Here is a 60,948-nt window from a genome sequence, read left to right on the forward strand (position 1 = left end):
CGCAAGTTCCCCTGCCTCCGAGGACGACGTCGCAGGTTCCCCTGCCTCCGAGGAAGACGTCGCAGGTTCCCCTGCCTCCGAGGACGACGTCGCAGGTTCCCCTGCCTCCGAGGACGACGTCGCAGGTTCCCCTGCCTCCGAGGAAGACGTCGCAGGTTCCCCTGCCTCCGAGGAAGACGTCGCAGATTCTCCTGCCTCCGAGGACGACGTCGCAGGTTCTCCTGTCTCGGTGATGGCGGCACCCGCCGCTCCTGTCCCCGTGATGGCGGAACCCGCCGCTCCAGTGTCGGTGATGGCGGCACCCGCCGCTCCAGTGTCGGTGATGGCGCCACCCGCCGCTCCTGTCCCCGTGACTATGGCGCCACCCGCCGCTCCTGTCCCCGTGACTATGGCGGCACCCGCCGCTCCTGTCCCCGTGACTATGGCGGCACCCGCCGCTCCTGTCCCCGTGACTATGGCGGCACCCGCCGCTCCTGTCCCCGTGACTATGGCGGCACCCGCTGCTCCTGTCCCCGTGACTATGGCGGCACCCGCCGCTCCTGTCCCCGTGACTATGACGGCACCCGCCGCTCCTGTCCCCGTGACTATGGCGGCACCGGCCTCTCCTGTCCCCGTGACTGTGGCTACGGCCTCTCCTGTCCCCGTGTCTGTGGCTACGGCCTCTCCTGTCCCCGTGTCTGTGGCTACGGCCGCTCCTGTCCATGTCCGTAGGTCGGCTCGAAGGACTTCAGGGCCGATCCCCAGAACTGTGCCCAGGCTGGTTCCTCAGACTGCCCCTCAGACATTAGCCAGTCCTGGGCACCCCCCTGTTGTATTGGTTCCCCTGTCTGTCCCTGTCTTGGTTCCGGTCTCTGTCCTTGTCCCAGTACCCGTGTCTGCCTTTGTGTCTGTCCCGGTCCCTGTTACTGTATTCATGTCTGTCCCCGTAAACGTCTTGGTCCCTGTTCCCCTACCAAGTCCAGTCCAGTCTCCTGTCAGCCCTGTCCAGTCTCTGTTTCAGACCCCTGTCCAGTCTCATGTCCAGTCCCCTGTTAGTCCTGTCCAGTCTCTGTTTCAGACCCCTGTCCAGTCTCAAGTCCCGTCTCCTGTCCAGTCCCCGTTCCAACCCTCTGTCCGGTCTTATGTTCAGTCCCCTGTTAGTCATGTCCAGTCTCCGTATCCGTCTAGTGTCATGTCACCTGCCCTGTCTTCTGTCCAGTCTAATGTTCCTATCCTGTCCAGTGTCTTGTCACCAGTCTCTGCTCCCGTTCAGTCTCAGCACTCAGTCCTGTCATCAGTCCCGTCTCCATTCCAGTCCCCTGTCCTGTCACCTGTCCATGTCCAGTCTTCTGTCCCCAAACGTGTCCAGTCTCCGTATCCGTCCCACGTTCAGTCCCCTGTCTTGTCTCCAGTCCAGTCTCCCGTCAATTCCCATGTGTCCACTCCTGTCCTGTCCAGTCCGTTCTCGTCTCTTGTGGCTCCCCTTTGTCAGTCTCCTGTCATGTCCCATGTCCCGTCTCGTATATTCGGTCCTGTCGTGTCCCCAGCTCCTGTGTCTGTTCCCGTCCTGTCCTGAGTCCTGTCTCACTTGGTTCCTTGTCTTGTCTTAGTCTGTCTTGTTTTCCGTGCCCTCTCCTGTGCCAGCTCCTGGGGGGTTTAGGAGTACGCGCCCGGGAGTTGCGCGTTCTTGGGGGGGGCATCTGTCACGCCTTCGTCCTGTCAGTCTGTTGTCCCCGCCATGTGCTTTATTTGCACATGGCTCTGTTTTGTTTATGTTCTAGTCTCCGCCTTTGTCCCGCCTCCTCGTCTGTCATCTGTTAACCCGTCCTTCTCGTTATCTGTCTCAGGTGCGTCTCGTCAGTGTCTTGTATTTAAGTCCCCTTCCTACACTTCCTGTTTGTTGGTCATTGTTCTATGGTTCCGTGTATCCAGTCAAGTCTGTTGTGTTCGATAGTTTTCACGTTGTCGCTGTATTTCCTTTGTCGTTTCGTTCTTTCGTCTGTCTGTCCCGTTAATCCTGTTTAACTCCCCGTGTCCCGTTTATCCTGCCTGGATTCCCCGTTTCTTGTCTTTTGTTAAGTCTCTTTGTTTTGTTATTATTTGTTATTAAAGGTTATCTGTGTTTTAGCGAATGCGTCCGCCCTCAGTCAGTCCGCTCCGTGATTCCTGACATAAGACATAGAAATATTTCAGAGAAATTAATTTATGAACATTTCCAGGAAAAACAGACAGACAGATTGTGCACCACTCAGTGTTACAATCCTTCAGAGAACAGCAGCTGGAGTAAAGAAGTCACTTCAGACTCAAAAGCTAGAAAAAAAATCTTTATTTTAAGTCAAACCTATTAACAGAATGTCTGCTCTCTCTCTCTCTCTCTCTCTCTCTGTCTCTCTCTCTCATATCGAGGTGGTGTGTTCCGTCTCTCGCTCACAGCCTGCCTATATTAAGACTAAGAATGGAACTGAATAATTGAGGTGAATGATTTCATTAAAATAAATATTTGTAAAAAAATCTTTGATTTATTATTGTCTTTTTCTTACTGTCATTGAATCTCTACGTTTTTCTCGCCGCTGAGAGACCAGCGTTTTCTGAAGAAATGTCCTGTAAAAACATGCATTAATGATCATCATATTATTGTACAGTGATGAACACAGCAGTATGCAGTAATGAATAAACAGTAGAAAGAGAGGGAGTGTGTGATCATGGAATCTTGGCTGTAATGTTGAAATAAAAACTAATTCCTGAAATTCCAGTGTAAACACATGTTTATTATTATTATTATTTCAATATGGTTCCTGCAGAAATACATTACATTTGCAGTATTTTGTGCAGAAGGTGGAGGGAGGAAAGAGTTAATAGATTTCAGAAAATGTGTTTATTAAATGCATTTTTGACAACAATGAAAAATGATATAGAGTTTGATTCACACAGAGCTCTGTTTCACTGACTGTAAAGAGTTTGGTGACACTTTACAACACTTGGTTTGGTAGTTAATAGGTAACTGCAGGAAATAAGCAGGAACTGATGATAATGATAATAATAATACCTTTTATTTATAAAGAGCTTTTTAAGAACCCAAAACGCTGACAATATTAGAACACAGAACAAATAACATCAAAAGATAAGCAAATACAGAGTAATACAAAAGGTTACAAAATAGATCACTGACACAAATACGAATAAATTTAATAAAAGTACAGAGAGGCCAGGGAGCAGTACAGAGGTACAGTTTAATCAATGTTTACTTTGTGTTTATTTAATAAATTGATGTTTTCATTGGAAATCCTAGTCTTTTTGGTACCAACGAACCTGTGTGTGTTAATTATTAAAATTCTCTGGGTGCAGTTCCCAGGGTGGCATAGACTACAATGCTTGATGTTGCACGTCATCAAAAATTAAATTTATTATTAAGTGTAAAGTTTAAACCACTTCTCTAATGGTCACACTATTCATTCATGCATCAAAATCATTCATTCATTGTCTGTAAGCCCTTATCCAGTTCTGAGTTACAGTGGGTCCATCACAGGGTACTCACACTCACAGTATCCAATCCAATTAACAATGTGTGTTTGGACCGTGGGAGGAGAGTGGTGCAGAGGAATCCCATACAGACACAGAAATAGATAACACACCACACCCCTCACAGACTCTGACTCAGAGTGGGGCTTGTACTGTGAGAGAGAACCCACACAGACACAGAGAGAACACACCACACTGGCAATTACTGCAGAGAAAAATGCATTTCATTTATTCTTTTAAAGCCCAAGAAACTGAGGAATGTAGAAAATGACTTGTCATTATTATTTGCTAAATCTTTTTTTCTTTACTTTTTTCCTTGTTCAATAATTGCTGCTTTGTAGCGAACTAATGCTTTACCAAAGCTTTAAGTTCAGCTCATTTCCAAAAAGAGAAACTCCCATTGTGCTGCCAACTTTAAACCCACAACCCAGAAACTTTACTTCTGCATGACTGGGGCCAACACTAACACCAGTGTCAACTGCCAGTCCAACGGTCACTCCAACTGGGCCGGCAGAGGCTGACGCACTTCCAACTTCAGCACGAGCCATGGCACTAGCCTCCAGAGGATTAGCCTTAGCCCCTGCTGTAGCATTCGGCCCCTTGGCTTCAGCCTGAAAGATGCTCCACTGGGCCCCAGCTCGTCCTACTCCAGCCTCCGCATTGGCTCCAGCCTCTGGGAATTGTTTTTTGGTGTATGAGTCTGCATTGGCATATAGTCCTTCAGCACTGGCTCTTCCTGGCCTGTCAATGTTCTTTATTGTTTCAAAGATGGACTGACCTGCAAGGAAAACCACAACAGATCCAGTTACTTCAAGGCACTGGGTGCAGCTTAGCGTTTCAGCTCCTAAACTGACACAGATCTACACTCAGGTCAGTCCAAGCATCTTAAGCAAATATGTAAACAAACAACATCAAGTTCCTAACCTGTTAAAGCCTGGCTGAAATATGGAAAATAACTCTGAACATCAACATTAAATTCTATCACTGCTGTGCCTTCTGTGTTTCTCTGCTGTGGTCTTACCTTTGCTCATCTTCGACCCAGGGCAGGATTAATGAGTACAACTGGAGAGAAAAGGGGTGTACGAGCCTGAAGAAAAGAAAAATGCAGCATTGTTCTCTAATTCTACTGTCCTTCATCAGGAATCATTTTTACACTTTGATGAATATGGTACACAACAGAATGCAATACGACAAGCATTGTGTTTTATGTTTTACAAAATTGTATAACACATAAACATTATTATTATTACTATTATTCTGTAATATTTACAAAACAAATGTTACAAAGACAAACATACTCTTTCAGTTCTATATTTGGAAAAACTGGTCTGAGCAAAAGTTTTATATTTTAGTTTTAATGTGTCCCAATTTACGAAATAAGAATTGTGCACTAATGGTACTTTCGTTGTAGCTTTCCCACTAAGAAGATAAATAAATAATTTGCCCAGATGTGTTTAAGTATTTTGTAAATATATCTTTTTGAGATTATGTACAGCACGGTGCAGACGTCTTAGGCCCCTAAGATAATGATCTATATTTAAAACTAATGCCTTCTCAGTGAGTGTGGGGCTGGTATAAAGTTATATATAATCACAGTAAATACAAACAAATAATAATATAAAACATATAAGAAACAAAAGATCATTTTTTTCTATAAAGTAGTAGGTGAGAGTGAGTTTGAAGAACAATGTTTTTTTTCAGATTCTCCTTGATTTGCATGAATTTGTTAAATCAACAGCACACATTATTTAAAATCATTATTTATTCACCACTACAACTAGGTACTGGATGATCACCTCAAATAATACGGACTCCACGAGGAGAGACTTGGACAAAGTTAAACACATTCACACACAGAGGATCACACTGGAATAATGCTATTGGGTTTATTCTAATGTTGGGTGTTATTTGTTTTGTTTTTTTTTTGATAGTTTTTTAAAAGATAAACATTTACTGTTCTGATAAATAGCTTTTTAAATCTCAGAATCTCTGGTGCCTATTATATATGGTATATATAGATTTACAACCCTGAAATTGATTAAGCGGAAAAGATGATGATGATGAGAAATCTTACCTCTTTTTCCTGTGTCAGTTCTGATGGACTGAGAGAAAAGTGCTCGGCATTTATAGAGGCACACATGTTTACTTTCACTTTTCTTTTCCGTGCCTTGGGGTGCTTTTGTGTAAAGCTACGCCCAGAATACTGGGATGCAGTATGCCATTAGTGTTGGTTCATTTGGCTTGATCACATGAGCTACCTCAATAACATGGTGTCCTGAAGAGACTTCCTTCATTTATTGTCTGTAACCCTTATCCAATTCCTGAAGAGACTTGTCGATTCTAAGGAAAAGTCTTCAGCCTCTTAGGGGTGTCATAATTCAGAGGCCTAAAATTGCTAAACACACACAGAGAAATCCAAATCCTATTAAAAATAATTGGGACAGAGGACTGTTCACCATTTTGTAGCATCACTATGTTGGATTAATTCATTACTGTTTAAAAATTAGCATCCATTGCTCCCAAATTATTAAACTCTCACCAGTCTCCAAAGAAAAACATGTATCTCCAAAATAGTAACTGTACATACCTTCTTTCAAAGGAAGAACTGGCGCCCCCTCCAGGGTGTGTTCCTGCCTTGTGCCCAATGATTCCAGGTAGGCTCCGGACCCACTGCGACCCTGAACTGTATAAGGGTTACAAACAATAAATGAATTAATGAATAAATTAATTAATATATACATTATATGTTCCATTGAGAGTCTATTAGGTGTGACAGGGATGTCACTGACACAAGTCGGTCAGTGAAAATATTGGAAAAAGGTGCTTTAGTCGGTTAAATAAAGGCTCAAATAAAAAAAACACAGATCCTTGTCTTTAGTGTGTATGTGTGAACATATCCTGAGAGAAACTGTATGTCTTTCCTCCATTTGTTTCCGACCTCATCAGAGACACAAGTCAACCACCACTTCTTTTCACACTGTTACTGATGCTTCTTCACCCGACTAAACAGTGCCGTTCGAGGAGAACGACTCCCCAACTGCCCAGGTTTGTGACATCAGCTGGCATCACTGCTGTGTGATGAGGGAAGGGAGGGGGACATCCCTCCCACCCAAAGAGAGCGAGGCCAGTTTTGCTTTGTAAGACTCCTGGACTTGGATGTATTAAGCATCAATGGGGAACAGACCAGGGGCACACACACAGTTTAGAGAGACACAGTTGTTGCCCTCCTCTGGCCGAGCAGTTGTAGGGGCACAAATATGCATCTAGTAAAAAGCCGGTTTAACACTAAAAAATGTAAGTGATTTTACACTAAAGTGGACAATACTCTAAAGTAGATGAGGAAAGAATAACCAGTTAACACTGAAGAGATTTATATTAACTGCATTGATTGTATTTATTTGAATGTCCTTGAACTGAACAAATAAAAACAGAAAGAACAGATCTCCTCAGTTTTGCACCCTTTACCAAAACTGCATTCACATTCCTCAAACAGACGAGGCACACTGAAAATGTTAGAGATTTATTTATTTCGTCACCTCCTAGAATAATATGACAAAACACTACAGAAACAAATATGCTCATGTTTCTGTACACTCACAGTCTTTGGGGAGTCTGTACAGTCTTTGGGGAGGAGCTCAGGGCGCCTTATGAATGCGTATGAAGCCGGACCCCCAATCATTTACAGGAATGCTGGTCGTTAAGTACTACAGAATGGACAGGTTCAGGTACTCTGGTCGAGGGTTTGATTGGTGTCCTGGATCATGTGGAGGTGAATGAAAGGGGTTAGTGAGTTTATGAATTAATTACCTGGTAATAAACTGGTGCAAGACTGAGCATCATGTGAGACGGTAGAGGAATATTATTAGGTTGAGTAAGTTGAATGTCCTTTATTGATGATGACAGAAAATCTAGTGTGATTGGTAATTTGAGCATTCAAATGCCGCAGGGGTAAAGGGGTAATGATTGTGTAGTGTGATAGAGTCAGAGTTGGACTTAAGATGGCCAGGCTCATCATGTCAGCAGAAATCAAATTGATCAACTGCTAATAGAATTTTAAAGTATCACCAGCTAAATGTCATGAAGCTACAGTGCAACAATAATAGTGACATTAATCTGGGGCCACCGTGATCAGTGCATCAGACTGGATGCATTGGAGTGTTGCTAAGTCCAGTTTCTACTTCAGTGTGATTGATGGTGGTTGGGTAAATGTGAGGGGTCTGAGGCTGGCAACAATAGGTGGAAAGTGGATTAGTAGCAGCCTTGAAGTCAAGTACTACAGAGGGGCAGCATTAATAAAGCGAGATGTCCTTCATTGGCAGGTGTGCCTTGGTGGTGCCTTTCTAATGGCATAGAGGGAACTGAGAATGAAAAGGTGATCTAGAGGGATGACAGATGACAGCCAATTAAGAAGCCCAAAAAGAGAGGAGGCTGAGAGGAGGAGTTCGGGCGTGGTCCTACTCCCAAAATTATGTTATTATCTAACTTCAATTATTTAGTGCATTATTCTGTGCAGGAAATTGGAGTAAACTGCCTCTGGTTGAAAGCATTAGCTGCTGAAGCTTTTGGAAAGACCCTGGGGCATTATGGGAAATACAGTGACCCCAACTGGAAAAGCCCCCACACAGTTTTACATTCAGTTTGAGTTTCTAAGAAAGTGGAGTGTTTATCGCTAACACACAGTAGTTTCATTTTCAGTTTTTCTTCTTTACATTTCTCCCAAACGTAATTTAGAGCTTAGATATCAGAGGTGTCCAAACAATAAAACACCTTTGCAGAGTGTTGTGTTCACTGTGCTGAGCCCAGTCTGAGATGATCAGGGAAGCCAGGCTGATGGGATTTAATTCTGGAGAGGTGTTGTATTTATCCTTTGGCCACCTGTGTAAGATACATTTACGTCTATTTTCATTGTTCCCAAAGTAGCTTTGATCAAAACAAAGACTGAGTGGATCTAGTCACGGCTTATTGCCACACCTTGTACAGCACTGTGTTCAGTTCAGACCAGGGTAAGTCCCCAGTGAAGCAAAGCTCAGAGAGAAGAACCCCACAAGGATCAACATAATAACAGATTTAAGATGAGAACAATGTCCTATGGGTTGGTTTGTTGTGAAATGATCCACTGTAGAGAAAAAATGCCTGAGACAGACAAAGAGAAAGAGGGAGAGAGACAGAGAGAGAGAGGGAAAGTGAAAGAGAAAAAGAAAATAAATGTTGATGTTTGTGCAGAGAAGTTTATATTATCATTGTCTTAATATAATAATTAATAATAAATATAAAATAAAAATAAATCAAATGTCACTAATAAACCAAAGTTGAGGGCTGAAGGTTGTTGCCTTGTGTCTGAGACAGACCCAGGGCTAATATCTCACCGTGAAGCAGACCCTCGAGTGCAGGGATAGAAATCTCCCTAAAAGTCCAACACCAGCAGCAGATCTCACCAATGTGTTTGTGGCTGAATGCCATCACATCCTCACAGCAATGTTACATTTTATAATGTTAAGCATCCCCTTCATTTCAGGAGAGATGTTGGTTGAGCAAGTGTCCACAAACATCTGGCCACAGAGAGGATGACTGAATGGTCAGTGATGGTTAAAGTGTGAGAAGCTCTGACCACTTTAGACACAAATAACTGAGTACACTTTATTTACTCCAACAAATAAACCCTGCTGCAGAGTACACACATGCACACACACACACCTCCAGATGGATTAGCCAAACAAGTCCTCTCATTAAATTCATTCTCTCTCTTGCTGCTTCTCGTTTGTGTATGTGTGTTTGTGTGTGTGTCAGGAACATATCACACTGTGGAGACCAAACCCTGTCTACTCTGTCACATCACTTCCAGCTGATGTCCAAATTACAGTAAGGTTCAGGGTAAAGGTTAATCTAAGGGTTAATGTTAAGAAAGTATTACTTGTGGAAATGCTAAGGGTAAGTCTCCACAAAACGAAGGGATGTATTGGTAACGTCCCCACAATTCACAAAAACAAATGTGTTTCCCGTTTCAACCAGAAGAGGGAGCTACTTCCATTTGACCTCACGCTGTGTGTAACTGTGAGTCTGAACTATGAACAAAACTGTTATTTAATATGACATTTATTATAAACACAACAAGAAAAAAAAAACATTTTATCTCATCTGATTGGCTCTACATGTCCGAAGGAGTGAGTGTCAAAATAATTATTTACAGAAATATATTTCACTATTCACAAATAAATATATCCCAGTCTGTGTCTCACGGCCAGTTAAATACAGTTAAATTATTAATACGGCAATTTGCTCTTTTTTGAGTTGGACTGCACCCTTGTGGTCAGTGCTGGCACAGCATGCTAATTCTTAGCACCTATCTCCTCTAAAATAAATTTTCCCCATGCTCTGATGACGCATGAGGGGAGAAAAATTCTACCTTCACCTGCTGGTCTAAACTGCTATAACACGCTAAACACTAAACGTTTAGCTAAACAAATATACATACATGTATATTCACAGGTAAAAGACCCACTTTTGTTGCCTTTGAAAAAGAAATGGAACATTAAATTAAATTGATACAGACCTCTTTGAAACATTCATTCATTCATTCATTCATTATCTGTAAGCGCGTATCCAGTTCAGGGTCGCGGTGGGTCCAGAGCCTACCTGGAATCATTGGGCGCAAGGCGGGAATACACCCTGGAGGGGGCGCCAGTCCTTCACAGGGCAACACACACACACACACATTCACTCACACGTACGGAAACTTTGGAGTCACCAATCCACCTACCAACGTGTGTTTTTGGACCGTGGGAGGAAACCGGAGCACCTGGAGGAAACCCACTCGGACACAGGGAGAACACACCAACTCCTCATAGACAGTCACCTGGAACGGGAATCGAACCCAGAACCTCAGCGACAAGCGGTGTTAGTGAAGAGTTACTGTGTTTCAGTTTGTTGTTCCTGATCACCATTAACTCCAATAAAGAACACAGTAACACCTTCTTCCTTATTATTAAGTTACAGTGTGTATTTCACTGAACACAACAGAATATTTTTCTGTTCATATATTGCGTTCAAATGTTTTTAATATGTAAGAAAATATTAGGTTAGTATTCCAGAATACTGAATTTGTTACTCATATTGAGTACTATAACAGAATATGTTGCAAAATACATTTCAGGAGATGTATTCTGTAATGGAATATATTTCAAGTGTAACCTTCCCAACATTGATCACAGGGTTCCACACACTGTTTTACTCTGACTCACACCTGTGGACAATGTCACACAGCCACTCCATCCATCGATAAGGCTGTTTGAACTTTGGGAGGAAACTCACACAGAAGAATACACCACACTTTGACTTTAACTGCTGATGAAAATACGTTTATTTCAACCAAGAAGTTACAAGGAAAGCAAAAAAAAGATTCATGTTTCTGTTAGAATAATTTGCAAATGCATAATAATTGTTTTACCAAATCGAAAAGCCCAACTTGTTTCCAAAGACAGAAATTTCTAGTTTTCTGCCAATTGTAAACCCAGTACCCAGAAACTTTACTTCTGCATGAGTGGGGCCAACATTAACACCAGTGTCGACTCCCAGTCCAATGGTCACTCCAACTGGGCCAACAGAGGCTGACGCACTTCCAACTTCAGCACGAGCCATGGCACTCGCCTCCAGAGGGTCAGCCTTAGCCTCTGCTTTAACATTCGGCCCCTTGGCTTCAGCTTCAAAGACACTCCACTCAACTCCAGCTCGTCCTACTCCAGCCTCGGCTACGGCTCCAGCTTTGGGGATGCACGGTTGGCCCTCATCAGTGAAGCCATGGGCATACGTTTTGGCTTCAGTGTATGTTACATCTGTGTATGTTCTCCCTGCCCGGTCATAATTATCAGTGATATCCTTGAGAGGACAAGCTGCAATGGATTCAAAAGGAGATCCTCAGGCATTCAGGGAACAGCTTAAAACAATGTTCTCAAAGATGTGCTCCTCAACATCTACTCAACATCTGTTTCTGCATTGGAATAAGTTATTTGTTTGTAATGTTGTTTATAACGTTAATGAAAACTTGGCTGCTATTAAATAATTAAAACCAACCCGAGCAAATATATGTAATTAGTCAACATGCCATTTCAACAGGTTAAAGCCTGGATTCTGACCTCTGTAGTTGAATAAGAACAAAATATGCCAAGTGCCTTCATTATTAGGAATTATTCAATTCATATAAATAAAGAGAATTTCTGGACCTGGTCCATAAATATTCTCCTCAACCTTGTGGTCAACCACTCCAGAATTCCCTAAACATTAACTCTTAAAATATGGCCCCATGATAACCCCAGGATGCTATCACCATGAGATGGCCATCACCCTATAGGTTAGGCCCAATCAGTAAACGATCAAAAGATGGCCCTTCTTGTCAAGACATTTTTCAGAATGTTTTTTTTATTTATTTGAACCTAAAGAGGTCTTACAGACTTTCAAAATTACAAAAGTGCTCTTAAGTTTACCTCAGACAAAGAACTCTTTACTTTTCTCTTATTTCTGTTTATATCCAAAAATATTTACCATCCTTCTATTGTTCTCATGTATGCATTGATTCTATCATGTAATCCAATCTAGACTTGCAATAATATCTGGTTTGTGTGCTATATGTATACTCATAATAATGACATAATAACAAACTATGTATCAGAACCACTGGAAATTTGTTGAATTCATAACCATTACGACAAGAGAATGGATAAATTACTCAGTCATATGGTTACATCCTCTAAATACTGAAGAGCATGAGGCGTTCACATGTTCATCTCAGCTTTTTCATCTTCAGCTTTTTTGTCTCTGTTAATGAAAGCATTTATTCCAAATGAGAAGGACGAGTTCTAACAACTAACCGCTGTCTAAGAACCAATCCAGTCCAATCACTAGAAACCTAATACTATTCCAAATCCCCAGAATCCTATCAGAACACCAGTTCCCTCCCAAGGGGGATGGAGTAAAAAGCTGCTTATAAAGAGAGTGGTGTCCAGGGGCCTGTGAAGCTGCTGCAGCACCCCGTCTCCTATCAACAGGTCTTGCACCAGCCCTCTCATCTCCTGTGGGCCGTCCTCCTCCAAACCAAGCTAAACCCAGGGCATTACAGTCCCGGTCCTGGTCTCTATTGTCCCTAAATTCCCAATGCCCCTAATACAGGGACCTGGATAAGATAACACACACCATAACACATTCTGATCCTAACTACAACTGTTTCCAGGAGCTACATAGATGATAAACTCTACGTAAATAAACTGACCTCCTGTAGAGACATCAGCAATTTAATTGAATGCCAGCCAGATTATGTGAACATGTGATATGGAGGGCTTTGCCGAACATTGGAGGAAGAGTTCTCCAACTACCTGTCACAGACAGGACTGAATGCTATAACAGACTCAGGCAATCATATTTTTTTACCACAAAATTAGTTAAAATTTTTAGATCATAGATTCAAAACCTCCATCCCAACACTAGCCACCACTTTTTCTGCTTTGGCATGTTTCCTGTCTAGCAGGCAGTTACATAACCTAGCTCATAAAGGTTTCCTAAAGTCTCAGCAAAACACACATTAACAATCTGAAACTTTCCAGGTTATAAATGTTAATGTGAAGTCTTTACTCAATTGGAGGGAACCACCCACACAGATCCACCAAAGTCCATCCGTGATCACTCACACCTGACCAGTATGACAATGAAATTGAAGTTTCAGATTTCTTCTCTAAACACACTAACAAGCTAATCCCTAAAACACTAACTCGCATAAAGTATGAGGGAACTCAGATTATAGACCTACCCCTTGTCAACAACACTCTTAAGGAGACTACATTTCAACCACTCTGGTCAGTTCAGGTCATCCACTATGCAGGGTCTACTCCTGACATCCTATTAGTTACCTGGGTAAGCTTAGGGTATCTTCTGACCTTTTGCATAACCTGGTTTTATATAAATGGACATAAGCCCTACAGAACAGGCTAGGTCTGAGGAAAATTGTAGATTTGTTAGGCATAGGACAGGCCAGCAAGGTAGGTCCTCAGCTTTTATATATGAATCTGAGGGTGAAGACAAAGAACCAAAGCTCAAGGTAGTATATGAATAAAACATCCTTTTAAGCAATTAGAATTCCCTTACTCATCGACCAAAGCAATAATTAATACACAAACCCATACACACACACATAAAGGCATGAACTTCGAAAGTATGTTTGAATGTGTCCGCTGATTTACCTTTCAACCCCACCTCCATCGACAATGGGATTCAAGGTTTTCCTGCAGAAAAACAGACCCAAAAAGGGGGGCATGTAGTTGAGTAAGGACAAAATATACCAACTACCATCATTATTAGGAATTATTCTATTCAGTTGACCAAAGAGAGTTTCTGGAGTTCTCCTGTTTCAACATGATGACAACGCCCTCAAGTGGACACTGTGAAGGACACTGCCACAATACCTCAGACAAAGAAGTCTATTTTTCTCTTCTTTGTGCTTTTATACACACATGTATACTCATCAAATGTATATTACCCAGTTTTCATTGTGAAAAAAATTTCATCATATTATACACACACATATATATATATATATATATATATATATATATATATATATATATATATATATATATATAATTTTTTTTAGGTCATAATATTATGACCTATTAAGGTCCAGTAAGAGAAAATGTTCCCAAGCCAAGGTCTGGAACATAATGTATAACCTGCATATGATCAGTGACACATCTTGAATGTTGAAGTAGTCTTATAGTTATAGCAAAATTTGGTGTTGTTAACAACTGAATGTTAAATCAAATTGCACTTTCAATTACATTTCTATATATTTCCAAAAGATTTATAAACAATTATAAACAACACACATTTCAAGTAAAATTTGCAAATAAAAAAATGATTTAAAAAAATGCATATTTTGACTAAACTCGCTAATTACTTTCCTTCTTTTCCCTAACCAGAAATCTAATTGTTTTTTATTGCTGGGGGGCGGGACTTCATCCATTAACAACAATCTGATTAGCTCTTGTATTGTTTATCAGTAAACAGAATCCATGTTCGGCGTCATGAGAATATTACAACATATGTTCAAACATAAACAGCACTTTATCAGTTACTGCTCTAGGCCCACTCGAGACCTATTCGAGACCCCTAATTTAGGTGTTGCTTGCATCAAATTTTGAACAAGGATTCATAGAGTTGACTCAGTCTCAGTTTGTGCAGGGATTTTAAACTTGTTATTGTAAAAAAATGCAGAATGCCTTTGAAAATAAAATGGCCATATTCCTTTCAGAATTGTGGATGTTAACGTGTATTTAAATGTAACAGCATTTTTAAGCAATTTTTTATTAACATTTGTAATAAATAATATATCTTATAAAGACTAAAATTAAATAAATATTAACACTTCTCTACACACAGCCCAGTACATCAACAACACACAACCCCACCAGTCAGGAAAGCCCCACCCACTCTGCATCCAGAGATAGTGTGTAGTGCAGTGTGTGTTTCATGTTTGTGGATTTACCTATGCTCAGCTTGGACACAGGACAAAATCAGTGACTGCAAAAAAGAGAGAGAGTGGGAGAGTGAGATTGGGGACGTGCGAGCCTGGAGAAAAGAAGAATACAGCTTTGCTCTCTCAATCACTATTCATTTCATAGTCAGACATAATTTTGAAAATTTCTTTTTCTGTATCCTGTTCACAAAACACATTGCAATATTGCAAACAAAACATATTCAACACTGAAAAAAATTATCTTCATTAATTTTGCTACTGTAATTATGCTTAATTATAACAATAATAATAATAATAATAATACATTATACTATGAAGAAACAAGATAATGTCAATATTTTATACACACACACACAGTATAGATGTCCTACCTCTCTTCAGCCTGTTTCTGGTCTGAACGACTGAAGAGGAAATGTCAGTATTTATGCAGCTCACATTGCTGTTGCGCCTTTTGCCAGCCTTTGGGGTGGTTCTTTTTTTCCCTTGTGTTAGACACTCATGGCAAAATCTCTGCTTATCAGCAAAAATATATCTGTTTGACCACAAGCTGCTTGAGGTCAGCTGCTCCCTCTTCTTTCACACTCCTCCATTTCTCTCTCTCTCTCTCTCTCTGCACATGGGAGCAGCTCATGGCTCAATCAAACGAGAGCATCCTGATCTTTACTAACCTTGCTTCACTTTTCTTTCAGACTCTTAAACTAAACACTAGAATATCCCTCATTATCAATCCATGCCTTCAGCCCATTCCCTGTCATCCTGTAGAGTTAGATAGCAGATGTAGGACATATATACTTTGAGCTTTCTTCAATAAAGTGGACCTCTCTTGATTCCCTTCCCTGGTGTCAGTGTCTCTTGACATCCCCTGACTGGTCCGGATACAGAGGACGGAGGCTGAGGGTAACGTAGAGGAGATCGAACCTGAGGGTCTTGGTCAATTTGGACCAATTTCTAACGTTGTTTAAAATGTTATATTTTGGCCACTGTGGGTTGTCATGCCTTCTATGATTTACTCTTATTACACACCTGACACTGTGGATTGAGGAATGTTACGTTTTTTTTTTAAGACTGCTAACAAGTTTTTCAAAACTAACACATCTGTCACCAAATAGTTAATTTCTGCTCAAAACCACCACATTAATGAAACACCAAGTCTACGTTTAAATATTCAAACAAAACTTTCTTTACATGATCTAACCCTATCACAACACGGCAAACCTGCCTCAGTATTGAGTCATTCTTTCAGACCACTGGCACATGTTTTCTATCCAAGAGGAACATATAGTCAGTCAGGTGTATTTGCTTTAACAGTCCACAAGCAGGTACTGTGAGGTGTTTCTTGGGATTTGGAAAATGGAGAGGTATTCTGTATTGAGGATGTGCACAGCTTCAGATAGTTTAATAATAATAACAATAATAATCAACACATTAACACAAATGTATCATTGTTTAACATGGATTTTCTGAGATCATCTGATGTACCACCTCAGGATGCTTCACACACCACCAGTGGTAGATGCACCACAGTTTGAGAACCACTGCTCTAATCTGTTTAATCTGCACTGAATAATAATTGTTACTTCTTCAGAATAATCTTTGACCCAAACAATTTTAATAAATTCCTGGAATAAAAATGAAGAAACAAAAAGAAGGAACAAACACCCCAAGATACAACCTCCCCAGTACACTCTGTTTTTCAGGCGTTTGTTTACATCAACAACACATTACTCCCACACACACACAAGTGCACTAGGGGCTGTGAACACACACCCAGAGAGGGGAGCGACCATCCCTGTCACCTAGGGAACATTTGCTCAAGGGCACTTCATCTGTGGATGTTCCCGCTGGTCCCGGGGATCGAACCGGCAACCCTCTGGTACCAAGCCCAGTCTCTAACCATTAGGCCAAGGCTGCCCTGGTGATGATGGTCCTGAATATCTGGGGCTCTCCAGAGAAATTAACTCATTAACTCATAGTCTTAGATATGTTTTATATTATATTCTACAACTCTAATACGTATAGTTTCACTGTAACTACAGCAGTAATAACTGTACATCACACTGTGGCAGAGTGTTTAAAAACATAAAAGCTGAGGAGAGGGGAGAATTGAGAGAATGATTATTTTACAGCAATAAGACCTTGGAATATCAGCATAACTAACTCATTCTTTTTGGGATCAATCAACTAATCAATCAAACTTTATTTCAACTCAGAGCACATTGTGGTGATCCTCATTTAAAATATGCTGAGTCGATACATGAGTCAGGGATTGAGAAAATAAAAAAGTAAATAAAATAAAAAGAAAAACTAAAATGAATAAATGTGTGAAATATAAAACGATTTAAATATATCAACACCATATTAAACAATCAACTGGAGACAAATGTGTAAATAATAACATGAATAAGTATCTATAAAGTATCTAAAACAATCACAAATAATCATATTAAATGTGAACTAAAATCATCTAAAACAACTGCAGGTTGCAAAGTGGTTTTAAAGGTTGGTGTGACACTATTGAGCAGAGCTTTATAATTTTCACTGATACACTGCAGCTAAAAACAGACGATCCCAGTTCACTAGAAGCTCTTGGTGCATAAAGAGTGATCCAGTCACTGGAAGAAGTCCAGTAACTTGATTTATTTACAGTGAGCATGTTGTTGTGTAAAATGGCACAGGGCCAGGGTCAGTATGTGCTTCATAGTTGATCTTTCAGAGTATCTCTCGATGCACACTCAGAGATGATCACCCAATGTTTTCATACCGTGAAGGGTGAGTGCTGTAGGGAAAATTCCCATTGTGCTGCTTAAAGGAACTCCACAGCCCAGCAGCTTCGCTTCTCTGTGAGTGCGGCTGAATGTTAAACCCGAGTCGACTGTCAGTTGACTGCTCTGACAGAGGCAGATAACCTTCTAAGCCCAGCTTCAGAGAAATCTCCTGACCGTCAAAGGGTGCATACGCAGTAGAATGTAGCCCCTTGGCTCCAATTCTGGAATAGCCTCCTGTTACTGTTCGGGGCTCAGACACACTCTCAATCTTTAAATCTAGATTAAAACCTACCATTTTACACAAGTTGTTGGTTAGTCACTCACTTTCAGATTACTCCTCTACTGATGTTAGAGCTGGTTTTCATATTATCACCACTCTGTATTAACCCGGTCATATTACCATAGCTACAGCTCTTTTAGTTAGCTTTCTGGTCTGGTAACCGCCAACCACACTCTCTCTCTGTTGCTGGGTTCTCTTGTCTGGCCCGTGGAAGTTTTCTTGCAGGACAACTTTGCGCCTGCTTTACTGCTTAATAACCCCTTTATTTTTATTTTCCCTTTTTGTCTGGTTTTCTTTCTCCTGTCTCTCTCATGCTTTAAGATGTCCTGCTGGTGTTGCCCTGATCCAGCCCCCGACCCTGTGTGTCCTATACAAGATCCTGGCCTTGTCTCACCTACAGTATCACGCTTGACCGTGAATGGATGCTGATTTATCTCAAATTAACTCTGCACTTTCTTTTACCCTCCCACAGAATCACTGCCCACCTCCTCCTTCCTCAGACTCATACATCACTAATATTCTACATTCACATTACTATAACCCCTTCATCTGTTATCAGGTCACTTTTACTTCTGTTCTGTTCGCTGTTGTGTCTCCGGTGTCGGCCTGTGGAGGATGGGTTCCTCGTATGAGTCTTGGTCCCTCCCAAGGTTTTTTCCTCGTGCGCTGAGGGAGTTTTTCTCTGCCACTGTTGCCCCTGGCTCGCTCACAAGAGGTTTACACTCTGATCTCTGTAAAGCTGCTATGTTAAGACTTTCTGATGTGAAAAACACTATTTAAATAATATTTGATTGATTGATTGAACTTAAAGTTAATTCTAATGTCTTAATTTAATGCTCAACAGTGTTTTTAAGAGACAGCTTAAATTCAGCTGTTTTAAAGCTCATGGTTTGTGTTGTTTCTGCTGAAATGCTCCATTTACTGGCTCCATGAAGCATGCAGTGTTTAAATCAACAGTAACTCCCATCAGTATTGGTTACTCTTGTAGAAATAAGAGCAGAACAAGCTGTAAATAACATCCTTATCTCTAATCCTTTAGTCTGTTCTTCAGAATATTAACAGAAACCTGGCCTTAATTTGAAGTACAATGGTAGAAATTCTCATCAGTGAAATCTGTCTGAATTACTTTCCCTTTCACAGTTCACTTGAGTGACTAGGAACACTTTGATGGTGTCAGCGATGTCTTCCTCTTTCAATCTTTCATTGGGGTAGAAACATGAGTCGCACACAAAATCCCTTAATCATCATCACAGTGAGACTAGTAGATACAGCAGTGATGTGTCACAACAAGGTGTTGAGCCACTAGAATACAGTAAATAGCTACAAGAATATATAATTTCTACTCTGTGAGTAAGAATTAAGATGTTTACAGGAACAGAGGATGATAAGAATGCATCAGGAAGAGGATGATATCCAGACTGACCCCACACCGAGTCAGAAGGATGGTTTGAGTGGACAAAAGGACCACAGCAAAGAATGTTTTCACTGTCAATGACCAGCAAATTAGTTTTTTATTCCAGCAACTGCATTTTTATTACAATAATTTAATAAATACAACTTTCATACAACACTTTTTTCTCTGACGGGGGCCTCCCAAATATAAGCTTTTAACAGAATGTTATATTTGGCACATAGATCTGAGGAGAATCACTGAATCATTGTACTTCAATCATAATACTGTGTGTGTGTGTGCGTGTGTGTGTGTGAGAGAGAGAGAGAGAGAGAGAGACACATGCATATAGACTATAGAGTTAATTATAAAATCATATTATATAAACATTAACACAAATGTATCATTGTTAAACAGGGATTTTACAGGGATTTTATCCACCTCAGGATGCTTCACACACCACCAATGGTAGACGCACCACTGTTTGAGAACCACTGCTCTAATCTGTTTAATCTGCACTGAATAATAATTGTTACTTCTTCAGAATAATCTTTGACCCAAACAATTTTAATAAATTCCTGGAATAAAAATGAAGAAACAAAAAGAAGGAACAAACACCCCAAGATACAACCCCCCCAGTACACTCGCGTTTGTTTACATCAACAACACATTATTCCCCTATTTCAGCTGATGGTGGTTTCTGAGGTGATGATGGTCCTGAACATCTGGGGCTCTACTGAGAATAAAAAGCAGTTTCTCTGCCTCATCTTAATAAAGTCTTAGAATTAATACAACAATATGAATATGAAAAAATCTATATCAACAATAAACTCAAGTCTTAATTATCAAGTCTTAGATCTGTTCATTTTTAATTGTGTTACAGTAATTTACAAATAAAACCATATATGTTATATTCATTCATTCATTATCTGTAACCCTTATCTAGTTCAGGGTCGTGGTGGGTCCAGAGCCTACCTGGAATCATTGGGCGCAAGGCGGGAATACACCCTGGAGGGGGCGCCAGTCCTTCACAGGGCAACACAGACACACACACACACACAGACACTTTTGAGTCGCCAATCCACCTACCAACGTGTGTTTTTGGACTGTGGGAGGAAACCGGAGGAAACCCAGGAGTATGTTATATTATATTTTACAACTCTAATAAGTGTATTTCTTCACTGTAACTACAGCAGTAATAACTGTGTACATCACACTTTGGCAGACTGTTTAACAACATAAAAGCTGAGGAGACAGGAGAAATGAGAGAATTATTATTTTACAGCAATAAGACTATGGAATATCAGCATAAATACCTCATTCTTTTAGGTATCAATCAACTAATCAATCAAACTTTAGAGTACATTGTGGATGACTCTCAGACAAAATAAAAATCAAGGATTCATTCATTCATTCATTATCTGTAACCCTTATCCAGTTCAGGGTCGCGGTGGGTCCAGAGCCTACCTGGAATCATTGGGCGCAAGGTGGGAATACACCCTGGAGGGGGCGCCAGTCCTTCACAGGGCAAAAATCAAGGATTGAAAAGAAAATAAAAAAGACAAAATAAAATTTGGTAAAATTATTAAAAGTATGATCAATTAAAAATAAATAAAATATACAAAAAAATTATATTAAAAGTCAACTAAACACAACATGAGAAAAAAAAAGGTAAAAAATCATATCATAATCATTAAAATGGAACTAAAATCTGCTAAAACCATTGCAGGCTGCAAGGAGGTTTTAAAGGATGATGTGACACTATTGTGCAGATCTTTAATGTTTTTACTGAAATGATCAACAGTCTTTTGAGAGATCAGTGTAATGACCACACAGTGTTTCTTTCTATCGATGACAGTGAAATTGTTATCATTATAAAGGACCATTGAAAGATGTGTAGCAGTGGAGATTATGATACACTTTTCTCTAAAACAGGTCAGACAGGACACTCTGGGTAATAACAGGTCTGATAACACTTTAGGAGCATTTAAAGAATCAGGGAGATTTGTAAATTCAGAATTATTCCCTATAAATATGAATTAGTTATTTCCTATGAATGTTAAAAAGAACAACTTTTGTTTAGAATTTCAACACTTTCACTTTGACTTTATGTTTATTACAGTAATGCTCCGTATGAACAGACCATAAAGTTGAAGTGCTGAACTTGCATTGATTCCTCCAACCTCATACTTGGATATTACCAACCATTCTGTGTAGGGTATAAGTGAGTTTATCTGTAAAAAGTTCCCTAACTATACACCCCCTGAATTCCACGGCTGGGTGCAGGATTAGTTTATATTTCACCCAAAGGAGTGGGACAGAAAGTAAGCTGGCTGTAATCGAGAGTCATCTTCTCGTTAAAGTGTCCAAACTTATCCACAAAGAGCCGGAGTGGCTGCAGGTTTTTGTTGCAGTGGTCAGTTTTTAAAGATGGAGAATGACTGATTAAACATGTGGAATCAGGTGTGGTCTCTTGTTTGTGTGAAAACCTGCACTCACCCCTAAATCCCTGTGTAGCATATTGTATTGTTTAAAATGCCTGCTTTAAAAATACCAAGCTGAACTTAGCTTCTTATGGTGTAACTGCTGTAGCATTTAAGGTGGAGCAGTAAAATTCAAGCAAGAAGTTGGCGAGTACAAAAACAAATTCAGCTTCCATTTTATTAAAATTGAAGACATAATAGTTTGATGGTCTATATGTCCTTATCAAAAAATGTTATTGAGAATAACTAAGATATTTTGTTAACTTTAATCAAGACGTGGTAGCATTGTACTGAGTGTTGTGTTGCCATGGTTGTGCGTTGGTGTGAGGAAATTCATGTGTCTGAGGGTTTTCCTGTGCTTCGGTTGTAAATCTGTTTGATTTCTTAAAGTATTTGTTTGGTTGTCCCAAGTATTAATGTATATGAGAATAAACAGCAGGGTGTAATTGCTGCATTCACACGGATTTAAAATGTAAGAAAATATTAGGTTAGTATTCCAAAGTATTCTGAATTTGTTACTCATATTGAGTACTATAACAGAATATGTTGCAAAATACATTTCAGGAGATGTATTTTGTATTCTGTAATGGAATACATTTTAAAAGTAACCTTCCCAACACTGGGTCACAGGGTTCCACTCACTCTTTTACTCTGACTTACACCTGTGGACAATGTCACACAGCCACTCCATCCATTGATACGGCTGTTTGAACTTTGGGAGGAAACTCACACAGAAGAATACACCACACTTTGACTTCAACTGCTGATGAAAATGTGTTTATTTTAACCAAAAAAGTACAAGGAAGGCAGAAAAGTTTTAAGTTTCTGTTAGAATCATTTGCAGATGCTTAATAAATGCTTTACTAAAGTGTAAAGCTCAACTCATTTCCAAAGAGAGAAATTCCTATTTTGCTGCCAGCTTTAAACCCAGAACCCAGAAACTTTACTTCTGCATAAGTGGGGCCAGCACTAACACCAGTGTCAACTCCAAATCCAACAGTCAATTCAACTGGGCGAGCAGAGGCTGACGCGCTTTCACCTTCAGCACCAATCATGGCACTCGCCTCCAGAGGATCAGCCTTAGCCTCTGCTTCAACATTCGGCCCCTTGACTTCAGCTTCAGAGACACTCAACTCAGCTCCAGCTCGTCCTACTCCAGCTTCTGCTATGGCTCCAGCTTCGGGGATGTGCTGTCCCGGCTTGTCGGTGGAGCCAGCCTCGCTGTATATTCCATCAGTGTCTGTTCTCTCTGGCTGGTCATGATTATCAGTGATATCCCGGATGGACTCAGCTGCAATGGAATCAAATGGAGAAATAAGAGCTTTTTAAAAAGCTGTTAAAGTAAGCATTTGTTCCAAATGAGAAGGATGAGTCCTAACGACTAACCACTGCCTAAGAACCAACCAAGTCCAATCACTAGAAAACTAACACACTTCCAAATCCCCAGGATCCTATCAGAACACCAGTTCCCTCCCAAGGGGGGTGAAGTAAAGAGCTGCTAATAAAGAGAGAGGTGTGTGAGTTCAGAGGGCAGAGTTCAGTGGGTGTAGAGTCAGGGTGTTCAGACAAGAAGTCAACTCAGAGTTTCAAGTTCCAGAGAGTTCGGGAAAAGGGTCCTACAGCATTTCAAAAGAAAACGGACTCGAAACATGTAGCCAAGAGAAGTAGAGTCGACTTACTAAGCTCAACAGAGGCACCCGAACCTAAGCAATGTATTGTATACAACCTCTTATGAGCTAATTCTACACAGCCACACAATAAAATAAAATAAAATCTCAACTTGGTTGTACTGAATACCCTATACCCCTTGTGTCTCTAAATCTTCACTGCTGATACAATTCTGATTCAAAATGAAAAAGCTAAAGGCAATTGTGTTCTCTGTTATATTAATGTGTAAGTCGTATGCTATTGTCGGAAAAACACATTTTGAACTGCACGGCCCCACAACATTGTTGCATGCAAAGTGTACGTTCATTGGAGGATGCTGTGTGCATGGTGCAGTTCTCAGTTCAGTTTCTGGAGGCAACTGGCCTCTTTCAGGCGGTGAAGCTAAAAGGGCGGAACCGTTCCCCTGGCTCCCCCTTGTATTTGGAAGTTGCTTTTACAAGTTTGTTTATGGTAGAAGAATAGTGGTTGAAGCGTGATATCAGAAGAATTTTTTTTTTTACTTCTACTTCACTCAACCACTACTGCTGATCTTCCAGCTTGGGTCCCCAAGTGGATTAAACCCACACAGCATTAACCGCTAGAGCATACCGGTTGGGATTCACCTGTGTCCACTGCAACAGTTAACCTGCTTCCTTGTGCCTAATACCAGCTATTACTTCTCTCTGCTCTGCTACTATAGGTGTCCCTATTGGAAAAAGGGACCTGTATCTGAAACGTTTACTGTATCTGGCTCTGGTCCATATGGAGATTGTCACAATAGTATTCCCTGTATCAAGGTAGATTCCAAAAAGGGTAACAGTTGAATGTTGAACTAACACACAGTTAGACCACCGCTAAACATGGCAGAGGAGATTCAGTCAGTGGGTTGCCATGAAGATTATATGTCAGAGGAGGCATTCTCTGGACTGGTGATGTAATGCCAGGATTTACAGCTGCTCTGTGTAATGGAACACAAATCTTTAGTTGAAGCACAGGGCCAAATGGCCACCTTAGCTGTACTGCAGCTCAGTGCCAGCAAACAGGAGCTCGAAGTGTCACTGCAACACCAAGTCAAAGTTGAGGAGGAATTAAACCAAATTAAACATGAAATTGATTAAACATTTCCTGGTGTACCCCTGATTGCCTTGAGTGCAAGACAGGACCAGCAGGAAGACAAAGATCCTGCCAAAGACCAGGGACCTGTGAAGCTGCTGCAGCACCCCCTCTGGTATCAACAGGTCTTGCACCTGCCCCATCATCCTCCAAACCAAGCTAAACCCAGGGCATTACAGCCCCAGTCCTGCACAGCAAATTCTCCAGTGTTAAATCAACAATATTAGTGTTAACTTAACACTGAGAGTGTTAAATTATTACACTAACAGTGTTAATTTAACACTGCTGAATTTGCTGTGTGGTCTCTACTGTCCCTAAATTCCCATTTCTCCCTTATACAGGGACCTGGATAAGATCGCACACAACATAACATGTTCTGATCCTAACTACAACTGTTTTCAGGAGCTACATAGATGATAAACTCTACGTAATTAAACTGACCTCCTGTAGAGACATCAGCAATTTTGTTGATTATGTAAAAGTGTGATATGGAGGGCTTTGCCAAGCATTGGAAGAAGAGTTCTCCTACTACCTGTCTCAGACAGAACTGATTGGTGCCCTGTGGGTAAAACAACAATGTCAGGAATCACCCAATACTATACCAGACTCCGGCAAGCATATTTTGGACAATGAAATTTTTAAATGTTAATTTGAAATCTTTACTCTTACAATTGGAGGGAGCCACCCACTCAGTCCGTCTGTGATCACTCACAGGCTCAGAGGCCAGGTGATAGCTCTAAACCTCCTTGTTCCCCACATCGTCACTGTCGCTACAACCCACAAATTTCCGACAGAAATCGAGGCAAATTTCTGGGACTACCCGCAAACTCTGGCTATGGACCGGACTATTTCCCGTCTGAGAACTGGGGCAAAGGCCATAGAAAAGGCCCATATTCCCATAAAGAATATGAACGGTCTGCTCAAAACCAGCCTTCTGATTTGACTAGCAAGAAGAAGCAGAAATACTGATTCCAGGATAGGAAATCTAATGGCAAATCCAAGGACACTAAGATTAACTTAGAAGATTTGGAGGATATTTGATGAATGCTGGCAAACATCTGAAAAGAGAAATAAAAAAAAACCCTGATGTTCCTTCTATCGTATCAGTTCAACCTGAAACAGAGGTGTTCCCTGATACATCTGAAACTGAAGAGAACTGCTTAGAAGTTCCACCTACATTAGTAGTGATTTACTGGTGCGATTAGGGGTCCACATGGACACCCTCAACAGTGTACTGTGGCCCTTGACTGAAACCTCCATAGACACTTTGTCCCCAGCAACCTAGAGTCAGGACAGACAATCCCGGAAGTGTGCCAAATGGCCAACCGAGGCCCCATAGTGGTGCCAGCAAAAACAGCAAATGCACCCATCCTCTTGGTCATGTGTCCTGGCCAACACTTAAGTCATGCTCATGCCCTTTTTCCAAACTTCACCTCATTTATTTGAAGTAGGGCTCTCCCTAGGGGACTGTTAATTTCTACCAACACCTTGGGGTCTCTCGAGTCTTGGAATGTCTTCCTTGGAATGTCTGCCGGCAGGAGACAGTTAGGGAAATTGCAGGCTGAAATTCATAGTATACAAAATCAACTAAATGCACAGCAACATTTGGAAACGATTGGGTAAACACACTATCAAGCTAATCCCTAAAACACTAACTCGCATAAAGTATGAGCAAACTCAGATTATAGACCTACCCCTTGTCAACTACACTCTTAAGGAGACTGCATTTCAACCACTCTGGTCAGTTCAGGTCATCTACTATGCATGGTCTAGTCCTGACATCCTATTAGTTACCTGGGTATGTTTAAGGTACCTTCTGACCTTTTGCATAACCTGGTTCTATTTCAAGTGCTCATGAGCCCTACAGAACAGGCTAGAGACTTGGTCTGAGAAGATGGTTAGATTTCTTAGGCTTTTAGGTATGAAGCTGAGAGTGAAGGTGAAAAACCAACCATTGAGGTAGAGCATGGATAAAATATCCCTGTAATCAATTAGAATTCCCTTACTCATCGACCAAAGCAATAATTAATACACAAACATCCATACATGAAGGTATGAACTCTGAAGGTGTGTTTGAAAATGTCTGTTGATTCACCTTCCACCACAGCGTCTGTCTTCAGGTCTTCAGGTTTTCCTGCAGAAAAACAGACCCGTGGGTGGGGCATGTAGTTGAGTAAGGACAAAATATACCAACTACCTTCATTATTAGGAAGTATTCAATTCAAATGACCAAAGAGAGTTTCTGGATTTCTCCTGTAGCCTACTTCAACATGACAACGCCCTCAAGTGGACACTCTGAAGAACACTGCCACACTACTTTCTACTTTTATACACACATATATACTCATCAAATGTATATTTTAATTCAGTTCTTACCCAGTTTTCATTGTGGAAAAATAGGTCATCATGTTATATAATATTTTTTACAATGAAAACTGGGAACTGTTTAAAAATATGAATTTGAGGACAAGAATTATACAGAATGTTTTGCACATTTTGTCAATGAATAAAAAAATAAACAATAATGTAAAAGACCAGGTCAGATTTGAATACTGAAAATTGCAAATCAATAGGAACAAGGTTCACATGGTGTTTTCTCGCAGCTCGCTCTGTTCAGATCTGCTCACTACTGTGAACTACACTGAATCCATTTTACACAAGGCATAGAGAACACACCATAGTATCTACCACTGAGTCTCAGGATTCTGGGGAAGAAAGAGGGTTTTACTCTTGGGGGGTGAGGAAACTTTTGTTTAAAATGCAATGAGTCAACTCTATTTCTCTTTAAAAAAACTCTTTGAAAATAAAATTTCAAAATAAAACGGCCAAATTCCTTTCACATTTTTGAATGTTAATGTGTTTTTAAATGTAACAGCAATTTTCAGCAATTGTTTTTTTTTATTTTGTAATAAGTATTATATCTAAAAAAAAATGTAAAATACATGACTAAACTTAGGTTAATGGACTAAAATTAGATTTAAATATTTTAGGGATTTTCAAGTAAAACTAGATTAAAATAACAATAATAAATTGACTAAAATAAGACTGAAACTAATACACATTTCAGTCAAAATACAAAGAGTAAAGTTAAATTTAAAAACGAACCCTTCTCTAGACACCGCACAACAACAACACACAACCTCACCATTCAGTAAAGCCCCACCCACTCTGCATCCAGAGTGTAGTGCAGTGTGTGTTTTTTATGGATTTACCGTTGCTCATCTTGGACACAGGACAAAGTCAGTGACTGCAAAAAGAGAGAGAGTGGGGGGGTGCAAGCCTGGAGAAAAAAAAGAATACAGCTTTGCTCTCTCCATCACTATTCATTTCATCATCAGAAATCATTTTGAAATTCTCTCTATAATTTTTCTCTATGCTGCAATATGGTAAGAAAAATATTTTATATTTAACACTGGAAATATTGTCATCATTAGTATTGCGGTTATAATGATACTTAAGCAAAAATACACCAGAGAGAGTGCTATAGCATGAAATATTGGCACTGGTGTAATGATGTAACGCAGCACACCAATGATAATTTCACATAGCACGAACCTCAAGTGTAGGATTGCGATTGTACCACAGTAATAAAACAATAATAATAATAATAATAAACTACTGTGAAGAAATATATATATATATATACACACACACAGAGTACTGTGCAAAAGGCACGTACAGAAAACGTTGGAAAGTAAAATTGACTCCAAAAATAATGGAATTAATTATTTATTACTTGAAAGAAAAGACAACAATGTGCAGTAAACAGTAATAAACTAAAGAAAGTCAGTGTTACATGTGACCACCATTTTCTTCCTTTTTTACTCCTAAATATTAGTCCTAGGTTCAGTTTCTACAGTTTTATAAAGAAATGAGGTGGTTAGTTGTACTGAGCGTCTTGGAGAATCTGCCACAGTTCTTTTAAGTTTGATTGTCACACTTCTCTTTTCAGGGAAACACTCAGAAGCCTTTATTATGTTTTTTTTTCTATTATTGAATGTAACCTCTTGTTTAATAAGTTGCTTTCTTTACAGACACACAATTTTTATTTTTTTTGTAACATGATTATTATTATTATTATTACTGTTAAAATAAATCTAAAATATTTTTGTATTGACTCAATAATGCAGAAATTATAAAATAATCTATAACACAATTATTAGCACTCAGGGTGCCTTGCACTGTATATATATATTAGTCCAGATAAATATTGAACAGATGTCTTACCTCTCCTCAGCCTGTTTCTGGTCTGAAGGACTGAAGAGGAAATGTCAGTATTTAAGCAGCACACATTGCTGTTACGCCTTTTGCCATCCTTTGGGGTGGTTCTTTTTTTCCCTCGTGTTAGACACTCATGGCAAAATCTCTGCTTATCAGCAAAAATGTATCTGTTTGACCACAAATTGCTTGAGGTCAGCTGCTCCTTCTTTCACACTTTACTCCTCCATTTCTCTCTCTCTATTTCTCTCTCTGCACATGGGAGCAGCTTATGGATCAATCAAATGAGAGCATCCTAATCTTTACTAACCTTGCTTCACTTTTCTTTCAGACTTTTAAACTAAACACAAGAATATCCCTCATTATTAATCCATGCCCTCAGCCCTTTCCCTGTCATTCTGTAGAGTTAGATAGCAGGTGTAGGACATATATACTTTGTGCTTTCTTCAATAAAGTGGACCTCTCTTGATTCACAACCCTGGTGTCATTGTCTCTTGACTTCCCTGGACTGGTCCGGATATAGAGGACGGAGGCTGAGGGTAACGTAGAGGAGATCGAACCTGAGGGTCTTGGTCTATTAGGACCAATTTTTAACGTTGTTTAAAATGTTATATTTTGGCCACTGTGGGTGGTCTTGCCTTCTTTGACATATTCTTATTACACACCTGACACTGTGGATTGAGGAATGTTAAATGGCCACAAAACGTGGAACATCCCATCAATCTGGCACCCACTTTTCAAAATGTGATCTCATGAATTCATGTCGCCTTGCCATGAGCACACTGGCCAGGACTCTGCCTCTAACTGTTGGATTATCAAAATAAGATTTTGGAGTCCAATCTTGAAACCTAATGAGAAGCTGTAGCAGTTTGTGCTCAAAGATCTCCAGTTTGTCTGAGTTAATACATTCTGTAAAGAGGAGAGAAATGCGAGACTGATTCCCACTGACTGGAAGGGTGTGGTTGCAGTTGTTAAAAAATAAATACCAGGCAAAGTTAACAGCAATCGCAAGAGTTTTCGGCCCTTGGCTTCAACCTCAAAAAAACCTAGACCCGCAGTCAAAATTGTGATAGGAACCAGACGTCTGAAGAACTGAATGCCTTTAGAATTATAATTCTAATCATACAAAGGATAAGATGTAAAACATCCTATGCCAAACCATTAGAGCTTCAAATAGGGCCCACCCAACTCTCTTCCTACCAGCAGCCACCAATATTTCTGTTGTTTGAAACCTACCTCAACATTACCCAATCAGCAACCAGCTATCCTTAACAACTACGGTTACTCATTGAGCCCAGTATCTGACTATCTACATCACCCATTGCATCACTAGCGCTTCACAGGGGTCATCAGGTTGGTACCTCCCCCCCCCCGTCAGTGTTTCATTGAATTAAGCCCACAACACAGCCAGAAGGCTGAACAGTGAAGTCTGGGGTCCCAGACCCACCCTACTCCAAGCCAGCTTTACAGTCCTTCCTTACCCTTAACCATCAACAAATGTAAATCCACACTGGCCTCCCTGGTGACTAAGGCTGTACCTTGCACCACTAGCACCATTAAAGTATGCTCAGTGGCACCAGTTCCATGTGAACTTTACGTGCTATATCACCAACCACCACAATAGCATTTCTACAGTGCATTTCCCGAAATAATCTGTGCTCTCCTTATCCACAGCCACTGACTAGACATTTCAGCTGTTTCTGATAACTCCTTCACAGCTGCCCTTAGATTCCGGCCCCTGATGCCAAACTGCACAAGCAGGGATGTGGCAGACTTGGCTACAAATCCCCTCCACTGGTCTTACAAGTGCCTGCCACCCGCGTTCCCTCACCTCAGCCACTAAGTCTGCGCCCTTCAGCTTCTTCCTTTTGAATGCTTCATCTACTGCATCCTCAAATGGAATGCTAATAGCTCTATGAAATAAACTCTGTTTACTTTCAGAGTAGAGCACCACATCTGGCTTCAGTGTAGTTAACACAATGCACTCTGGGACCTGCAGCTTTTTTCTTAAGTCCACCAGCAATTTCCAATCTCATGCTTCACCCCGAACACCACTATTTATAGTTTTTGCACACTCTTGAAAACGTTCCCTCTCATACATAAACAATTATTTAATTACTACAGCAACTCATCAATGCATTAACCTCTAAGCATTTGCAACATGTCCAACAAACATGCTAAATCCCTTAGCACCTGATTATGTCTCCATGTATACCTCCCCTGTGACAAAATAATCTTACAAGTTGCCAACCCCTGTACATAAGCCACAACTAGGTTCTTCACCTACCCACTGTCCAAGGTTTTGCAGCAAAATCTTAATATGTGTTGCCTCCATCTCCCACAACTCTTGCCAGGAAATCTTCAGAGAAGCCACTGGCCTTGTTTTGCCTGTGACGCTGCTGTTGCACATTGTGCCTCTTTTTAAATTGCTTTTACAGTCTGCAAGCAAGTATTGTAAGGTGTTTTGTGGGATTTGGAAACTGGAGAGCTATGCTGTATTGTGGATGTGCACAGCTTCAGATAGTTTAATTATAATAATAATAATAATAAATCAAACATTAACACAAATGTATTATTTTCAAACAAGGATTTTCTGAGGTCACCTGACATACCACTTCAGGATGTTTCACACACACACACCAGTGTACCACAGTCCAACGTTTGAGAACCACTGCTCTAATCTGTACTGAAAGAGAACTGTCACTTCTTCATCTTAATGTTTGACGCAAACAATTTTAATACATTCCTGGAATAAAAATGAAGAAACTAAAAGAAGGAAATACAATCCGCTCCCTCACTCCCCCAGTACATTGTTTTTCAGGCATTTGTTTACATCAATGAAGACATTATTACTCCATTTCAGCTGATGGTCATTTCTGAGGTGATGAAGGTCCTGAATATCTGTAAGTAAAAGAAAGTAAAAAGAAAATGTAAAGTGAAAAAAATTGTGATAAATATAAAGTTATAATTAAAATATACCAAAATCATATAAAACAAACTTAAATCAACTGGAGATGTATATTGTTACAAATAATAACATTAATAAGTATCTATAAAGTATCTAAAACAATCACAAATAATCATATTAAATATGAACTAAAATCATCTAAAACCACTGCAGGTTGCAAAGTGGTTTTAAAGGTTGATGTGACACTATTGAGCAGAGCTTTATAGTTTTCACTGATACACTGCAGCTAAAAACAGACGATCCCAGTTCACTAGAAGCTCTTAGTGCATAAAGAGTGATCCAGTCATTGGAAGAAGTCTGGTAACTTGATTTATTTACAGTGAGCGTGTTGTTGTGTAAAATGGCACAATGCCAGGGTCAGTATGTGCTTCATAGTTGATCTGTCAGAGTATCTCTCGATGCACACTCAGATGACCACCCAACGTTTTCATACAGTGAAAGGTGAGTGATTTAGGGGAAATTCCCATTGTGCTGCTTAAAGGAACTCCACAGCCAAGCAGCTTTGCTTCGCCGTGAGAGTGGCTGAATGTTAAATCCAAGTCGACTTTCAGTCCAACAGTCACCCGACTGGTCCGACAGAGGCCGCTACACATTCAAGCCCAGCTTCAGCCATGAGAGAAATCTCCTGACCGTCAAAGGGTGCATATGCAGTAGAATGCAGCCCCCTGGCTCCAACTTTAAAGAATTAAAATAAAGTTAAGTCTAACTTAACTCAGATTTAAAAATTTAGCCCATGGTTTGTGTTCTTTCTGCTGAAATGTTCCATTTACTGGCTCCATGAAGCATAAATAAACAGTAACTCCCATCATAATTGGTTACTCTTGTAGAAATAAGAGCAGAACAATCTGTAAATAACAATAATTTGGTCTGTTCTTCAGAATATTAACAGAAACCTGGCCTTAATTTGAAGAACAATGGTAGAAATTCTCCTCAGTTAAATCTGTCTGAATTACTTTCCCTTTCACAGTTCACTTGAGTGACTAGGAACACTTTGATGGTGTCAGCGATGTCTTCCTCTTTCACTGGGGTAGAAACATGAGTCACACACAAAATCCCTTAATCATCATCATAGTAAGGCCAGAAGATACTGCAGTGATGTGCCACAACAAGTGGTTGAGCCAGGGGGTGTCCAATTAACCATAAAATTAAGAGCAGACAGACAGGAGGAAATCATAGAGGAGCCCTTATGTAGACAGAGAGATTGTGGGACTGTAAGATTGTATTGTGGATGTGCCCAGCTTCATATATTTTAATAATAATAATATTCACAAACATTAACACAAATGTATTATAAACAGGGATTTTCTGAGGTCACTTGACGTACCACTTCAGGATGCTTCACACACACACACACAATACCACATTCCACAGTTTGAGAACCATTGCTCTAATTTGTTTAATCTGCACTAAATAATAATTGTTACTTCTTCATATTAATCTTTTACCCAAACAATTTTAATAAATTCCTGGAACAAAAATGAAGAAACCAAAAGAAGGAACAAGCACCCCAAGAAACAACACCCCCCCCCCCCCAGTACACACTGTTTTTCAGGCGTTTGTTTACATCAACGAAGACTTTATTCCACCATTTCAGCTGATGGTAGTCCTATCCTAACGATGGAATATCTGGGGCTCTACAGAGAATAAAAAGCAGTTTATCTGCCTCATCTTAATAAAGTCTTAAATTAAAAAAAGATAAAGACAGAAAACCTTTAACAGCAACACAACATTTGATGGGGCACTTCATGGACAGAGATGAGGGTGTTTCACATCACACTGTTAGACAGAAAAGTAAATTTTAGCAAAATAATAAAAAAGGAAAACAGTGTTTGTTGTAGCTGATCTGAAATCAGGCCTGGAGCAATTCTGAGTCTTCCCATGTGACAAACTTACAATTTTGAGTATTGTGTAAAAAACTGTATATGAAAGTTAAAGAAAAACACAAAACAATGATTAGCAAATAAATTATCGGTCTATGAGATTTGAAAATCATTGCATTCTGTTATTTACATTTCTTTACATTTTACACAGTGCCCCAAATCTGTGTTTTATATTTCATGTAATTCTAGAGTCCTGTCAAACAAAAAATATCAACAGAAAATTTACACCTAAATCTAGAGTATTTTTCACATATTAGCCCAGGTCTATCATCACTTCATTGGCTGCCTGTTGCATTCTGTATCGATTACAAAATCATGTTATTAACATATAAAGCTCTACATTGGGCTCGCTCCTGAATACCTTCAAGATACTACTTCCTATTATGAGCCTCCACGATTACTCAGATCCCAGAGTACTGAACTTTTAATAGTTCCCAGAATTTAAATGGCCTCAGCTGGGGGAAGAGCTATTTCTTATAAAGAAAATTCTCTGTAGTTTCAGGTGCTGCACAACTTGATGGTATGGTGTGGTATATGGGGTACAAAGATAGTGGAGCCATTCTTCATCAATGGAAACCTTAAGGCCCCTTGATATGCGAAATTGCTACATGATGATATGTTTTCCTCTTTATGCACTGAAGCTGGCACGTTCTGAGTTTTTCCAGCAAGATGGTGCACCACCACATTATGGGTGTCAGGTCCGAGCATTCCTAGATGAACAGTTTCCTGGAAAGTGGATTGGTCATTGTGGGCCAGTTGAATGACCCCCAAGGTCTCCCGATCTGACCCCCTTAGACTTTTATTTTTGGGGTCATCTGAAGGCAATTGCCTATGCTCTGAAGATACGAGATGTGCAGCACCTGAACCTACGGATACTGGAAGCCTGTGCTAGCATTTCTCCTGCAGTGCTGCTATCAGTGTGTGAAGAGTGGGAGAAGAGGGTTGTATTGACAATCCAAAACAGTGGGCAGCACTTTGAACACATTTTATAAGTTGTCAGAAACTTGTAAATAACTCATGAAATAATAAAGTTACGTTCAAACCAACACCATTGTTTTTCTTGTGAAATTCTCAATAAGTTTGATGTGTCACATGACCCTCTTCCCACTGACAAAACAAAAAGTTGGACCCAAAATGGCCATCATGGTCACCAACCATCTTGAAAAGTTTCCCCCCTCCCATATACTAATGTGCCACAAACAGGAAGTTAATATCACCAACCATTTCCATTTTATTAAGGTGTATCCATATAAATGGCCCACCCTGTATTATAACCAGTAGATTGACCCGTAATGTGGCAGCTCACCCAGGGGTGTATTGGAACAGGGCAAGCCACCAACAGAGCACTAGAGAAATAGGCCTCAAGTGCAGAGACACACAAACAACCCCTCTGGATGTTGAGTGTCAGGGAAAAAATTAAACACAAGAGAGGAAAGAGGGGAAAACTGATCAGCTCAAAATTGAGCAAAAGAAAACAAAGGCAAGAGAGTTTCCCAAAACAAAAGGCTGGGACAAAACAAAAGAAATTAAAGATAGAACACAACTTATCTTATTACTAAATATTTATTTATACCACAAATGGTAAAGAATAGAAAATATTGAATCCCAAGAGAAACCAGAGGGAATGCTCTGGTGGAAAAACAGAAGACCCAGGGGGAGGAAAAAAAAAAAAAACTCAAGAGCCTTTACCAAATTACCAGCCAGGCCTGCATAGCACCCAAGACCGAGCACTGAGGTGTGTGTTGGATTCACTTAAATAGGAGTAGCCCAAGTGGAACTAATTGCCTCAAATTAAGTGTCTCTGTCTCCCTCTAGTGACTGGGGGTGGCTTAGCAGGCAGCCTCGCCTGGAGCCTTTACTGGAATTCTGTGAATGCTGTGTGACATCAGTTGTAAAAAGTGCTATACAATTCAATTTGATATGATTTGATTTGAACAGAACCACTAAATCCTACCCACTTAGATTTTATACAAATTTGCATAATGTGTGCAAAATCTACACTAATATTTTATTTAGTTCCTGGATTTTCATCCAGTTTTCTTGAGCTTGTTGCCAGAGCATTTGCAGAAGTCTGAAGGTAAATAATTAAAATTCTGTAACTCCTGCATATATTTCTCAGATTTTCTAAAACTTGATATTGTACTTATGGATATGAAATTTTGAAAGAGCATGTCGATTTTGGCAGAAGTGTTCCTATAGAGGGTAGTATAACAGCTAGAAATGTATCAACATCCACAGGGTGAATAGAGTTGACCTTTGTATGCTGCTTCTGTGGACAAGTCTATAAGTGGGAAATTAAGGGCAATGTGATACAGTCAAAACTGTGTCTGTAATCAACAAATCAGATTTTAGCAGGTGTTTGACAGGCAGAGCCTGTAGGTAAATAATTATTTCAAAAATATGCATGATTTTTGACACACTTTCTGCATCATGTCAATAAATCCACATCATCAGAGCTCTATTCAATTTTTGATCAAACAAATTAAGCGCTATTGAGACATAACTTGGCATGTATATGTACTGAATGTCCTTACTCTGAAGAAAACATGCCCAATATAATGCCAAAAAGCCCCAACAGGGAGTGTGATAATTGGACAATAAAATGTTGTATGATTTTAATGAGTTTGGAATGGTAGCTACAACTCTGATATTGGCCATAGCCTGGAATCCATACAGTGATAAAAGTGTAACTTTTTTTTAATAATTAAGTTCAGGTTCTGCTGATGCAACATATTCCCATACTGGGGGAAAATCCAGGGACAGGTTTGCATTTTTAATCTAAATGGCTTAAATTGCTTTAATATCTGTATTTGGGCGGATCATCTTACAATTTTAAACAGTTCTGTACAATAACACTATGATAAAGTGTGCAAATGTTGGTCTTGGTTGACCTTAAGAGGGTGCTACAGCACAAGATATCTTCTCAGTTATGTCCTTTATGTCATTAAGACTCATATTTATTCAATGGGGGTCAGTGTGGCAAGCGTCTCAAAGGGTTCAATTTTGAGAACCAGAAATTTTGCCATTATTAACAGCTTATTAGCGTCTATGTTGAGAAGTTAATGACCATAAATATCATAATTAAGATGAGACCTCATCAGTTATAGTAAATAAAGGCCTATTGATAAACATTGGTTTCCTTTCACTTTTCATACTCCAGTTGGATATTAGATACAAAAACAACTAATGCCACAAGTATAACCCTTTCTCTTTGGGTTCTTTCAGTATTTGGCATGTATTTTCTATCCACATGAAGGCTTACGCTTTAGGCCTCGTACTGTCAAACATAGCCTCACTGATGCCTTGTTTGGCCTAACTGGCCCAAGCTGCCCAAGGCCTCATCGTAGTGATTTTGCTTCAATGTACACCTCATTAACTTCACATCTCTTCAGCATCACACAATCTTGCTCCCACCTCCACCCCTCTGTCGTATTCATTTATCCGGGGGGTGGGGGGGGTGTCCTGCTTCATACACATTCATAAGCCGCCCTAAACTCCTCCCCAAAGATTTCTGAGTTCACCTCCCCGTTTCAGCCTCTACGGGCATGGTCTGTATTAGAAAATTTGGGATGTATTTTCTATCATATGAAGGCTTGCACATTAGTCCCTGTTCTTACAAACTGAGATGGCCCGGGTCCTCCCTCATTGTGTTTTACTTAGATTAGACAAAACTGACTCCTCCCAGTACAACCTAACCCTAACCCTAACCTCCCATGAAGGAGGAGTTGGATGTGGGCAGAGCTGGATGTGATCCGACTCCACCCAGTGGATTTCTGGATAAGGATTGAGTCTAGTAAAGGAGAATATAGCCCAGGATTAAGCCTAATCTCTGTCTGGGAAACCATCCCTAAATGCTCTCAAGGTTCTGATTTTGTATTTGTTGATGATTTGACAACACTGTGAGTAAATATGGTCCTAAAGATCACATTTACGGTGCCATGAAAAAACATTTAGCTTAAAATGTTTCAAATTCCACATTTGGAGGGTCATCTCACAATTTGAAACAGTTCTATAAAATACCTCTCACAGACACAAAAAAATGAAGACTTTAAAGTATAAAGATTATGCCACTCACCGCATGTTAAAACGTTACTCAGTCTCTAAAGGAGGAACATTTTCATTACAATGTCGTTTGCCTAAACACAACCTCAACTGGAAAATCCCCCAAAATTTACTTTCACTTTGATCTTTTTCCCAGAAATTGGACTGCATACTGTTAACAACACATTTGTTTCATTTTCAGTTTTACTTTTTTTTTTGAGACTCCACTCAACTGTAATTTAAGACAATAGAGGTGCCAGGTTAAGGTCCAAAAGCTGTTTCATCTGTTCTGACCTCATCTGAGGTGATCAGGGAAGCCAGGCAGCTGGAAAGTAATTCTGGAGAGGATTTTTATTTTTACTTTGTCTCTTGTGTAAGATAAGGTTTATTTTTATTGATCACAAAAAAGCTTTGATCAAAGCCAAGTGTGAGCTGATCTAGTCATTACAATATACAATATAACCTCTGGAATCATTTTTGGTTTATAGCCACATCAAGTACAGCACTGTTACTGTGGGAAGGACCATTAAAAGGTGCTTAGGAGGACTGGCACTCACTGTGGGGGGTAGGGGTTGGGGGGTTGGAGGGGTCAGTCAGAACACAAGAGGCATGGTATAGAGTTAACAACAGACTTTACAAAGTTATCTTCACTACAGCATAGCCATACAACAGACCTCAAGGACTTCACTGCACTACTGTTCCACAACAACTAAGGTGTGTCAGAGCTTGAGAACTGAGATAATGAGTTGAGGGGATGGTAAATACATTTATATGAGTGTGTGGTTGAAGAAACTCAAAGGAAAATACAGAATATGCATGAGTAAGTATATTAGCAGAAATAAACATGTTACATTTAAACACTGCAGAAAACAGTTCACAATCTAATAACAACTGGAGATCTAGGGAATTAGCAACATAGGCAAACAACTAAGAAAACAGCTGTACTGAAATAACATTCTCCAACATCAGTGAAGTCAGCATTAGCAGGAGATAACATTGCTAAGAACTATCAACTCACTTTACTCTTGTGGATGCACACAGCTAGGAAAAGGGAAAGCAGAAAAGGTTTGTCCATTTGTTTTCTGTGCTGTCACATTGACCACTGTAGGAAAAATGGGACGTCTCTCAAAAATTGATGAAAAAATGGAAAATATTTATTACAGCAAGCAGTAGCAAGATCTAATGGTGTATCATGGATTCAGTGGAGCTGGACTGAACATTGAGTAGTAGAAAAACACAGCATATATAGAGGGTGGGCCATTTATATGGATACACCTAATAATAAATAATTATTAACACAATGGGCAGCACTTTGAACACATTTTATAAGTGGTCAGAAACTTGTAAATAACTCATGAAAGAATAAAGTTCAGTTAAAACCAAGCACACTACTGTTTTTCTTGTGAAATTAAACCATTCCCATTTTATTAAGGTGTATCCATATAAATGGCCCACCCTGTAGTTTGACAATACCGCCTTCCGCTAAACTCCTCCTGAAGGATGTGATGTCAGATGTGTCTGAATACAGTCTATGTGTCAATACCACTCAAGTTCTAACTCAGTGGAAATCGAGTTCTGTCACCTTCATGTTTAGACTAGTTCCCTCTGTCTGTGGTGGTTGTTGATTACTCAGTAATAAACTTCCTTTAATATCGATTAGGTCTTCTGGTCCCACAGTGAGAGCTGTTGTGGCTCTTCTTGCTTTGCCTGTTCATATGCTAAATATGTCAAAATGGTCTCCCTATCTCTAGGTTTGGAACATTTATTATGATATTAATATTGTTGAGGGGTGGCACGGTGTCGCAGCAGGTAGTGTCGCAATCACACAGCTCCAGGGGCCTGGAGGTTGTTGGTTCGTTTCCCGCTCCGGGTGACTGTCTGTGAGGAGTGTGGTGTGTTCTCTCTGTGTCTGCGTGGGTTTCCTCCGGGTGACTGTCTGTGAGGAGTGTGGTGTGTTCTCTCTGTGTCTGTGTGGGTTTCCTCCGGGTGACTGTCTGTGAGGAGTGTGGTGTGTTCTCCCTGTGTCTGCGTGGGTTTCCTCCGGGTGACTGTCTGTGAGGAGTGTGGTGTGTTCTCTCTGTGTCTGCATGGGTTTCCTCCGGGTGACTGTCTGTGAGGAGTGTGGTGTGTTCTCCCTGTGTCTGCGTGGGTTTCCTCCGGGTGACTGTCTGTGAGGAGTGTGGTGTGTTCTCTCTGTGTCTGCATGGGTTTCCTCCGGGTGACTGTCTGTGAGGAGTGTGGTGTGTTCTCCCTGTGTCTGCGTGTGTTTCCTCTCACGCTCTAGAGACTCAAAAGAGTCCGCAGGTGTGATTGTGTGAGTGAATGTGTTTCACACTATGAAGGACCAGCACCCCCTCTGGGGTGTGTTTTGGCCTTGTGATTCCAAGTAGGCTCCAGACCCACCATGACCCTGAACAGGATAAGAGTTTACAGATAATGAATGAATGTATTAATAATGAAAAGTATTTGTATTATTTAATAAAATAGTTATAACTGTTTGCTAAGTGCAATTTACTAACTCTGTTTTCCAGTTTATTTCATTACTCCTACAATTATTGCTTTGTAAAATATAGGAAATTAGGATTCTATTTCTTGCTATAAATTATAGATTTGTTTCTATGGTACCACCATTTCTTCGCCCATATCTGATGTGTACAAAAAATCCTTGGGCTCTCAAAGCTTCAGAAATGTCCCAGGCATCATCAGATCAGAGGCCCAGGCAACAGTTAAGGAAACATTGAAGATTATGCCTCAGTCAGGACATGAAAAATCACAAACAAAAACCACAGTAAACACATTTATTTTTCCAAAGTGTTTATTCAGAAACGTAATTACAATAAAATAATGATTCAGCATAAGTTCTCAGATTGCACAACAGGAGTAAAATAATGCTGATGATGGGTGGGTATTTGTTTTGTCAACAATGCTTTAAAATATACTTCTACTTTCAAAAGATCTTCAAAAATAGAACATCAGCTCAAATCCAACGAGAGAATATCCAATCTTCCTGCCTATAGAAATTCCACAGCCCAGCAGCTTTGCTTCTATGTGAGTGTCGCTTAGCGTTAACCCCGTGTCGAATGACAATCCAACCTTGGCCGCAATCGGTCCGACAGAGACTGATATACTTCCAAGCCCAGCTTCAACCATGAGAGTAACCTCCCCTCTGTCGAAGGTTGCATATGCAGTAGAATGCGGCCCCCTGGCTCCAACTTTAAAGAATTAAAATAAAGTTAAGTCTAACTTCTTAACTCAATGCTCAACAGTGTTTTTAAAAGATGACAATTACAAATTCAGCCCATGGTTTTTGTTGTTTCTGCTGAAATGCTCCGTTTACTGGCTCCATGAATCATGCAGTGTTTAAATAAATAGTAAAACCCATCAATATTGAATACTCTTGTAGAAATAAGAGCAGAACATGCTGTAAATAACGTCCTTATCTCTTATCCTTTGGTCTGTTCTTCAAAATATTTATTTGAAGTAAAATTGCAGACTAATAAAAATGTCATATGGTTTATGTGGCAAATGTTTGGCTAATGGTCACAAGCTACTGTTTCTCCTATGGTGCACGACAATCATCTTCAATCCTTCTGCTTGCCCTAGCACATTCACATTAGTCTCTGTGACTAACAACCAATAAGAAGCTGCCACATGTATTCATACTTAGAAACAACCAATCAAAAGCTGGAATATAGATATATGTGCATAAATACCTGAAACTTGTAAGAAAAGAAAACAACCTTTATGAATCATTAAATAAAATATGTATTTGGCTCTTCCAACAATGGCTGAGTGAGACTTGAGTAACTAGGAAGTGTGTGTGTGTGTGTGTGAGAGAGAGAGAGAGAGACGCACCTGAAAAAAAGTTGCCCATCTTGGAGAATAGATGAACTCAGGGCCTGAAGAAAGAAAAAACATTGAAGTGTTTAATAGCATATTAAAACATTAAAACTAATAGGAATGAGAGAAAAAATCAAGTGCAGTCTTTTATCTGCCAACAAAAACAAACAGGGAACTACTTTAATATTTCTCTTATAGCAACAATATTTGAACCAACATTACAGAGTTATACACAACAAATTATCCAGTGTTAAATCAACACTATTAGTGTTAATGTAACACTGGGAGTGTTACATTATTACACAAACAGTGTTAATTTAACACTAACAGTGGTGATTTAACACTGGTGAATTTGCTGTGTAGCAGTGGCTTTTTGCAAAAGAAGCCTGGTGCTCCAATTTTAAACAAGCAGATAGAGAGATTGTACTATTCAGCAGTCAGATTTTTCCTACACTGCCCCAGCCCTTACGTGGACACAGATGAGACCAAGATTGTACAAACTAGACCATTAAATAATCCAGAGAACAACAAAAACCAAAGCCAAGCAAACAATAAAAAGACTAAGAAAACATGAGATTTACTGTTCATTGGAAATCGAAGCAGCTTGAACCATAAATTAGAGATTGCTGCATTGGTTCTTACCTGTGTCCTGAGCTCCTGTCTGTACTGTGTCACTCTCCACAAAGTGATCTCCGTTGATAGACACTCACTGTTTCAGTTTCCTCTGCTTTGGGATTCATTTAAAAATAAAAAATAAAAACTCCAAGAGAATGAATTAGAAACTGAAATCACCATGGTGTACTTCCCCTTACACACTCCTGGGAGTCACGGGAGCACTCTGTGTAGCTCAAGGGGAAGACACTCATTCCTTTCCACTCCATTTTAGAGTTGCTGTGAAAGTCCACCATTGATTCTCTGTAACTGCTCGTCCAGTTCATCAGCTTTACAGCATTTGTGGAAATATGAAACAGAATCAGAATCAGTTTAATCACCAAGTTAGTTAAAAAAAAGGCGTGTGTGGTGTATGTAACATAATAATAGAGCAGACAAGCACACAAACTATTAATAAGTAATGAACTAAGGCAAGAAAGTACAATAAATAAAGAAAGAATAATAATAAAGAGCCGTGGGGAGCGACTAAGGAGAAGTGTGTGTATGAATCAGTAAGAATATGGAACTATACTGTATACAGAATATTTCAGAATGATATTAATACAGCAGAATTTAAACCTCTGTATCGTGCAACTAGCATTACATTACAGAAGAGTAAACTAACACAGTAGTGGTGTTTTAGTTTAAAGTGTGAAGTGTCCACTGTGGTTGATGAGTGCTACAGCTCTGGGGTAAAAGCTGTTAGCGTGTCCGGTCGGAATGGTCTTTGATGGCCCTGAATCTTCTGCCAGAGGGAAGTGTTTCAAAGAGGATGAGAGAGGTCAGCTGTAATTTTGCCGCCACGCATCATCACCCTCCTGTTGTATTTGTCCTGATGCGTTGGCAGACCACATCCAATGATCCTCTCCGCCGTTCTGATTATGCGCTGGAGTTTGGCCTGTTCTTGTGAGGTGGAGGAACCAAACCAGATGGTCATGGACTCGACAACCGCTGTGTAGAACTTGATATCAGCATTTTTATTTAGTAATTTAGTAATTGTAGATGCAACTAACTATTGGCAGAAGGTATGTAATAAATGAATATATACTTTTTATAATTTTGCTACTAAAGTGTTACTACTTTATTGATTAATATAACTAGAAAATTAGTAATTATTAGCCAAGTGCTTTACCTGTATATTACCTTATACTCACAGTTATTGTTTAGTTATAAACAGAACATTTAAATATACAATTTGCCATGAAATTGAATCCTAGACATCAAAGAAGAACTTTAATACAGAAGGAAATTACAGATTTTTACTTTGACTTATAAACCACAATCCGCAGATCAGAAGGTGCTTTCATGGTTTCATTATTATCCTGAAGTGTTTAAATAGAAGTAGAGTCTGGTGATAAAATGTAAAGTCCTGATTCTATTAGCCCTTGTCATTTTCCCAAAGAATGTTCAGATGTAGAAGAGGCATCAAATGTGCTTTAACCACCACACTGTGACTGCTCTGAGCTAATTCAGCCCTCAGTCCTTTGTGCATGGACTAATTTCAGGTGAAACACAGGGCTGTGACAGAGGCATGGCTTATGTGACGTCTGCATGATCATCAGAAACATATAAAACTTTTCTCCCACCTTAGAAAACAGAAGCATAGAAAGCAGGAGAGGTGCACCATTTCACTTCAAATGTCTCAGAACAGATCAACTCCCACAGAGCTCTAAGAGAACAGCACAGGTAAGAGTCTCTTCATTTCACAATTTTATTCAAATTAATTAGAAAAAATAACCTCTTGGGGAAAGCAGACTCTTTGTTGAACTCTCCTGTGGCTCTGCATCCTGCCACAGAGCCATGGGAAACAGCAGAGGGTGAGCCGTGTTGCCCAAAGCTATTTTTAAAGCTGCGGGAACAGAAATCACTGCTGTTTCTACCTATGACTAATTTTTTCAATGTACATTAAATCTATACTATAATTTAAATCTATAACCTGCACTTCAAACATGACAAAGTGAAAGAGTATTTGGATTGAAAAATAAATAAATTAAGGTCATTATTTGGCTTTGACCCTGTGTTTAATTCACTTTTTTAATCATCTCAAGTTCTAAATAATCTTTGCTGTATTCTGTAGACCTTCTGTCTCTAGAGCTTTGAGCTCATTCTCACTCTTTTCAGAAATGCAAAGCAGAGGTGGGTTTTGGAATGCATCCCCTGTGCTGTTTGAATAGTAATAAATGATAACAACAGCTCAGAAGATAATGGTCTTAAACACACAATTCATGTTTAAAAACAATATTTACCCTGAAGGAATGTCACAGTCAATAAACAGCAGAACTGGTTCTTTAATTATTGACAAGATCAGACAAGATGTTGTTTATCCAGTCCTGTGATATCTCTAACAAATGTGCTGCACTAATATTCCATCCTTCATTCATTGTGTCACACACACACACACACACACACACTCACACAATCAACAGATTGGAGCATAGAAAATGGACAGTGAACCAACACTGTAATTACACAACCATAAACTAGTCCATCTGTTGCTCTGCATACTCTGTTAGCCCCATTTTCACCCTGTTCTTCAATGGTGCGGACCAAAGACCACCACAGAGAAAGTATGATTTAAATCATAGATTAATAATATCTTCCACCTTCCTCTTATCTAATGTGGAGAACAGGAGGAAGGCACAGACCTGAATAAATCTCTCGCTCCAGCTCCAACGCCCCTTAAGTTCCAGTAGAGGGCATGAGTCTAAACCCTGGGGTCCAGTGGGGGGGGGGCTGTAACACCATGGTTTCTTTGTAAAAATTTTCCTCCTTCGGCCACACCTTCAGCACCAACCCCTCCCCTCTCCATCTGCTTTATGATAGGAAGAAAGCAGCTGTGTGTCGGAGTGTGCAGGAGAATCTGAAAAAATACACACAACACAGACATTAAAGTAAAATTCCTGCTGTCACTCTGCATTCACCCTGCTCTTTAAATGGTCAGGACCCACACAGAGCAGGTGTGATGTGGTGGTGGATCATTCTCAGCGCTGCAGTGACGTGACACTGACGTGGTGGTGGTGTGTTAGTGTGTGTTGTGCTGGTGTGAGTGGATCAGACACAGCAGGGTTACTCCAGGGTAGTTAAGAAGTGAACTGTTGAGGGAAGATAAAGTCCTGTTCTTTTCCTCGCCCTGCCTTTTTACAGCTTTTCCAGATGATTGAACCAGCCACACATTTCTACTGGGGGGGGGGGGGGTCTTACCAGCCCTTCAAAGGAACACTATATAGTATTTCTTTTTTAAAATTACAGCTTCTAAATGATTGTGATGTTCCACTGAGCTGTAACTGGGAGAATAGAGCCTCTGTGGCGGCTACGCCAGGTCCTCGGCTGGTTACTGCACTAAGCAACTTCTGAAAACGCTTTAAGGCACAAATCTCACGATGGAGAGAGAGAGAGAGAGAGGCTATACAAGAGTTAATAATGGACTGAATTTACACAGTAGAGTGAGCTGAAGTAGACCTGAGGACACAAGTTGGAGCAGTAGGTGTTTGTTGCCCTGTTTTCATGTGTTGTGGAGCTAGTTATTGATAGTTTTGTTGATGAACGTGTTATAATCAGTTTGTGAGAGTCACTGAGCAGTGAGCCAGGGTTTGCAGCTGCTAACCTTAACCAGATTAGCTCAGTTTTTAGCATTGGGCATAGATTCTGGTAATAAACGTTTTACTGTGGGTTGCTGTGGTTATAACGGCTAGTGTTCCACCAAAGTTACACTTTATGGTTGTAATAACAGGGTCCAGTGTGTATCGTGAGTGTCATACATGGGTTTTATCATGGAGAGAGAGAGAGAGTGATGGGTGTATGAGGAGAGTACTGTAAATAGGAATTACACTCATCAGCAGGTAGGGGGTGCTGAGGAGACAAAAAAGCCAATTCTTACACTGTATTTATTTAAAGCAGAACATACATTTTTAATTCTTGTTTCAGGGTAAAAATTATGTGAGAAAAAAAGAAGAATTTTTCAGAAAGTGTATTTAAAACATCTGTCTGTGTGTGTTTCAGAATTGTGTGTGTGTGTGTGTTTGTGTGTGTAAGAGAGAGCTGAGGGAGACTGGAGGCTGTATAGAAGTACAGCTCGTTTTCAAGCTGGAGACATAGTAGTGAAGAATGAGGACTAAGATCATCATCTGCTTTGTGGTCCTCGTGTCTGTGTTCATCATTGAGAGGGAGAACAAATTCATCTCCAAGTAAGTCCTATCCATTTAAGTATTTATGTTCATGCTGTCTACCAATGAACATGTGAAGCCAATAAAAAGGTTGTAAAATGTAGTGGATAACAGCATCAAATGCATTTAAAGAAATATTATGCTGTAGCAATAAGAATCCTTGGACAAGACTCCCAATGCTGCATTAGACCTGACCACTCAGGCAACAGCTTAATGTCTGTTAATGAGGACAGACCTATGTTTCATAGCTCCTCAGGTTCTCACAGGCTTTTTCTAAGTGTTTAAATGGAGCAAGAATTAATTAGCCCCTCTCCAGTGAGGGCTTTAGAAACTCTAGCAGCAATGCTGTGTCTGATCCACTCACACTCACAGCACTGAGAATGATGCACCACGCAAATCTTACCTGCTCTGTAGGGGTCCTGACCATTGAAAAATAGGGTGAAAGGGGATAAGGTAGGCAGAGGATGGACTACTGTATGTAATAGAACTACAATTGGTCAGTGGAGCTGAGAGAATGGACAATGAGTGAAGATACAAGTAAGGTGTTCCTAACGGTCATCCCACTGACACTGACCTAGTTCTTATGAGTTTCTCTAGATGTTCAATGATTAATTAAAGTTCATCTGACCTCCTAAGGCTTATGGACTTCCTTGTTCTTCGTTCATTGAGCAACTTAGAATTGTTCATTCGAGAAATTATATGGTTTCTTTAAAGGAAATCCACATCATCATCATCAATATCATGCTCTTAGGTCCAAGATACTCTGATTTATTTTCTCTTTGAGGTCTCCTGTTTGTGGAGATGTGAGGCTGTATAATATCCATTATCTGTGTCAGATGAATTGTCTGTTCACTGGTTAATATTAGAGCTGGATGATACAGCCAAAATTGATATTGCAATATATTTCTTAATTTCAGTCGATTATTCCTATACTGTATATTGATATGAACAATAAAAAAGCCACGGAAAAACTGCCAAGAACTGAAAGCAGCACAACATCAAACAACTACCTCTTGGCATATATATATATATATAATTATTGTCCAGCCTTAGATTATATAAGAATATAGAATAGAATATAGAATAGCATAGAATATGCTGGGATTTAAGAAATTTTATAATATAAATGAAGAATTCAGAGTATACTTTGCTGTAGTTTGACAATTCTCTGTCTTTTTAAGGGTCTCTGATAAGCTATTAATGAAGCCTCGGACCCCCCCTGAGGCAGGTGGACACTGGATGAACGTCAGACAGAATGGCTCCATCATGACAGTCTCATACCCTTCTGAACCTCTACGTCGATACTTCACTTGGAAATCGAAAACAATGCACAAACCTGGCAAAGGTGAACTGCCTGCTTCTAGATCCAATGGGAGAAAACACATCCTTCTCTTGGCCGCCACTCGCACAGGCTCATCTTTTGTGGGAGAGCTGTTTAACCAGCAGGGGGCGAACGTGTTCTACCTGTTCGAGCCCCTGTGGCACGTCGAACAAGCACTAAACCTGGCAGGTGTCAGTACAAATTATACAGTTTTATCTACAGCCTATCGGGAAGTCCTCCAGCAACTTCTTCTGTGTGATTTTTCACTCTTAGAAAGCTTCATGAAGCCCAAGTCACAAGACCATGTTGCAGCTTTCCTTTACTGTCGGGAATTCAGTCGATCTCTTTGTGAAAATCCCGTCTGCACACCGTATGTCAAGAAAGTTGTAGAGCACTTCCACTGTCGAAACCGCCGCTGTGCTCCACTAAACCTTACTCTGACCTCACAGTACTGCCTTCAGACGCAGTACACGGCCATCAAGTCTGTCCGTGTTCAGAAATTAGAGACACTGCGCCCCCTAGTGGAAGATCCTCGCCTGGACATGAGGTTCATCCAGCTAGTCCAGCTAGCGAATACAAGAACTGGAGAATATGGGCAAAGACCAGCACAATTCCTGATGATGACAACAACTATGAAATTAGGAAGCTCAAAGAACACTGTGACAACATCCGCATGTCTGCAGAAACAGGCCTTGAATGCCCCGCCTGGCTTTACGGACGCTACATGCTAGTGCGCTATGAGGACGTTGCTCGGTTTCCCATGCGGAAAGCTGCCGAGATTTATCAGTTCACTGGGATCCCCTTCCATTCTCGGGTAAAGGACTGGATCCTAAACAACACTCATTCATCCAGTAAATTTAACAGAATCTACTCCACCAAGAAGAACTCCTCCCAACAAATGGATAAATGGAGGGTTACTATGTCCTTTAAATTAGCCCAGGTGGTGCAGAAGGTGTGCAGTCCTGCCATGACTCTGTTTGGCTACAAGTTTGTAGAAAACGAAGCAACGCTGAGGAACCTGTCCGTCAGTTTGACTGAAGAAAGGACTTTTCTATAATCAGATTAGGTTTCATATTTTTTATTCCAAAATTTAAAAAAAATAGGCTGGCCTTTACTTATGCTTTAATTGGGCTGCAGAGTGGTTTGGTGGTGAGCATGTTCACCTCTCAGCACTGGGATCTTGGGTTCAAGTCCCATCTAGGTGGAGTTTCCACGCTCTCACCATGTCTGTGTGGATTTCTTCTGGGGTCTCCATGTTTTTTGGACCATGGGACAATGGGTTAGGTGAATTGGCTTCTTCATTAACTGTGCTGGTGTTTGGCTGCATTTCTCACCAGCGTGTGTGTGGATTGAATGGTGTTGATTGTAAAGCATCCTTGGGTTTCTAGAAAGGCGCTATATAAATAAGTATAGCGTAATAATTCACTGGATCAGGGACTTTCCTAATCAACTGCCCAAAGAGGACATAAACATTTCTCAGGTTATTTTAAAAATACAGGTGACCCATTCAAGCGAAATGAAATGTATGAATATGAAAACTGTGCATAAGGAACAAAGAACTGCCTCCTACGACATTTGGACAAAATCGATAAGTAACACCAGCCTTGTCTAGTCAAAGTATTTAATGTGGATTTGGACAATAAAGTCTTGTAAATACAGGGAAAATGACAGCCGCTTGTTCACTTTTTTACATGATGAGCACTTTTCTGTGTAAATATGTTGACATGGCACATTCTTTTCGGCTATTGCAGTCCAAAGTTTTTAAACTAATCTCTTGCTTGTTAGCAGCCTCTGAGAAGGAGGCAGATAGTGTTACTATAGTGTATTATAGTTCCCATTTCAAATGCTTGGTGTCAGTATTACAGATGTACTTTTCATTTTTAAAAGAAACAAAATGTAAGCCAACCCCTGGATCAATGCAGACACGCCTCGTGTCCTACGTCAAGCATCAGATCAACACAGACAGTTCTCAAGATGAATCCTATGGTGATGCAAGCGAGTCTCAAGCTGAGTCCTGAGTCAATACAGGAAGATTGAAATCAACTCAGGTCTAGCCTTGAGATAAACTGTTGCTGTTAGAGAGATAAGGCAGAGATCTAAAAAAAAGGGGCTGGGGCTGGATTGGCTCGTGTGCAAAATCACTACTCAAAATGGTTAGCTCACATTGGGGGGAGATTTCACTCATATACCATGCCATGAACAGGTAATGCTCTTCCTAGTGAAATCCTGTTTCCTCAGACATACCACTACACCTTTAAAAGATGCATAGCTTCTGAATGTAAACAAAATGTAATGTGTATATATATATATATATATGTGTGTGTGTGTGTGTGTGCGTGTGTGTGTGTGCATGCGCACGCACAATTATATTGGATACATCTGACAATTATATAATTAGAAACAATTGTATCCAAAACTGAGTTTTCATTCATTCATGTATTATCTGTAACCCTTATCCAGTTCAGGGTCACGGTGGGTCCAGAGCCTACCTGGAATCATTGGGCGCAAGGCAGGAATACACCCTGGAGGGGGCGCCAGTCCTTCAAGGGCAACACACACACACACACCTACGGACACTTCTTGAGTTGCCAATCCACCTACCAACATGTGTTTTTGGACTGTGGGAGGAAACTGGAGCACCCAGAGGAAACCTATGCGGACACAGGGAGAACACACCACACTCACCCGGAGCGAGAATCGAACCCACAACCTCCAGGCCCCTGGAGCGGTGTGACTGCGACACTACCTGCTGCGCCACCATGCCGCACAAATTAATTATTGTTAAACAATTACAGTTATATCAAATGTTCAATAATTCAGCAAATCTTTTTTACAGCAAATTTTTTGAGGTCATCTGACAAACCAACTTCAGGAAGTTTCACACACCACCAGTGGTAGACGTACCACAGTCCACAATTTGAGAACCACTGCTCTACTCTATTTAATCTGCACTTAATAATAATTGTCACTTCTTCATATTAATCTTTGACCCAAATAATTTTAATAGATTTCTGGAACAAAAAGAAAATAACCAAAAACAAAAAGGAACTAAAAACCTACTCGCTCCATCCCCAAGTACGCTCTGTTTTTCAGGCATTTGTTTACATCAAAAACACATTATTCCTCTACTTCAGCTGCTGGTGGTTTCTGATTTGATGATGGTCCTGAACACTTTTGGGTCTCCAATCCACCTACCAACGTGTGTTTTTGGAGCATGGGAGGAAACCGGAGCACCTGGAGGAAACCTATGCAGACACAGGGAGAACACACCACACTCCTCACAGACAGTCACCTGGAGGAAACCCACACAGACACAGGGAGAACACACCACACTCCTCACAGACAGTCACCCAGAGGAAACCCACACAGACACAGAGAGAACACACCACACTCATCACAGACAGTCACCCGGAGAAAACCCACACAGACACAGGGAGAACATACCACACTCCTCACAGACAGTCACCTGGAGGAAACCCACGCAGACACAGGGAGAACACACCACACTCCTCAGAGACAGTCACCCGGAGCAGGACTCGAACCTACAACCTCCAGGACCTTGGAGCTGTGACAGAGACACTACCTGCTGCTCCACCACGCCTCCAAAGTATAATGAATAAAAAAGAAATAAGATATACAAAAATCATATTAAAATCAACTAAACTCAAAATGAGACAAATAAAATGTAAAACAATGATATCATAACCATATTAAAATTGAACTAAAAAGTAAGCTTTAAAAGATGATGTGACACTATCTTTAGTGTTTTTACTGAAATGATCAACGATATCACAGTCTTTTGAGAAATCAATGAAATGAACACACAGTATTTCTTTCTATCGATGACAGTGAAATAGTTATCATTATAAAGGACCATTGAAAGATGTGTAGCAGTGGAGATTATGATACACTTGTCTCTAAAACAGGTCAGACAGGGCACTCTGGGTAATAACAGATCTGATAACAACACTTCAAGAGCATTTAAAGAATCAGGGAGATTTGTAAATTCAGAATTATTCCCTATAAATATTAATTAATTATTTCCTATGAATGTTAAAAAGTAAACTACAATAAACTATGTAGAAATACTACACTCTCACTTTGACAGCTGCTAATTCATTATGGAAAATGTGAATTGTATTTAAAAGTAATTAAAGGGTGGTATCATATCAGCATTTTTAACCTGTTAGAAATTAATAAGTAATTGTAGATGCAACTAACTATTGGCAGAGAGCATGTGATAAATCAATATATACTTTTTATAATTTTGCTACTAAAGTGTTACTACTTTATTGATTAATAATGACTGCTCTGAGCTAATTCAGCCCTCAGTCCTTTGTGCATGGACTAATTTCAGGTGAAACACAGGGCTGTGACAGAGGCATGGCTTATGTGACGTCTGCATGATCATCAGAAACATATTCAACAAGTTTTCTCCCACCTTAGAAAACAGAAGCATAGAAAGCAGGAGAGGTGCACCATTTCACTTCAAATGTCTCAGAACAGATCAACTCCCACAGAGCTCTAAGAGAACAGCACAGGTAAGAGTCTCTTCATTTGACAATTTTATTCAAATTAAGTAGAAAAAATAACCTCTTGGGGAAAGCAGACTCTTTGTTTAACTCTCCTGTGGCTCTGCATCCTGCCACAGAGCCATGGGAAACAGCAGAGGGTGAGCCGTTTTGCCCAAAGCCATTTTGAAAGATGTGGGAACAGAAATCACTGCTGTTTCTACCTATGACTAATTTTTTCTTTCTTTTTTCAATGTACATTAAATTTATAACCTGCTCTTCAAACATGACTAAGTTAAAGTGTATTTGGATGGAAAAAGAAATAAATTAAGGTCATTATTTGGCTTTGACCCTGTGTTTAATTCACATTTTTAATCATCTCAAGTTCTAAATAATCTTTGCTGTATTCTGTAGACCTTCTGTCATCAGCTCAAATAAGACCGTTACAGTCTCTACAGCTTTGAGCTCATTCTCACTCTTTTCAGAAATGCAAAGCAGAGGTGAGTCTTGGAATGCATCCCATGTGCTGTTTGAATAGTAATAAATGATAACAACAGCTCAGAAGATAATGGTCTTAAATACACTATTCATGTTTTAAAACAATATTTACCCTGAAGGAATGTCACAGTCAGTAAACAGCAGAACTGGTTCTTTAATTATTGGCAAAATCAGAAAAGATGATGTTTATCCTGTGATATCTCTAACAAATGTGCTGCACTAATATTCCTTGGAGCATAGAAAATGGACAGTGAACCAACACTGTAATTACACAACTATAAACTAGTCCATCTGTTGCTCTGCATACTCTGTTAGCCCCATTTTCACCCTGTTCTTCAATGGTGCGGACCAAAGACCACCACAGAGAAAGTATGATTTGCATGGTTTTCTATGCACAGCACCTTCTACATTAAAAACAAATTAGACTTTGAGATACTGGACATTTTAATTAATCAAATCTTCCACCTTCCTCTTCTCTAATGTGGAGAACAGGAGGAAGGCACAGACCTGAATAAATCTCTCGCTCCAGCTCCAACTCCCCTTAAGTTCCAGTAGGGGGCATGAGTCTAAAACCTGGGGTCCAGTGGGGGGGGGCTGTAACACCATGGTTTCATTATAAAAATTCTCCTCCTTTGGCCACACCTTCAGCACCAACCCCTCCCCTCTCCGTCTGCTTTATGATAGGAAGAAAGCAGCTGTGTGTTGGAGTGTGCAGGAGAATCAGAAAAAATACACACAACACAGACATTAAAGTAAAATTCCTGCTGTCACTCTGCATTCACCCTGCTCTTTAAATGGTCAGGACCCACACAGAGCAGGTGTGATGTGGTGGTGGATCATTCTCAGTGCTGCAGTGATGTGACACTGATGTGGTGGTGGTGTGTTAGTGTGTGTTGTGCTGGTGTGAGTGGATCAGACACAGCAGTGTTGCTCCAGGGTAGTTAAGCAGTGAACTGTTGAGGGAAGATAAAGTCCTGTTCTTTTCCTCCCCCTGCCTTTTTACAGCTTTTCCAGATGATTGAACCAGCCACACATTTCTACTGTGGGTGTGTCTGGGAGGGGGGGGGGGGTTCTTACCAGCCCTTCAAAGGAACACTATATAGTATTTCTATTTTAAAATTACAGCTTCTAAATGATTGTGATGTTCAACTGAGCTGTAACTGGGAGAATAAAGCCTCTGTGGTGGCTACGCCAGGTCCTCGGCTGGTTACTGCACTAAGCAACTTCTGAAAACGCTTCAAGGCACAAATCTCACGATAGGGAGAGAGAGAGAGAGAGAGAGAGAGAGAGAGAAAGAGAGAGGCTATACAAGAGTTAATAATGGACTGAATTTACACAGTAGAGTGAGCTGAAGTAGACCTGAGGACACAAGTTGGAGCAGTAGGTGTTTGTTGCCCTGTTTTCATATGTTGTGGAGCTAGTTATTGATTGTTTTGTTGATGAACGTGTTATAATCAGTTTGTGAGAGTCACTGAGCCGTGAGCCAGGGTTTGCAGCTGCTAACCTTAACCAGATTAGCTCAGTTTTTAGCATTGGGCATAGATTCTGGTAATAAACGTTTTACTGTGGGTTGCTGTGGTTATAACGGCTAGTGTTCCACCAAAGGTTGTAATAACACGGTCCAGTGTGTATTGTGAGTGTGATACATGGGTTTTATCATGGAGAGAGAGAAAGAGAGAGAGAGAGAGACAGAGAGAGAGAGAGAGAGAGAGAGAGGGTGATGGGTGTATGAGGAGAGTACTGTAAATAGGAATTACACTCATCAGCAGGTAGGAGGTGCTGAGGAGACAAAAAACCCAATTCTTACACTGTATTTATTTAAAGCAAAACATACATTTTTAATTCTTGTTTCAGGGTAAAAATCATGTGAGAAAAAAAGAAGAATTTTTCAGAAAGTGTATTTAAAAGATCTGTCTGTGTGTGTTTCAGAATTGTGTGTGTGTGTGTGTGTGTGTGTAAGAGAGAGCTGAGGGAGGCTGGAGGCTGTATAGAAGTACAGCTCGTTTTCAAGCTGGAGACATAGTAGTGGAGAATGAAGACTAAGATCATCATCTGCTTTGTGGTCCTCGTGTCTGTGTTCATCATTGAGAGGGAGAACAATTTCATCTCCAAGTAAGTCCTATCCATTTAAGTATTTATGTTCATGCTGTCTACCAATGAACATGTGAAGCCAATAAAAAGGTTGTAAAATGTAGTGGATAACAGCATCAAATGCATTTAAAGAAATATTATGCTGTAGCAATAAGAATCCTTGGACAAGACTCCCAATGCTGCATTAGACCTGACCACTCAGGCAACAGCTTAATGTCTGTTAATGAGGACAGACCTATGTTTCATAGCTCCTCAGGTTCTCACAGGCTTTTTCTAAGTGTTTAAATGGAGCAAGAATAAATTAGCCCCTCTCCAGTAAAAATCTGCAGTGCTGTTGGGGTTTTAAACCCTGTGTGCACTCTCTGTCCTCTCTGCGAGACACTCTTAAAGGGGATAAGATAGGCAGACTACTGTATGTAATAGAACTACAATTGGTCAGTGGAGCTGAGAGAATGGACAATGAGTGAAGATACAAGTAAGGTGTTCCTAACGGTCATCCCACTGACACTGACCTAGTTCTTATTAGTTTGTCTAGAAGTTCAATTATTAATTAAAGTTCATTTGACTTCCTCCATCCATAATATCCATTATCTGTGTCAGATGAATTATGTGTTCATTGGTTAATATTAATTGATATCACAATAAGGGTGGCACGGTGGTGCAGCAGGTAGTGTCGCAGTCACACAGCTCCAGGGGCCTGGAGGTTGTGGGTTCGATTCCCGCTCCAGGTGACTGTCTGTGAGGAGTTGGTGTGTTCTCCCTGTGTCTGCGTGGGTTTCTTCCTCCCACAGTCCAAAAATACACGTTGCAGGTGGATTGGCGACTCAAAAAGTGTCTGTAGGTGTGAGTGAATGTGTATGTGTCTGTGTTGCCCTGTGAAGGACTGGCGCCCCCTCCAGGGTGTATTCCTGCCTTGTGCCCAATGATTCCAGGTAGGCTCTGGACCCCCCGCAACCCTAAATTGGATAAGCGGTTACAGATAATGAATGAATGATATCGCAATATATTTCTTAATTTCAGTCGATTATTCCTATACTGTATATCGATATGAACAATAAAAAAGCCACAGAAAAACTGCCAAGAACTGAAAGCAACACAACATCAAACATCTACCTCTTATATATATATATAATTATTGTCCAGCCTTAGATTATATAAGAATATAGAATAGAATATAGAATAGCATAGAATATGCTGGGATTTAAGAAATTTTATAATATAAATGAAGAATTCAGAGTATACTTTGCTGTAGTTTGACAATTCTCTGTCTTTTTAAGGGTCTCTGATAAGCTATTAATGAAGCCTCGGACCCCCCCTGAGGCAGGTGGACACTGGATGAACGTCAGACAGAATGGCTCCATCATGACAGTCTCATACCCTTCTGAACCTTTTCGTCGAAACTTCACTTGGAAATCGAAAAGCATGCACAAACCTGGCAAAGGTGAACTGCCTGCTTCTAGATCCAGTGGGAGAAAACACATCCTTCTCTTGGCCACCACTCGCACAGGCTCATCTTTTGTGGGAGAGTCCTTTAACCAGCAGGGGGCGAACGTGTTCTACCTGTTCGAGCCCCTGTGGCACGTCAAACAAGCGCTAAACCTGCAAGATGTCAGTACAAATTATACAGTTTTATCTACAGCCTATCGGGAAGTCCTCCAGCAACTTCTTCTGTGTGATTTTTCACTCTTAGAAAGCTTCATGAAGCCCCAGCCACAAGACCATGTTGCAGCTTTCCTTTTCTGTCGGGAATGCAGTCGATCTCTTTGTGAAAATCCCGTCTGCACACCGTATGTCAAGGAAGTGGTAGAGAACTTCCACTGTCGAAACCGCCGATGTGCTCCACTAAACCTTACTCTGACCTCACAGTACTGCCTTCAGACGCAGTACACGGCCATCAAGTCTGTCCGTGTTCAGAAATTAGAGACACTTCGCCCCCTAGTGGAAGATCCTCGCCTGGACATGAGGTTCATCCAGCTAGTCCGGGACCCACGGGCAATGCTAGCTTCCAGGATGGTGGCTTTTCCAAGCGAATACAAGAACTGGAGAATATGGGCAAAGACCAGCACAATTCCTGATGATGACAACAACTATGAAATTAGGAAGCTCAAAGAACACTGTGACAACATCCGCATGTCTGCAGAAACAGGCCTTGAATGCCCCGCCTGGCTTTACGGACGCTACATGCTAGTGCGCTATGAGGACGTTGCTCGGTTTCCCATGCGGAAAGCTGCCGAGATTTATCAGTTCACTGGGATCCCCTTCCATTCTCGGGTAAAGGACTGGATCCTAAACAACACTCATTCAACCAGTGAATTTGACAGTATCTACTCCACCAAGAAGAACTCCTCCCAACAAATGGATAAGTGGAGGGTTACTATGTCCTTTAAATTAGCCCAGGTGGTGCAGAAGGTGTGCAGTCCTGCCATGACTCTGTTTGGCTACAAGTTTGTAGAAAACGAAGCAACGCTGAGAAACCTGTCCGTCAGTTTGACTGAAGAAAGGACTTTTCTATAATCAGATTAGGTTTCATATTTTTTATTCCAAAATTAAAAAAAATAGACTGGCCTTTACTTATGCTTTAATTGGGCTGCAGAGTGGTTTGGTGGTGGGCATGTTCACCTCTCAGCACTGGGATCTTGGGTTCTTGGGTAGGTGGAGTTTCCATGCTCTCACCATGTCTGTGTGGATTTCTTCTGGGGTCCCATGTTTTTTGGACCATGGGACAATGGGTTAGGTGAATTGGCTTCTTCATTAACTGTGCTGGTGTTTGGCTGCATCTCTCACCAGCGTGTGTGTGGATTGAATGGTGTTGATTGTAAAGCATCCTTGGGTTTCTAGAAAGGCGCTATATAAGTACAACGTAATAATTCACTGGATCAGGGACTCTCCTAATCAACTGCCCAAATAGGACATGAACATTTCTCAGGTTATTTTAAAAATACAGGTGACCCATTCAAGCGAAATGAAATGTATGAATATGAAAACTGTGCATAAGGAACAAAGAACTGCCTCCTATGACATTTGGACAAAATCGATAATCAACACCAGCCTTGTCTAGTCAAAGTATTTAATGTGGATTTGGACAATAAAGTCTTGTAAATACAGGGAAAATGACAGCCGCTTGTTCACTTTTTTACATGATGAGCACTTTTCTGTGTAAATATGTTGACATGGCACATTCTTTTCGGCTATTGCAGTCCAAAGTTTTCAAACTCATCTCTTGCTTGTTAGCAGTCTCTGAGAAGAAGGCAGATAGTGTTACTATAGTGTATTATAGTTCACATTTCAAATGCTTGGTGTCAGTATTACAGATGTACTTTTCATTTTTAAAAGAAACAAAATGTAAGCCAACCCCTGGATCAATGCAGACAAGCCTCGTGTCCTACGTCAAGCATTAGATCAACACAGACAGTTCTCAAGATGAATCCTATGGTGATGCAAGCAAGTCTCAAGCTGAGTCCTGAGTCAATACAGGAAGATTGAAATCAACTCAGGCCTAGCCTTGAGATTAACTGTTGCTGTTAGAGAGATAAGGCAGAGATCTAAAAAAAAAGGGCTGGGACTGGATTGGCTCGTGTGCAAAATCACTACTCAAAATGGTTAGCTCACATTGGGAGGAGATTTTCATATACCATGCCATGAACAGGTAATGCTCTTCCTAGTGCAAACCTGTTTTTTCTCAGACATACCACTACACCTTTAAAAGATGCATAGCTTCTGAATGTAAACAAAATGTAAACATATATATGTGTATGTGTGCACACGCACAATTATATTGGATATATCTGACAATTATATAATTAGAAACAATTTTATCCAAAACTGAGTTTTCATTCATTCATTATCTGTAACCCTTATCCAGTTCAGAGTCGCGGTGGGTCCAGAGCCTACCTGGAATCATTGGGCACAAGGCAGGAATGCACCCTAGAGGGGGCGCCAGTCCTTCACAGGGCAACACACACACATTCACTCACACCTACGGACACTTTTTGAGTTGCCAATCCACCTACCAACATGTGTTTTTGGACTGTGCGAGGAAACCGGAGCACCCGGAGGAAACCGGAGCACCTGGAGGAAACCTACGCGGACACAGGGAGAACACACCAACTCCTCACAGAGGTCCCTGGAGCTGTGTGACTGCAACACTACCTGCTGCGCCACCGTGCCGCAAAATTGAGTTTTGGTTTAGACAATTTAAAGTTGGTAAATGTGATGTCAGTATTCATGAAAGTAGTATATTAATATTACATTTCTATATCCTATAGATAGATGTATAAACATTTAAAATATATATATACACATGCAGGTAACAGTGACCATAAAATGACAAAAGAGAAGAGTATGTTTTAATTTTGAATTACATTTATGTGTTATACAAAGATTCTTAAAAATCATTATATACTTATCACAACAATGTATTTAAATAATTAATAAAATAAATGTTAGCAAAACTAAAAATGTCTCTCCCTATGTGGCCCACTGACACATGGTACAATAAAACTGCAGCCCTGGTCACCAACATGATTACCTTCCTCTGACCAGAAGGACTCCTCCCAATGTGAAGCTCCACCTTATTCCACATCAAATACAGCATGCGGCCTGACGGCAGAGTGGACATTTCTGTTCTGAGAACATTGACTGTTATTTTCTATTAATTTTTATAACAAACATGTTTTTTGCTGTTGCTGTTCTCAGAATGTTCTTCTTACAGGTAGGATATATTTCTCTAAAAATATTTTTTAAATGTTTTAATGATAAAGCACATTCTAACATTTTTACATTTTCAGCTGGAATTTGTTGTTTTCTTTCCTAAATGATATTCTAAGTAAATATAACATTCCCTAAAAATATTCTAAAAATGTTTTAGTGAGAACACTGGCAGGACATTGTCCTTGCATTATTAAAACAGCTGAAAGATTTTTGAATGTTGCCAAAATGTTCTTTATGTAAAGGTTAACATGCTTTTAAACCACTGTAAAAGTTGTGTTAACATTCTTAAAATGTCAGAACATTAAACGTTTTACGTATGTTAGTGCATAGAATATAGTGGTACATATTTTTAAACAGTAAATAATTATTCATCAGGATGTGTCTGATTTGCTCAATGTATTATACAAGTCTGTGACTGGACCTCAGTTACATACAGCACTGTTTTATCCATCACTTGTTCATAGGGAAATGTAAGTATTTCTAAATAAATGACTGTTTCCCTGTGAAACCCTGTTTCATTATCAGGTCTATATTTCTTCTCTTTAATAAAATATGATTGTACTTGTATTTAGTAAAGCAAAAAACACCACATTCAAAAATGTACTATGGCAAGTTCCTGTCATGATTACAGTTTCCTCATGTAAACAAGTCGCCTGAATGTCATTTCAGTAATGTCTTATTATTATTATTATTATTGCTATAGTTAAAAACTGTTTTAACTTGCTGTAGTGATATAAACATATGAACATAAGGCAGGTCAGGACAGTGTATGATCATGTTATTGTCAAAACAAACGACAAAACTGAAAACTACACTGAAATGATATTCAAACCACTCGTTTACAGAATAAAACGTGTGATTATGACAAGAGTTTACATTTCATCTGTGATGTTTTTAATGTTACTAAAAACAAGCATCTTTACATTTTATTAACCAGCAGTTTTATACTTGATAAAGGAACAGGTTGTTTATATAGAAATCTATATTAAATTATTTATTAAATTATTATGATTTATGAAATATATATTATATTTTAAGTTAACTATGAATGACCTTGTCCGTGAAATGGATTAAGCGGCAAAGATTATATATATATATATATATATATATATATATATATATATATATATATATAATTATACAAAAATAGCCCCAGCCCTCCCCTTCTTTACACCCTACCTCCCCCCAATCCAGCACATACACACTAGCAGATGTTTCAACAGATAACCCCTGCCTTTAGATACCAACCAACCAACCCCACCCACATATTTATATTTAGTTTTGTGATAAAAGAAAGTTATTTAGAATTTAAGAACAGACTTGTATAGTTCTATTATAAACATTCAATTATTTATATCTTCCACC

The 60,948-nt window shown here is 40.0% G+C and overlaps 1 protein-coding gene, 1 long non-coding RNA gene and 1 pseudogene across 2 annotated transcripts; 2 read left to right on the forward strand and 1 right to left on the reverse strand.

Annotated features, from left to right (window-relative positions):
* Positions 1-40,634: 40,634 nt before the first annotated feature.
* On the reverse strand, positions 40,635-42,464 carry LOC136690770 (uncharacterized). Its single transcript, XR_010801781.1, has 3 exons — positions 42,281-42,464; positions 41,654-41,697; positions 40,635-41,010 (listed from the first exon to the last, which is right to left on the reverse strand). It is a non-coding gene; the product is annotated as an uncharacterized lncRNA (long non-coding RNA).
* A 3,929-nt stretch (positions 42,465-46,393) lies between these two features.
* On the forward strand, positions 46,394-48,830 carry LOC136692909 (carbohydrate sulfotransferase 3-like; annotated as a pseudogene).
* Positions 48,831-54,814: 5,984 nt separating this feature from the next.
* Positions 54,815-57,387, forward strand: LOC136692914 (carbohydrate sulfotransferase 3-like). The gene is made up of 2 exons (XM_066666641.1): positions 54,815-54,894; positions 56,151-57,387. Exons 1-2 carry the CDS (start codon positions 54,815-54,817, stop codon positions 57,385-57,387), a joined length of 1,317 nt encoding a protein of 438 aa, XP_066522738.1.
* Positions 57,388-60,948: the final 3,561 nt, after the last annotated feature.

The sequence above is a fragment of the Hoplias malabaricus genome, chromosome 3 (genome assembly GCF_029633855.1).
Source record: "Hoplias malabaricus isolate fHopMal1 chromosome 3, fHopMal1.hap1, whole genome shotgun sequence".
Taxonomy (NCBI): domain Eukaryota; kingdom Metazoa; phylum Chordata; class Actinopteri; order Characiformes; family Erythrinidae; genus Hoplias; species Hoplias malabaricus.

Coding starts and splice junctions, on each gene's coding strand:
- LOC136692914 (XM_066666641.1), top strand. CDS start 54,815: ATGAAGACTAAGATCATCATCTGCTTTGTGGTCCTCGTGTCTGTGTTC. Junction 54,895..56,150: donor GAGAACAATTTCATCTCCAA/GTAAGTCCTATC, acceptor TGTCTTTTTAAG/GGTCTCTGATAAGCTATTAA.